This window comes from Sturnus vulgaris, chromosome 7 (assembly GCF_052056855.1).
Source record: "Sturnus vulgaris isolate bStuVul1 chromosome 7, bStuVul1.hap1, whole genome shotgun sequence".
NCBI lineage: Eukaryota > Metazoa > Chordata > Aves > Passeriformes > Sturnidae > Sturnus > Sturnus vulgaris.
In genome coordinates, this window is record NC_142249.1 from 38,889,797 (window position 1) to 38,961,885 (window position 72,089).

General features: G+C 40.4%; 1 long non-coding RNA gene across 1 annotated transcript; it reads left to right on the top strand.

The window, feature by feature from the left end:
* Positions 1-3,893: 3,893 nt before the first annotated feature.
* LOC148223248 (uncharacterized) lies at positions 3,894-38,453 on the top strand. The gene is made up of 8 exons (XR_015804928.1): positions 3,894-4,652; positions 4,931-5,024; positions 6,927-7,128; positions 23,739-23,798; positions 24,452-24,499; positions 28,843-29,108; positions 29,796-33,531; positions 37,714-38,453. It is a non-coding gene; the product is annotated as an uncharacterized LOC148223248 (long non-coding RNA).
* Positions 38,454-72,089: the final 33,636 nt, after the last annotated feature.

A 72,089-nucleotide genomic window follows, 5' to 3' on the forward strand; every position in this document is an offset into this window, starting at 1 on the left:
AGGATACACCCCAGCTTCCCACCCTGCACCCTTGGGATGTGCCTCTGCACCTCCACAGCTTCACTCATCCCCTCCCATCCATCTTCCCTGCAGCACGGGCCAGGCTGGATGATAAAATAAAGCTTTTTCAAAAGGTTTATTAAGCAAGATGTAAGGTCAGGCTTTTAGCTGGAAGGCTGGAAATGAAAGGTTACAAGCAAAACAAATACAAACACAGTCCCAGCCTAAGCTTAAACAACTGGATTCCTTTTCAATTGCTTGGTCTGGTTTCTCAGATCCTGGAGACACACTGCAGCTGTTGGGATTTGAAGCATCCTAAACTTCTGCCCTAAGTCCTGGTGCTGTGGTCAGGCACAGGCAGCTTGGCTTCCCTCCTCTTCCTCTGTTTGCTGCAGCTCCTGGGGCACACTGACACTCTTCTGGCTTGAGACAAGACCTAATTTTTGGTGGAATGACTCTGCTGTAGACACAGCATGTAGGCAGTGTGTGTTTCCTCCTCCTACCCCTCACCCCTTTGGGCAGCACCAAGCAGATCTGGGTGCTCCCATCCTGGAGACCAGATCTGGGTGCTCCCACCTTGGTTTTGAGATGCTCATGAAGGTGAAGGGGATGCTGATGCCTTCAACCCCATTTCAGTTCCTCATTCCCAACTCTGGGGCTGCCTGCTAATCATTCTCACCCATCATCCTTGCTTCAACATCCAGGTATGGAGTAATCCCTGCAGCATCCCTCTTGCTTGCTGTGTAGGACCCACGCAGGGGTCTGCACTGCACTGCCACCCCTCTGAGGGGTTTTGGCACCAAAAGTGGGAGAAAGGATGAAGTTAATTACGTTTTCAGCCTGTTTGAGAAGTAAAACTGATTAGGGCAGAAAGTTGTAATGAGAGACAATGAAATAACCCAGGTCAGCCTTGTGCCTGGTTGGGGATGTTATATTCTCTTGGAGGTTGATGCTCTGATTTAAATTAGTCACAGCTCTACTCTGAAGCATGGATCAATAAACAGTGACACAGAAACACACAGAGGAGGAGAGCTAAATTATGGGAGAAAAGAAAAAAAAAATGACTCCCCCATCAAATGACAACCTAATGGTAACATCCTGGATAGCTAATTGTGATAATTCTTTCAAAGCAGTCAACACATTTGGGATTCTACTGCAGCCCCTCTGCCATCAAGAGCTTGGGTCCCTATTGGCATCCAGCATCAGTTTTGAGGTCTGTACCCCTGGGATGTGTCTGCCAGGGAGCACAGCAGGTCTCAAAGACAAAAAGTATTAATGGGTGGATAATTGCCCACCTTGTAATAATTTACTGGGAACCTGATACTTTTATCATTTGTCACAAACAACTCCGTGGTGTAATAATATAGGAAGTATCATTGGTGCTATAAAAAAAGTGATGGTGCAAATTACACCTCTGTTTCTGCTGAATGGTGCTAAATAGCAGGGAGTTCCCATTCTTCTATTGCCAGGATTTCGATAATTGTAGATGTGCATTTGCAGATCAATTGATAATTTGGATCGCATGCTATCAATATTTCATTTTCTCTATATTTTTAAATGAAAGGAAGAAGCCCAATTTCACAGTGGTAAGATTAAAAAAAAGAATCTCATTTTGTTTTCCTGTCTGCTGTTAAGGAAGAAAGCTCATTTCTTGCAGCATAAAGGGATATTAATGAATGCAAAGAGCATTTTCCATATTGCAGAATAAAATTTACTGTTCTAACCAAATATATTTTATATAAATTAAGAGTTTGTTTAAAAAAAAATCGAAAAGGGGAACTCAATTCTAGACAACACTTAATTTAAACTAAGTGTTAAAATAAAAGCAATAACACTGAGAATAAATTAATGAACTACAATTAACTATATTTACAATAAGTGGTTTGGTTGGAAACACCTATTCCCTGCGCTGATAAAATAAAACCTGCATTCTGCAAAAGCTGAAATAAGTTAAATGAAGATGCTTTTAACAAGGTTATTACTTAAGCAGTGACAGGTTTACAGATTTTAGCACCATTGGGTTTTCACAGGAGCTGCAGCAAGTGCTAAAATAACACACACCTTCAGGTTCATTAAATTCACCAGTGTGATGAAATAACTGATATTTTTCTATATTACTATAGTGCCTCAAAGAACTGACTATAAATAAGATACACTAATAACAACTGTTTGCAGTGCTAAAACAATAAAATAATTCTTCCAGGCTTATATGCAAAGGAAGAAATAAGTGTAAGGCAGACTGTTAGCAAAGTTATATCTGGTGGCTTTAATTCTACTGGTGCCATGCCTTCAGCCATTTACTTATCATAGAAATGCCCTATAAAATGTTTTATCACTCATTGTGGCAGGAAGAAATTTGTTTAAAGGCTACATAAAGAGGGGGCTCCCGTCCCGAAATGCTCTCTAATCTGGTGTTTATTGGAGCATTTCTGAGGCCCAGCCTATGAAGAGAACTGATTTTTAAAAAGGAGTATTTCAGATGGTAGTAAATCCCACATTATGCCCTGTTTGGGAAAGAACCAACGGTGGGGGGAAAAGAAGCAGATTTCTAATAAATCAATGGAGTGTGGCCTTTGGAGACCTGGGAGGCAGATGGACAGTAATAGAGTATCCCAGGTTGTTCCCTGAACGATCCCATCTGGATGAGGGCTCCGTGTTATTCTCAGCCTCCTTCTCCCCTCAAACACCTCCAATCTCCCCTGCAGCCCCTCTCTCAAATGTCAGACCACCTGGGATCTGCAGCTGTCGGGCTGAAAGTGGAGCTGCCAGGGCAGCCACAGCCCCGCTGCCATCGGGGGAACCCGGGGGAGCCAGGGCTGGGGGACTGCACCAGGAGAGGCACTGAACACTCTGTCCTCTTGTGTGCAAAAATACGGGCTCGATGTGTTCTATATAGAATGTCCTATTGCCAGTAGGACAAAAGGGAATGGCTTTAGGATGGAGGTCAGGTTTAGGGTAGAGATTAGGAAGAAATTTGTTGCTCAAAAGGTGCCCCAGAGAAGCTGGTGCTGCCCCTGGATCCTTGGAAATGTCCAAGGCCAGTTGGGATGGGGCTTGGAGCAACTTGGTCTGGTGGAAGATGTCCCTGCCCATGGCAGGAGGTTGGAATTAGATGAGTTTTAATGTCCCTTCCACCCCAACCTATTCTGTGTCTCCACTATTCTCTATAAAGATGTATGCATGTGTGTACCTATATCTAAACATACATGTGTTTAAACATATCTTTGCATACCTGAGCAGTTGGAAGAACTGTTTCCAGTGCCTGGATTTGGTCTCCGTGTGGACACTGTTCCCTTCATGCTGGTAGAGAGGTAGAGCAGGAGTAACTCTGCTGCAGATAGAGGATTTAAACACAGTAAATGGGGTTAAACAACCCCACCGTGTCACAGGCTTGCTTCAGTTTTGCAATGCTGTTTCTTTCCTCTGAGTGATTTGCATTTTTGTTCTCTGGTAGAATCACAGAATCCCAAAATGGTTTGGGTTGGAAGGGACTTTAAACTCACCTCATTCCACTCCCTGCCATGGGCAGGGACACCTTCCACTATCCCAGGTCGCTCCCATCCAACCTGGCCTTGAGCTAAAACTATGTAATGTGGCCCTGGGGGACATGGTTTGGGGTGGGTTTGGCAGTGTCACATTAACAGTTGAGTTTGATGATTTTAGAGGGCTTTTCCAGCCCTGACAATTCTGTGACTCTGTCATCTGTAAGCTGCTGTTTTGCTCATCCTTAGGGAAGAGTGTGCAGCCCACTGTGCTCCAGAGGCACTGCTGAGTGAAGGACCTGTGGGATGCACATCTCAGGTAGATGACACATGAATAGCACATTGCACCTGGGCAAAAACCTTTCAATTTCTCTACTTTGTTTATGACCTCCTTGTAAGCATCTCTATGAGAAGAGCAATAGGGCCATTTTATTGGTGAATATGCAGAGCCACAGCAATATTAAAGAATTCTGAAGCCTTCAACACAAAAGAGCTGTTACTGGCCCATAAATGAAAAATATGTTTTTCATGACAAGTCCTTTAACTCAGGAGTTTCCCTCCCACCTGGAATTTACACAGCTAACACTCACCAACCTTTTGGAGTTATTAAACCATTTAGATTTTTTGTAAACTGCATAAAACTTTGGGAGTGAGTTGGGTTTGAGTGCTTGGTGTTATTAATAATTTATGCTTCATGCGAAAAGAAAATTGATCCAAAGCATCCTGGAGAGGCCAATCCATGCTGCTTCTGTGATCAGCTGAGACACAAATTAAATGTGAGTAATGAATGGAAATATCAGCTTGGAGAAAAGCTGCACAGACCCATTCCAAGCCAGGAGGTGTAGAGCTGGTGAGGGTTGTCAAAGGGAAGAGCACGGTGTCCTTTGAAGCCTGGTCATGGAGACAAGGATGTGGGAAAAGATCCTGCAGCAAAAAGTGGTCAAAAGTTCTTCAGAGGAGGACGAGAGCAGTTCTGTTTCCTGAAGGCAGCACTCCAGATCAAACAGCTCTTTGTGGAAATGTTCAAAAACAACCCAAACCACCTCATCCTGGGTTAAAGATGAGCTCCAGTACCTGGGGCTGGATGGGAGGTCAAAGGAGGAGCACTGGGGGACATCAGTAGATGCCGAGGCTGTGCTGGAGCTGTGAGATGGACCTGTTGTGTCAAAGGTAAGAGTTTATATTTTCTCCTAAGAAAGAAAAATGTTCAGAAAATAATCCCTAATGGAATCTGTGAAGCATTTGCTGAGCTTTAATTTCATCCTGGATACACTGATACATCCTTTGTTTCTCTTTGCTGTTCTTGTGTTTAAAGTAACTTCTAGAAGTCACACATATCTAACCCAGAAATACAAGAATTTCACAGTCACTGAGGAAATGTGCTGAAGGGAGATTTTCTGGAGTTTTTCAGCTGGGAATGAAGCCTCCTGCCCATTTGTTTACCACAGAGGGAGCCCAGGAGAAGGATGAAGGGCTGGAGTGAAGGAGATGGTGCAGAGGCCACTGCAGGCACATGCTGTTTGTGGAAGTTTCTGTTTTGAGGTATGTGCTGACTTTGGACAGGTAAGCTACCATGGACTGGTAGAACATTTTATCAAATATTTTTCCTAAATGTTTTAATTGCTTCACATGAATTAGCGTGCAAATGAATGCTGGAGGTACTTCTTGTCATTCAAAGTGTGAACTGTATAGATAAATGCATCTGCATATTTATGTGTCCTTATCAGTCTTGATACCCTAGTTGTAAATGGGATAGCATCATCTAAGTTCTGTCATACTTGGTTCAGGACAGATTCATTAACTGTTCTTTCTGCCCTGGCAAATGAGTCCCATTTCAGTGAGGTAAATCCAGAATAAATTCCTTGATCAGGGGAATCAGGTTCTTTTGCCATTCCTGCTTAAAAATGCTTATACTCAGAGAAAAATGAGATCTTTGACACTGAAAAAATGCAGTGAATTAATATGGTATAATGGGGAAGGATAATGGAATTGTATGTTTGCACAAATTATTTTCTGTGTTCTAAAATCCTGGAATCATAGAATGGGTTGGGTTCAAGGCACCTCTAAGATTTTCTCGTTCTATCCCCTGCCATGAGAATGGAAACCTCCCACTATCCCAGGTTGCTCCAAGCCCCTTCCAACCTGGCCTTGGACACTCCCAGGGATCCAGGGACAGACACAGCTTCTCTGGACACCCTGTGCCAGGGCCTCTCCATCCCGTCACAGAGAAGAATTTCCTCTTAATTACTAATCTAACCCTGCCTTCCCTCAGTGATGCATTTCTCCTTTACTACGTCAGTGTACTAAATCTGCTGGAGTTTTTAGGCACATTTAAATTGTGCATAATTGAATCCTCAAAAACATGGAGGGATCTTCTCCATTTCCTGTTTTATTGTTTTCATGAAGGTTTATCATATCTCCATATATCCAACATTCAAATATCCTTCAGGAAAGGAATGCTAGACCCTGGCTGAGAGTCTGGAGGGCTCTGCAGTGGTTTTACACAAGTTGTCTAGAAAATGGACAAAGTTCTGGTTGAGAATTTGTGGCATGTAGGTCTGAGTAAGAGGAACTGTACTTTCCATTGCATCACTGACGTTTCAGCCCAGAGCTTTCCCACATCTCATAAGCTGCTTTGAGCCAGTGCAGTTCGCAGAGTGGGAAAAAAAAGGAATTGAAGAAGCAAAAATAAATATTAAAGCACGTAAGAATTAAATATCACCTATTCAAATTGCAATTATGCCGTTGAAAACAAGATCACCACACCTGTACAAGAAAAGACAACCAAGCCTAAAACATCTGTTTGGATCCACCTGCCAAGCACCTGTTCCGCTGTTTCAATGCCATTTGATTGCTGGAGATGTAGAGGCTCTTGTGAGGTAATGAGTGATTTTACATTATGCATGATTGAAAACAGGTGTTCTAATGCTGTACAATTCTATGCATGAATAATTCAGTTTGTTTAGAGCAAGATCTTTAAAAGAAATATGGTCTTTATTTTTTTTTTTTATAAATATTAAGGTTATTCTCTGTAATGTATGGTGGCTGGTCTTTTCAGCAGGCTCACTGATGACCATTTTTGTATAATTTTATGGGTAGGAAATAACACCGTGAAAGGTAAAAAAAAAATAATTATACCTAAAGCACATAAGCAATGGAAATCGAAAGCTTTCTTTAGCAAGGAGGGGGGGAAAAAACCTGTCAGTGTTCTAAGGGAGAAAGCCAGATGACTTTTGGCAAAGCCTGCTTCTCACCACTAACAAAACAGCCCAAGAGCTTAATTATAGAGAGGGGTGAATGTGCCTCAGGGATAAGTAAGTAGCTAGTCCATCTCTTGGTCCGAATTCCAGCTGAGTCTGAATATGTTTAAGAATTTGGGTTGTTTTTTTTCTCTCTCTCTCTTTATTCCCATAATTATGGAAAGGTTTCTTGCTTTTCTTCCAGTTCTATGCTTTATGCTGACGGAAGATGCTGCAGACTCAGGTCTTTATCCACAGACCAGTTTCCATGCTGGGAACTGCAGGATAAATCAGCCCATGCTCCTCATCATGGAGAATTCAGCAGCTGCTTGGGATCGTCTCCCAAAGATGAAGGACATGTGGAAGTCAAACTGAGAGGTGCAGCATCCCCTCTGCCTCTTCCCAAGGTAAGCTGTGCAGCTGGAATGGCTTCAGCCACGACAATTTTCAGCTGGGATGAGATGAACTGGAGCAGCCAAAGGTTTTCCTGCCACAATGTGTGTCTGCTCTCTCATTGTTCCCTCAGCCAGGGATGTAATTTAGTTCAGCAATTTTAGTCTAGCAATTTCAGTTCAGCAACAAGGTTAGTGTCTGTTGTGGTGTTACTTTTTATTATGGGAGTCTTTTATGGTGGACCATGAGGAATCTTGGTGAGGGTGAAGGGAGTGGAGAAACTGAGAGTGAACAGAGGATTTCAGACCTTCCAGATCTTCCTGTCCATTGCTGTTGATGTGACAATGAAGTGGGAAAAGAATAAAAGAGAAGAACGAAAAAGAAATTACTGATTTGAAAGGAGGGATGGACAAAAGTCTCCCTCAGGTGGTAAATGCCCCATGGAAACATCCAAGGCCAGTTTGGACAGGGCTCTGAGCAACCTGGTCAAGTTGAAGCTGTCCCTGTTCAATACAGGGGGGTTGGACTGGATGGCCTTTGAAGGTCCCTTCTAACCCAAGCCATTCCATTATTCTAGGGAAGAAAAGAGGCTGAAAGCCATTGTTAAAAGCTGCTGTAGTTCCCTGTGTTAATTTTAAAAATGCACCATGGTGTAATAACACCAATTATTTTGGTTGCCCTTGTATAACCTGGACATTGGTTTGCATCCAGTGGCTGTAGAGGTTTCTGTAATAAACTTCAACACATTCTGTGGGTTCAGGAAATATAAGGAGGAAAATTCAAAATTCCAAAACATCGAGATGTGCCCCAGGACCTCACTGGGTGAACAGGGGCAGCTCAAACTGTTCAAACTGTGGCCCACACTGCTCAGGGGACATCAGGTCAGGGTTCTTTCAGGCTCTAAAAGCAAAAATTCTGTGGCCAAACCTGGCTAAGCTGCAGACATTCAGGGCTTTAGCTGAAGCAGATCTGTAATCTTTCAGTATTTTATATACAGTAAGTTACAGGAGACTGTAAATTAGAGTTTATAATACCCTATCCATTCAGCTACTGACAAAGTATCTAAGGTAATCTGACCTGCTTCACAGACCATGAGAAAAATCCTCATGTAAAGTGAAAAAGATGAATTACAGAGAGGTAGAGGAATTTGTCTCAACTCAGATATTGGGTTAATTCCCACGTCAGGCAAGAGAATGTTTCACCAGGCTTTACTTGAATAAAGTTAGGGAGGTTTAAATGATGCAGTCCTAGAGGGCAAGGGATAAACTCTGCTCCCTTGGAGCCAATGACCATGCCTTCAAAAACATGGGTAGGAATCAAAGTGAAGGGAATGAGGAAAGAGATCTCTGAGAGAAGAAAAACAGCAAGGAAAAAATATTGTAGGGAAATAAGGTGGATTTTTTTTTTTCTGAAATGATAAGAAAGAGGAACACACTCTGGTACTCTGAGTTCCTGCAATAAGGAAAGCATTTTCTTTTCACTGGGAATTATTTTCCCCTTTAATTAGAAAATAACTTAAATCTCACCTTTATAGCATGTTGGATGAGGGGGGAAATGAAAAGGGGTTGAAGATGCCTGGACTCCTGAGGATTTATCTGTACTGGTGCAGATGATGGAAACTCACAGGTCCCCCTGGGCAGCTGTGAGAAAGGCAGGACATTCCTGCTCCTTCCTGACTCCTTCCCACTAGTTTGCAATCATGAGAGATACTGAAGGCTTCCTTCAGCCTGGTGGAGGAATTTCCTGTGGATCTACAGCTCTTTCACTGCCCCCCTCCCCTTTCCCAGTAACAGCTGTTATATAGAACACCTTATCTGATTGTTTTAAAATTAATATTAGGGAGTATTTTCTGTTTTCTGCTTTAAATCCAGCACACGACTCTCCCAGAAACACATCCTTCTCTTATTCACATCTCTGTAGCAGTAAGAGAAGGTTCCAGTGGATCCTCCACCACTTTCTTAACTATTTCCATTCCCTTTCTGGGTACTGAAGTGACCCACTTGTCCCTGCAGTTGAATCCCTCAAGGGCAAAATGTGTCTTGGTCATGTTCTGTGAGCCAGGTCAGGTGCCTGCAGGCAGGAAGGAAAGTTTGGCTTTCTACCTTAATTCCTTTACTGCATGGTGCCAGAAGGAAACAGAGTTTTCCAGAAACACATCCCAAAGAAAACCATCAGAGTTTCTCTTTTGCAAGGATACCTGTGTGATCGAGGGCTGTTAGGAGGTTTCCAGATGAGGCACTGAAAGATGAATGTGGGGCTCCCTGATATCTCTGTTGGATATGGAAACATTTAGCTCCTGAAACCTTTTGATGGACTCAGATGGAAATCGTTCCATAAATCAAAAGTATGTATTTACCTTTTCTATATACACCTCCTGTGATTTATTAGGTAACTGTTTCTTGTCATTATTACGCTCCAAGTTATTTGACTTTGGTTTCCTTTCAAGAATTAACCAGCCTATGATGAATCATGGAATCACAGAATGATTTGAGTTAGAAAGGACCTTAAACCTCATCTTGTTCCACTCCCCTGCTATGGACATAGCCCCTTCCCCTATCTCAGGTTGCTCCAAACCCCATCCAACCTGGCCTTGGTGATTTCCAGGGATCCAGGGGCAGCCACAGCTGCTCTGGACAATGTGCCAGAGCCTCATCACCCTCACAAGGAAAAATTTCTTCCTAATATCTAACCTAGATCGTCTTTTCTTCCATTTAAAACCAGTTCCCCATGTCCTGTCACTATAGGCCCTTGTAAGAAGCCACTCTCCAACCTTCTGTATGTCCCCTTTGTGTACTGGAATGCTGCTGTGGATGTACAGGAGCTTTTCCATTGCTTACTAGGAGATCTATTCCCCTGATTTCTCTACAGCAGAGGTGACAGAACAGGGTCCTTTCTCTAGGTACCAGTAGTCTCACTTCCTAAACCAGTAGTTCACTCCTTCTTACCCCCAGTTAAAATCCTGTTGAAACTGTCAAGAGTTATTTCCACCTCTTTAATTTTGTTCTCAAACAAAATCCTTCACTTCTCTGTATGCAGAGGCTGCTGTGGCCTGGATCTCATCTTGTCTTCTAGTAACATCTTCCAGATTTGTTTTAAACTGATTAGACACTGCTGAAGAATCAGCTTCTCTCCCCCGGACAGTACAAAGCCAAGTGTTGACAGAGCTGGCCCGTGGCCATGGGCTCCGTGGTGACGCAGCACCGCATCTTCTGACAGCCCCCATTTCGTTTGGGGCACTCTGAAACATTCACACACCCTGACGAGTTAAAATAAAATAAATTACAGGCTGACAGGAGACTGCAATTAAAAAAATGAAGTGTCGGCTTGACCAGAGAGTTGCTTTAATTAAAGGACTTATTCTATACACTGGAGCGAGGAATCAGAAAGTTATTTCTGCTATTCTAATGTGGCTGCAGTTTCTCTCTGAATTTTGGTTTTGAGAAACAGAAGATTATCCTTTTTATTGGGCTATGGAGGAAAATTATGGGGAATGAGCTGAGTGATTTAAAAATTCTCTCAGTAGGGGTACTAAAGGAGGGAAATACTTGTCCTTCCTTAACTAAATAGCTTCCAGTGCAGTTAGAAACAGGGACACTAATTTCTGGATCCCATCTCAGCACAGGCATGTATTTAAATCACTGGGATCATATATATTTCCACCATCTAGATTATTTTCTGGATGGAAATCATCCTGCCTTTAAGTATGAGGAGGAAATACAGAAGGTCACAGTAACAAATATTCTTTCTGGGATTCATTTGTCCCTAAAGGTTAATAAAGCTCATCAAGAAATACATTGAAATGAAGCAAAGTTATCTCTAGCATTTGAGTCTTCCCATCACAGTGTCCTAAGAGATGTCCTGCGGTTTGACACATAATTAATATGTTTATTTATCTTAGCTTGCTTTTTAAACATCCATCACCATAATAGCCAAATATAAACATTTCATCCTGTTTTGCAAAGAGCCTATGGTCCATTTTATTGCAACAGCCACTTTCCCAGCTCCCACCAGTGACACGGAGTAGATGCCTGAAAAAAAAACCCCACCAAATCCCTGAAATTTTCTCACCACTTTTGCTGGAAGCTGTAATGTTTACAAACTTGTGGAAAATGTGCCTCTTTTGCCTCCTTGGAGTGTCATGGGAACACGAACTGAGGTCTGATCCAGTAGCACTGCTCGGGGCTGCCTGGTGCTTCTCGGGGGTCTCATCATCCACCCACGAGGTTGTTCCAGAGTCCAGCCTAAAGTTACACTCTGTTTGCCAGCATCCAAGATCCCAAACAATTTTACGATTAACCTGGCTCCAGTATTAGAATCTGACAATTTTTCAGACAAAGGGAGCTAATATTTTTGTTATTTATTCATGTTAAAGCATTACAATGTCCTCATTACTCTCGTTATAACTTATGGGATGCCCAAGGAATATTGGTTACAATTACTGGCTTTAGCTTATGCTGTTTGTAACTCACTTTTTATAGACTTGACTGGTCAGGTAATTTCCACAGTATTGTTTTTGGCTCCTTAACTGGATCCCATCCAAGTTTGCAAAGTGTTTCTACAGAGATAATGGAGCACATTCCAGCATCCTGTGAAATGTCAGCTGAAAATTCAGTGTTAGATGTGTGGAGATAACCTGGGTAGAGTTGCCAGATGCTGTAATTTCTTGCTTGGGAGTACCAAACACCCTGAAGTTACCAAGACAGTTCTGCCAAAAGAAGGAAAGGAAATGTAAAGGAGAAAATAAGGAGAGTGAGGAAGAAAAAGTGTCCAAACACTGCAGTTTGATGCTTAAAATGTGGAATTTACCTCTATTTCCTTATAGGAGAAACAAATGCAGCACTATTCTTTTATATCAAAGAATGGTAAGGTAGTTGATGTAAGTAACAAACTCCCATTGTGAAAGTATTAAATAATTTTTTGAGGAAATCCATAAATCCCATATTTAAAAAAAGGAAAAGAAAATACAAATCTAACTCTTATTTGGGTCGAATCAGCTGAGAAAAGCATGATGATAAAAACAAAAACATAAATTGAAATTGGCAAATAATGTTTTTTGAAAAATATTTTTATTATATAATATATTATTATTATGCATTGATATTTTTTTCAAAGGCGTTCAGTGGGATAAGCAGGTCTCAGAGGTGTTTGATCTGGGCTTTGTAACCTTCTTGGAGGTTGGAGTAGAAGATCTCCTTCCAACCCTAGCTATTCTGTTATTCTCCTTTGAGGATATTTGAGAAAGTTATTCCTGAATTTTCAGAAATCTCCCTGCTTTTCATTATCTTCTTTTTTTTTTTCCTCTTTTTTTCCTTTTTTTTTTTTTTTTTTTCTCTCTCTTAATGAGGGCCAGAACCGTGTGCACGATTTTCTGTGATAGATTCACACGGGAGGTATTCTGGAACTGGCCAAGGACACAGCATTTACAAGAAGGTCCTGACAAGCATCCAAAAGTCTTTGTGAAGCTTCCATCTTAGATGACCCCATGGAATGTGAGAGAGCTTTCTTTTAGGGGAATGGCATCTTCTGGCCAGAGTTTTATCCAGAAATTCTACGGTGCTTAACCCGTTCTTGAAATGTTCAGTGCAGAGAATTTAAGGAATAATAACACGTCCGTATTTTCTCAAGAGAGGTGCCAGGAGACCCCTCAAGTTCTTACCCTGATTTTTTTCCTATTCACAGAACTACCTCTCTGGTAAATAGGGTTTCTGAGAAGATCAGTTGGATATTTGATCCCTCATCCTGGAAAAATCAGAAGAATTTGGGTTATCTTCCTCGCTGACATAAAAATAGCTCCAGTTAATGGCATTTGGAAAGCCTATAGTTTTGGATATAGTCTTCCATTTGTGAAGGGGGCAAAGTTTATAATTTTGGATGGAAATCATGTGAAAGTTTGCTGGTTCATCAGGGCTTTATTTTGCCTTTTTTTGGATTTGTTCAAAATCAAAAGTCAAAGTGAAACTCGGGGGATGTGAACCCGCTTGAATCCAAACCAAGACAGAGATGTGCCAGATCTCCCATGAACCAAAAACCACTGGGTTCTCACAGTCCTCGTCCAAACAAAAATGCACAAATATAAATCAAATATCCTCTTGTGCTCCTCACAGCTTTCACGGAAAACAAGGCAGAATATTAACAAGATCTGCTCAGTTTTGCTGCAGCAACTCCCAAAATATCCTGTGATCATTCGATAGCTGGCAGTTAATATCCTGATCTATTCTGTCTCCTCGGTAATCCAGCCCTTTCCAGCTAACACTCGACGTTGGCATGCACAGCACAACCCCTCAGCATCTTCCTCGCTCCTACAATTTCACAGGGAAGACTCTGCACAATTCACAGTCCTTTACATCCCTGCTCCAGGAGCCAAGGAGGGAGAGGGATTTGCAATTATATGAAAACTGCAAGCAGCCTGATCAGTACAAAGACAGGACGCTTAACCGGTCTATGGTAAGCTGGAGGACTGAGAAAATATTTAATGATATTTTTCCCTGTGGTTCACCTTGTTTGAGAACAAACTCCAGCTCCTAAATGAGAGGAGAAAAAAAATATAAAAATAAAAATCAATGTTTTTCAGTGCCATCACTCATCGTGCACCAGTTTCTGAAGACATAAAAAAAGAAAAGTGCTGGTCATGGAAGAACAGCAAAGGTTTCCTTTGTAACTAAGACACACTTGTTTGCAATAACATGTGTGCTTTTAAATGCTGCCAAGTTGCTGAGGCTATCTCTCCTAAATGCAATCTTTAAATATGTAAGTGTTAAAAAAAACAAGGTAATGTTCGAGAAATGTTAAATGTTAAAGTAAAAAAAAAAAAAAAGTTTGATCAGATGGTTAAAATCCAGTCAAACCAAAGACAACCTGTTTATGACCTTTCTATGCTAAAAGCTAAAAATGTCTTTTTTTTCCCCTACAAGATTAATTGCCATCACTTTGGGAGTAGTGAGCTGGACATTATTATATGATGTCAATTAATGATTAAAAAAAAGGTGGTTTGCAAATGTAGCACCACAGTCCCTGGTGCATTACATCATTCCTGAAAGATCTTAACACGTGATAAGCAAAGAACACTTTAACCTAAAAGTCCGAGTGTTACAACCTCGTTTTTGTTGTAACACCCTATGCACAACCTTTTGGCCTTGAAGTCAGTTGCAATAAAATGAAGAAGTCAAAAAGAAAAGGAAAAATAACCTCTTAGAAGGAGAAGACACCCTCCTGTCCTGCTGCCTGAGTGTTAATGCCACGGAATGAGTCACGTTGGAAAATTTGGTGTTGATCAGAGCTTGTGCAGAGTTCTGAGCAAGTTCTGTCATCCAGACCTCCTGCTCTGGCCATAGGGCTGCTGTGATCCAGGTGTCATTCCCTGGATAATGCAGTTTTCTCTGCCAGAGCCTTGGGAATGTCACCTGCTGAACAAAATCACTCCTGCCCAGGCTCTGCTCTCCCTCACGGTCTAACAGCGATCCCTTATGGAATTTATCCAGTTTATTATTCAGGATTATTCAGGAGGGGTTTTACCTTTATTTTACATCTCCTCCCATCACAAACCTTTCTCTGCAGCAGGTTTGATTTCTTTGTCAGTGCCACACACAACCTGACCCATTTTCCTAAGAGCTCTTCTCCACTTTCAGCGTCCAAACGCTGCCGAGGCTCCTTTGTAAACGAACGCCACGCATTTAAAATACCTTTGTAATAATAAATACCACATGAACATATGTATCAAGCAAAGGATTTCAATTCTGATGACACTTGCTTCTCAAGAACAGACATTCTGGAAGAAAAAAACGTTGCCAGCCCCAAATTGATTGACATTTGTTTACTTAACTCTCTCTTCTTGAAAGTCTGCACACCTATTTCAACCTTGAACAGTTTCCAACTGTGGTATACTGGAACATTTTTTCATTTATTAAGTTCAGTGTTGCCAACCCAAACAAAGAGTAATCAGTGATGATCCAAGCAGACCAAGCTGTCTAGCACCATACAATGTATCTGCATGCTAATTTTCAAATTCCCTCACATTTCCAGAGAACTAATGGGATCATTTTCATTCTGTTACAGCAACTCAACAGTTACTGAATCACCATCTGTGTTTTCGTTAACCTGAATCAGATATAAATTCTGTTATTGCAAGGTAGAGCAGCTTGTTTAATGATTCTTAATCTTTTCTTTAATTAAATCATGCAGCCAACCTGAAAAATCTATCTTAATGCAAATTAGGAGCTTTTTTGGCATTCGCTTACAGTAATGCACTAATAAGGTTAATTTATGAAGGTTCTCTTCCAGTCTGTACAGATGATATTTGTTCGCTGCATATTTTTAGCATATTGTCCCTTTTTGTAATATTTAAAAAAATAATAATAAAAAAATGCTTATTTTCCCCCGCACAAAAGAGGGAGGCTGCGATCTGCTTATTGTTTATTAGAAAGTTAGAGCACAGAAAATGAAAATCAGCCTCTCCCTTCTGCGAGTATCAGGCTATGAGGATGCAAAGGCACAATTCAGGAGCCTATTGAATTAAAGGGCTTTGGCCAAGCACTTTCCTGCCTTTGGCTGATGGAGATCAGGTCCCTGCTCTGATAATCAACTTGAAGGTATCAGGGGAGATAGTTTGTCTAAAACCTTTTTTTTTTCTTTTTTTTTTTTCTTAATTTTTTTTCCTTGTAGGTGTGAATGAATAGTTTAAAGAGTAAATAATTCTTGTGAAATAAGCCTGAATACATTTCTCAGTTGCACAATTGCTTCAGCTCTGGGCTCTGATGATCTCAGTCAAGAAAATCTCTGTCTTTGTGAGCATTCCTCCCAACTACAAAATGACTTGAAATCTGTTCAAGTTGCTGAGTAAAGAGTAAGCTTTTTTTTTTTTTTAATACTTTTTTTTTTAGCTTATTTTTCAACACCCACTAGTAAATGGGGATGAAGATTGTGAATTTCGACACACGGTCTTTGCTATTTAATTAAAATCACAGAGGCTGGCTGGACAGTTTTCAGCAGAGACATTTTTTGCATGGGGAGACTGCAGATTCCTGAAATCAGACATTCTTTTCATAGAAATTTGCCTGTTCAGACTAGGAATGCTTTATTTTATTTTACTTCATATTTCAGTTCTGGGAAAGGACTCCTCACCTCAGCTCGAAGATGTTGAGGTTCATTTCTCCTTGGCAAGGCAGGCAGGTGGGAAGGGGAGATCCATCTCAACCCCTTCTTTTACCCCCATTACCTCCTTTTCCCTTTCCCTCTTCCCAGCTGGACTCATTCCATGTCTGACTCTTTTAACCATTTACACCAAACCCGGAGGTTTTGCCCAAGGAAGAAGGAACTTAGGGAAGATGTGAAATTCTTGTGTTTAATCAAAGCAAACAGCACCATGGAGCAGCTTTGGGATGGATGATTGAGGGGAGCCTTCCTACCATTTCCCTGGAAAAAAATATGTCACACTCTTCATGGAATGATTCCAGGCTTTTTAAGGGTTCTGGTATGGCTGTTTTGCTCTAATTGTAGGATTTTTTTTTTTTTTTTGCTTTGCCCATGCTCACGTGGGGTTTTTACACCCGTGGTATTTAGGAATGGGAGTTTTTCATCTTCCTTCCCCCCTTCATTTTGGAAAATTTTCTTCCAGACGTTGGTAGTTTTTCTCTGTAACATTAGCACAGCAAGAATAACAAGTAATTGTTTTCCTCCCCATTTAATTGTACCTATGTGTTCTTAAGTCTATTACATGCTTCGCTTCATGCTTCATCCACTTTTAAAACATGCAGATAAATGAATATCAGCAGAAGACTATTCTAATACAAGCCCAGGGTCTTGTACAACATCTTCTCTAAAGGCTGCCTATACAAAAATTAAAAAAAAAAAAAAACAAAAAAAAAACCCAAAAAAACAAAAAACAAAAAAAAAACCACCCAAACAAAAAAAGCCACCAAAAGAACAAAAACCTAAGGGAAAATTACTAATTCAAAATTCTGGACTCCTTCCTGGGGAAAAATATAGACAGATCTTTTTCCTCTTCTTTTTCAGCAACACTTAAAACTATCTGCCACATTCTTTGGTTCCTTTAACAGTGAGAGAAAATGAATATTTTTCAATTTCATCCTAAAAAGTGATATTAGGTCATCCACTGTGTCTTTTTCTCATCTGTTTTCTCTTAATTTTATTGTTTTCTCTGGATTTTAATAATTTTCCTGCACTTCTCAGAAGAATGACCAATCTCTAGGGGACAGGGAAATACTTGACAGTAACAATGGTTTCCTTAAATGAAATTATAGCATTTTCTCAGGTATTAGAGAAACACTGCTCAAATAACTGAATTATTAAACTGCCTTCTAATGAAAGTTCTTCATAAGGAACCCCAAAAAATCAGAAACTGAGGTATCAAATCACGAAGATTTTTGTTGTAACACGGCTATGAGGAAAATAGGGATGAAGACTGTACTGGAGATTTGCCCACCACTCGGGGAAAGGGAAAGAACATGATCCCATTTGACACTGAAAATCTTGCTGGGTTAATTACCACGTCCCTAAGCAGAGAAATTAAGGCAGGGAGGGCATTCTCATGATGACAACCTTCACCCAGTAGCAAGCTTTGCATTTTCCCAAGGCTCAAGACAGTTTTGCCCTGACAAATCCCATCAGTGATACTCAGGCATAGCCTCCAGAGCAGAGCTCCAATTTTTGAGGGTACACAGGGCAAAAAGATGGACTGCAGTAGGTCACTATTAAAATATTCTCAGTATGGCTTGGCCAGTGCTGAAATGGCACAGTTGGCCTGAAGTCACATCAAGGTCTTCTGGCATTTGAGTGTTTCCCCAATGGCTTTGTGCAGTAAAGTGTTAAGTCCTCCTGAGCGTTTTATACATTTAAGGCAGTAACTTTAAAATAAAAAATTGCAACCTTAGAGCAAAGCTGCTATTTTGAGAATTTTAAGCCATTATTGACTCCTGTCAGATCAGTTTCTAGACTTATTGACTCTAGAAGTAAATATAGACTGAGAGAAAGCGAGGTCAAGTCAATATTTATCTTGCAGATCAATACATTTTGATACTAACCAAAAATTAAGCTCAATACATGCATATATTATATGCAACAAGGTTAGGAGAGATCCATTCAGAAAATTTGTCAATTTGAAATTTCCCCACGGAATCCAACATTTCGTATTCAATTTCCATTAGAAAGTCTGTCCCTTTAAGGGTGGTTAAGTGACAGGAATCACAATTCCACATCATCCAATCAGGTGAGCAACAGCAAAAAGAAAAAAAATTAAATTGAAAGATGAAAGTTATGGTATTGGGAAGAGGCAGGTGAGTTATGGAGGCATATGGGGACTAAGGCAATATAGAATGTGATTTATGCAATATTATACCTGCAAGGCCACTTTGGATGGGCCTTGGGACAACCTGGGCTAGTGGAAGGTGTCCCAGCCTGTTGCCAGCTGTGGAATGAGGTGATCATTAAGGTCCCTTCCAACTCAAACAGTTCCATGATTCTCTGATTCTAAATATGAAGAAAAGATGGAAGGATGTGGAGGTGGATTTTCAGCAGGATGTGGCACCAGCTTCTAAAAGGAGGGATCAGGAGTTTCTGAGCTGCAGTGAGTGGGATGCAGCAGTGGTGGAAGTTGGGGAGTTTCCTGTGTGGACTGAGCTGATATTTCCTGGTGAAGGGAGAAGAATTTATAAACTATGCAAAGATTTAAAAAGCCTGAAAAGCAGAAACCAAGTAAGTTAGTGTTTAATATTCCCATTTTACAATAAGCCAAGAAAAGGGCAACTTTGTCATCCACAGTCTGGCACAGCATGGGTAGAAATTGTACTTTCCCTTCCCTTCCCTTCCCTTCCCTTCCCTTCCCTTCCCTTCCCTTCCCTTCCCTTCCCTTCCCTTCCCTTCCCTTCCCTTCCTTTCCCTTCCCCATATTTTTTCTTTTTTTTCTTTAGTTTTTCCCCTTCTTTTATCCCATTCTCCCCGCTTCTTTTGTATCCCCCTTTTTTAAACTCATTTTTACCTCTTTATTATTTTTATTTTTTTTTCTTACTTTTTTTTCCTCCTTTTTTTAGATAGATAGCTTCTATCACAGCCCGGGATGCATTTGCACCCCAGATAACAGCAGTGACCTCACATTTACATAGCACCTCTCACCCCAAAGGATCTCCAAACGCTTTGTAAATTTAACACAGGCTGCTCTCCACACTTGGAAATCCCTTCACCTTCTGCTGGAGCCAAGGCAGCTCCTGCTGAGAGGAGCAGCACTCACAGCACTCCCCAACAACTCAGGGAAAGGGGGGATTCCTTCTCAAAAAAAAAAAAAAAAATCCAGCAAGAATTTAGACAGGCTAAGTGTAACCACTCAGATCTGGAATTTGGCCAGAGCACTGCAGGTACAATTGATACTTTCCCTGGAAATTTGGATGTGCATGACCAGGAAGAAAGGGCATAAAAGTGAGTGAATGTTCCTTGCATTTCAAACCACTGTTCTTTTCATCTGGTAAAAATATGTTGTAAAAATAAAACCTGTGTGTCTGTGCAAAACCTTTCCTTAGAGGTAATTTCAAAGACAGTGAAGGTGATAAAATGATATATTAATTGGTAAAATATGATTTCATTCCAAATAAAGTGGTGAATCTCACCAAATTTAGCTTCACAAATGCAGCAAAGTATAATCTTCATCCAGCATAGAAAGGTGGCATTTGTTTGATTTCGGTTTGATGAATTATTAATTTTATGACAGTTAAGATGACAGCTAATATTAGGACATTGAATTATTAATTTTCAAATGTGGCAATAAAAAAAGCAGAACAAACACAAATTGAGACACATTTTAGGTGTGAGGTGACTTGCTTACATAATGTGTGTGAGAAAACAAAACTGCAGAGACAGAGATTTAAACCTTGCCAAGCAACTGCTTTTGCCTTCAAATCTCAGGTATGATTTTTAGCCTGACTTTAGAAACAGTATTCCTTGACCACTCTAATACGCATATTGGATATTAATCTCCTACTGTATTTTCCAGCCAAAAAAAGGGTCTCCAGGTAATTTTTCTGGCTGTGGATACAGTTTTGGGGGCCAGGAATAATAAGGGAATGTGTAACATAGGTAGAACTTTTTTAATTTTTTTTTTTCCAGGATGAACAGGTTGAAAAGTACCAGAGACTATTATTTAGTTTATTCTTTTGCTCCTCTTTCCTGCTGTTTTTTTCACCACTGCTTGTCTTGTGGCACAGGGTAAATAAGCACTTCAGGGCTTGTTTCCTTAAAACTGTTTCTGTGAGGTTTCAGCCTTAAGAGCCAGCACAGGATTTATCTGGCTCCACTACTGCCCTACAGGCTAATACAGATTTTCCTGTCAAATGTCTCCTTTGCAAATATTCTTCCTTCCCAACTCTCCAAATGAAGATGGGAGCTTTGAAGCCTTTCTTATTCCATGGCAAAATAGTCAACAAAACATTTCCAAATGTCATACTTTTTTTTTTTTTTTTCCTTTTTTGGGAAGCAGACACTGGTGCAATGCTGCCCCTGAATGTAGGGTGAAACAAGGACCTGAAAATGAGCACAACTCATGTCCAGCAGGGATGCTGACAAGTATAGGTGGGTTTTTGAGGGCAATATTCCCAGGCCAAAGAAGAGAAACAGCTGTCTGTCCCCAAGCCTCATTGGGAATTAATCCAGCTCAAAGCTGGATTAACTTCTATTAAAAAAAAAAAAAAAAAAGGCCACAAACTTGTATTCCACTGCCACATATGGCGATTATTTAGACTACAAATATTAGGCAGGGCTAGCTGGTTGGGTACTAAAGAGAGACTGATTTAAATCACTTATTTTTATCCTGCTGACAAAACGGGGTGGGGGAGAAAAAGCATCTGTCACCCATGTGAGTTGGGAGAGAGGCCATGGCAGAGGGAGAAGTGCAGGAGGGGCTGGAGTGTCCCCATGGGAAATGGTGTGAGAGCCCAGGAGGGTCTGCTCCAGACCCTGTGGAGAGCCTTCAGCTCACCTGGCTGCTGGAAAAGGGGTGAAAGGTGAGCAGAGATGGGAGAGGAAGGGATGCAGAACACTGGAGGAAGCTGATTTGTCCTCTGATCTCTCTGCTGATCCCAAGGGGATTATTGCTGTGCTCAGGGGGGAGGAAAGCACTCTGAGCTGGAGCACAGGTAAGCTTTAAAGGGCAGCCTACATGGGAAGGCCAAAAAGCATTAATTTATATTCCCACTGAGTGAACCTGTTTATTGCTTAGATGAACTTTGACTTGCTGTGTGCTCATCTGAGAATTTCAACAGGGACAGAAGAGTTTAAAGTGTTCAGAAGTTTTTCAGGCATGTCTGTGTCCTGCAGTGAAGGTGTGGTGGGAGTTAAAGGTAACATCTGCTGCAGAGGTGTGAACACTCACAGCAAAATCCCAAACACAGGCTGCAGCTTTGCCTGTAAATACAGACCTGGATGAAGAGGAGAAGGAAGTTCTTGATGCTGCCCAAGGAATGGTGTGTATCTGCCAATGTCCCTCTTGTAGGGAGGAGGTAGAGACAAAGCTCCTTCCTCAGATTCATTTTATCATGGACCTCTGCTTCATTCTGTTAACTTTGAAAAGAACTCTCCCTTGTTTTCTTTTCTTTTCTTTTCTTTCTTTCTTTCTTTCTTTCTTTCTTTCTTTCTTTCTTTCTTTCTTTCTTTCTTTCTTTCTTTCTTTCTTTCTTTCTTTCTTTCTTTCTTTCTTTCTTTCTTTCTTTCTTTCTTTCTTTCTTTCTTTCTTTCTTTCTTTCTTTCTTTCTTTTTTCATTGTTTGGGTTTTGTTTGTTTGTTTTCCACTTTAGTGGGGCATTCTATGGTCACACACTTGCCATGGGTGTGTTTCATTCCTTCTTGGCTTACTTGTTCATGCACAACACAACCTTTTTTCCCTCCCCCCATGCAAAACCAATAGAGTTTATAATAAGTACAAAACCCCAAACTACAGTTGGTCACATCAGAGTGAGTCTCAAGATCTGCCTGACTGTGCTCAACCAAAACCTGAGGCATCTCTTCTCTGGATTTGTACACAATGCTGGGCATTACATTACCCCAAGTTCCAATACCTGCCATAAAGCAACTGTTTTCCCAGTGGATCCCAAAATCTTTTTGAGGGTTCTCCTCTCTTTAAGAGGAAGAGCCAGAAAGAATTAAAGGATAACCCAATCTCACCACCTTTTAAAGGTGATTCTGAGTGTGTGGGTTTGAATTTCTCTGGTTTCACACATTGCTGGTTATGTTGCCTATTATAAAGGATTCAGTAAGACACACTCTCTCCCAGTGGTATTTTATTTTGACACATCTCAAATGAAAATACAGCTCATTATTTTATACAGGATTCAAATGTGTTGTCACCTGGTTTTCATGCATTAAAATGTGATTCATTTTTTGCTGTAGGTACATGGAAAAGCAGAATGAGTCTGTAATGAGCCTATTTAGTAATTTATTTATCTATTTTTTTGGTCATCCAGAAATGGGGCAAATGTCAGGCTTCTTTTAAAATGTGTCTGTGCTGAGAATTCCAGTGCTCTCTTGTCTGGCCCTGCTGCATTCTTTATCTTCATGGTTTGGCTCTCAAGAGGCATATTTAAATTGTCATAAATGTAGTAAAACTTTTCAGGAGAAAACACTCAGAGACCTTGTTTATTTAAGTTTTAAAAATATTATTTATCATGCCCTGTAAAATATCATGTATCAATCCTCCAGGGACAGGGCAGCCTTTTCAAATCAGTCATAAGCTGAAACTTTGTTGAGGATGCAAATTAGGAGCTTGATTAAATGAAAACTGGTGTTAAGTCTGTGCCTAGTGAAGTTTCTGTAGGCACAGCAGCAATTAATGTGGGGCCAGCTAAGCAAATCTGTTGTGAACACGTTTCATTTTATGTAATATATATACACAGAAAGCATGAAATTTTGGCCCAGGTGGATGTGCCAGTCTGTTGAGATTACCTGATCCAGGAGGTGTTTAAAATTATGGAAACCACAAGAGATCAATACTTCTCCAAACGTCTCTGGCACATTGAACTGATTTTTTTTCAAAATAATGTATTTCTTCTGCAAGGTTTCAACAATACCCGATCTTCGTCTGAAAAAGGAGCCCATTTAAGTTTGTGATTAACCAGAACCAGCATTGGAGAGGTGGCCTCTGATCCCCACGCTTGAATTTCAGTCTTGGAACAGGGTGCAGAGGCTGGATTTAGTCTGAATTTTGTTTCATTTGCAGTAGAACGGCAGAGCTGGCAAGCTCAGACACTACCAGTGCTTTGTGGAAGCTGACATATGAATTTGTTCTACAAATGTGCCAGGGACACACTGATCCAACAGTTAGATCACTTCCAGAAGACACAGAGTTGGATCTCTGAGCTGACTTCAAATTCTTTATTATTACTATCCAGTAGAATTAAAAATTCTGCATGAAGAAGCCAGGTGATGAAGGCAGCACTCAGTGATATCCCTGAAAAGGCTCCTGTCTTCAAATGGATAAAATGAAATAAATAAAGGATAAATGAAGGATTGGGAAATCCTTCAAACAAAGGGCACACTCCTCCCATGGCCTTTGGGATTGAGGTTGCAGAAAGGTTTTGGGAGTTTGTGCTGGATTTTGGTGGGACAAAGTAACTGAAGTGAGTTTTGGTTGCAGGAAAGAGAAGGAATGTGTGTGGGAAGGATGGAAAGGCTGACAGGAGGAAAGAGAAAATAGGTAAGACAGAAAATCTCTTCAGAATTGCAGTGGGGTAACCTCTTCAGATTTATTACATGGAAGAACATTTTTAGCTCATTTTGTCTTTTTTGTAATTTTAAAAAGTCTTAATCCTTGTGTATGATGACACACAGTTCCTTCTCTGTGTTTCTGTTAAAGGCCACTTACTTTAGGTTCTGGTGTCTTAACTATTTTTATATTCCTGAATCTAACCTGCTGAAAGCTGAATATGTTGTTGGAACAGGAGGTCCCAAGGGGAAACACCATAAAAAGGAAATATATCAATAAGGAAATACTAGTAACTGTGATGTGATATCATTTGTGCTTTATTTCTGAATGGATCAGAGGAAGCTTGCCTGTCACTGCAAAAGGGAAAGGATATGAGACTGAACTCTGTCAGAACATACTACACTTCCTTCTCTGGGATGAAAATATGTTCCTACAAAAAAAAAATTATATTTATGTGTTGATTGTAAGTACAGTGTGAGAATGAAGGAAATGTGAGCTGCAGAGACAAGGAGGAATGGTATGGTGTGTTCAGGCTGGAATAGTGCTTCACACACCAACAGTCAGAGAGAAGAGTGGAGGGTGAAAATGGGGAGCTGTTGTATCCTTAGTCATTAACATTGGCCATGTGGTGACTTTTTCTACAGAGCCACTCATTTACTGTCCTGTGAGGAACTGAATGAATTTTTTTCCTGGTAAGTCTTCTCCAGTTCCTTTTGTACTTGAAGGTAATGCAAAAAGAAGAGAGAGCCCTCACTGACCTGCTGGATCCTGTTGCCTCCAGCAGCTCAAAGACTTTAAATCCATTTTAAAATTAAATAAATCTACAAAATTTTAGACACTTATTATTCATCCAAACTATACATACAATGCAAGCTAATGCATTATTTCACTTATCATGGGTTTGTCCTCACAGTGACATTGAAAACTCTGAGCATCTTTTTGCATAAGTACCAATATTTAAAGGAAAGAAAATCTGTTCTTTAGTTTTCATAGACTCAAAGAATGATTTGGTTTGGAAGGGAACTTAAAGCTCATCCATTTCCACCCCCTGCCAAGGTAAGGGACACCTTCCACTATCCCAATTGCTCCAAGCCCCATCCAGCCTGGCCTTGGAGACTTCCAGGGATCCAGGGGCAGCCACAGCTTCTCTGGGAACCTCTGCCAGGACCTCACCATAAAGAGTTTCTTCCTAATGTCCCTTCTACCCCTGCCTCTTCCAGCTGGATTCTATTCCCCCTAGTCCTGTCACTACAGGGCCTTGTCCAAAGTATGCATGGACAAGGAATGGCTGGAAGCTGTCCCATTGCTGGGAGCTCATGGGACAAGGTGACCATCTCATTTCCAGCCTGTCTCTCCAAAGACAACAAAAGCCAACAGAAGTGGCAGAGATGGTGAACAATTTTTCCTTTCATATAAATTTGTTCCCTTCTCTTCTTCCTTTTTTTTTTTTTTTAAATTCTTTTTTCACTTTCTTTTGCAGTTGCAAATGTTTTGAGAATCCATTATCTTCCAGGTTGATGGTAAGGCCCTCGTGACCCAGCTGTGAGTCACCATTCCCAGCTGGGTGGCTCTGAAGAGAGAGACAAGAATCTCAGATGTGTCCCTGATTCCCCACCAGCACAGGCCAGGAACATCTGTCTGCTCCTTCCCTTCCTTCAGACGGTCCCAAGGAGGGGGCAGACAGGCAAGCAGGAATATGAAAGGGAAAGGATCAACTGGCTGTGTTATATTAGCCAACTTAAATAATTCCCCTTGGCTGTGGAAACAGTCTTCCCATCCAAAGCTGCTTTTTTTTTTTTTTTTTTTTTTCTTTTTCCTTGATATTTTTTTCCCAAACAGGAACAATTTATTTCCACTTTTGGTTTCTTGGCCAAGAGTGAGCTCTCCCCATTGCCTCTCATGCACCACTTCCCAGTGCCCCCCAAGTGACTTTAGAAAGTGCCTCAGGGACCCAACTTTGGTGAATAGCAAAATCAAAATATGCAAATGGAGCTTGGATTATCACACATATAATCATGCAAACATTTTTCCTGCACTACTGCCTGTGCCCAGCTTCCTGCCCTACTGCTCTGAGTGCCTCAGCACTGTCTATAGCTGTTGAGCTGAAGCACCCGGGGATGGCTCCTGAAGCAGGAAGAGAGTTCAATCTGCAGGATGGTTTTTCCAGACACTTTCTTTCTCATTCCCCACAAGATAGTTGCTATTCCTCCGGATTTCACCGTTGTAATTTGGATGTGTCTACTTCAGAGCGAAGAGGAGATAAATGCCTCGTTCAGCCTCTTCAGTCCACTCTAGTTCTATTTTAGTTTGAGGAGCCTGTGCTACTTGGAGAGTGGGAGCAATTCCTGCCAATAACTCCATCTTTCTCTAAAGTTCGGCATCTCATGCTTAAAAAAAAAAAATAAAAGTGAAAAGTAAAACTATGAGATGAATGCAGGGAGCTGAGTCCTGGAGTCAGGTTTAGGTGACAAAAAAGTGTGCATCCTGAATCCCAGCATGGGTTGGGTTGGAAGAGACCTTAAAGATCATCCTGTTCCACCCTCTGCCATGGGCTGGGACACCTCCCACTGTCCCAGGCTGCTCCAAACTCCATCCAACCTGGCTGTGGACATTTCCAGGGATCCAGGGGCAGCCACAGCTTCTCTGGGCACCCTGTGCCAGGGCCTCACCATCCTCACAGGGAAGAATTCCTTCAAGGTGGAAGTGATAAAGTTCACCTGGGGAATTTTATCTCTTTATTTTTAATGCTCTGTGCAGTATTTTGAATATTAGCAAAAGCCTGAACCCTATCTATTAAAAAAGAAACAAATCCATAAATTTTCCATTCTAAATTTATAAGGAAAACCACGAAAATGATGCAAGTTATTAATTTGTACAAAATTCTTTATATAGTTTAGCTCAATTTTTAAATACAATCTCAAGGAATGATCGATTTTCATGGCAAGCCTGCTGTCTAAGCCCATAGGAAAGCACTCCCTGTGCTATCCCAGTGTATGTGAGATGGGAGCATCCTGTGGGCTGAGGAGCAAGTGGAGAGGAAGTGCCATCCACAATATCTGAACAATGAACAGAGCACCTTCCCACAAAGTCAATTATCCTTTCAAAACAGCCATCACACATGCTCAGGAGCCAGATGTTTGCATTGAGATATTGTGATATTAATCCAAAGAGAAGGTTGAATTTATTCTTTTTTTACAATGTTGGCTTTTTGAGGACTAAGTTGGATATTTCAATATAGTTGATAGAAGAGAGCCATATCCCCAAAGCCTGTTTGTTTCAAAGTCAAGATTTTTTTTCTGGACAAAACATGAAATGAAAAATCCGCTGTGAATCTCAGAATATTTGATTTGAGGTAAAGTGTCACATTAGCTGATGTTTTTAAAAAATATATATATGCATCAAAAATTATACATCCACCAGTGTGGACTGGGCTTGGAATAGCCTGATCTAGTGGAAGATTTACATGGTCTAGGGGTAGGAATGATTTGGGTTGGAAGGGACCTTAAACCCCATCCCATCCCTGCCATGGGCAGGGACACCTTTCACCCTTCCAGGTGCTCCAAATCTCATCCAGCCTGACTTTGGACACTTCCAGGTGTTCACTTAAAGGAATGTTTTATAACTCCATCAGCTCCTGTGCTCATTCAGATACTTTTTTTATTTATCCAGTTGGACATTCTAAATTATTTTTATTGTAATGCTGGAGACATAAATGTCTTACCTCTCTTAGGACGTGCTGGAGGGTTTATTCTTCCCTTGCTATCTAAGTAGTTTTACTCATAAATCCCTGTGAATTGAGAACAGAATAGACTTTATATGCCTAGAAATTTCTTATGATTTCTAAGCTATTATCCCCAAATCCTAATTAACCATTATTAAAAATAATGTGTCCTTTTTAGAACGTGAGATATAGTAGCACGATAAGATACGATGTGAAAATCCCAAATATCACATAGTGTAATTTTGCTGCTTTACTTTTCTTCTTTTTATTAGAGATTTCCAACATAGTGCTGCATTTCCATTCCAAGTGGCAAGATTCAATAGTATATATTTTGCAAACTGCCAAAACAGAGCCATTGGATTTAGTTTTCTAATAATCAAACAACCGTATAACGTGCCTGTACATGTCAGGGACTGAAGAAAGCAAATTTATACACAACACCGTGTATTTTGTGGATAGAGATAACCCACCCAAATCTAATTTAATCAAATATTTAAAGAGGTAATAATTAATTTTTAAAGAATTGAAGTGAACCGTAACTAGGAAGAAATGTTATTGTTTATTTTTAATGCCAGAACAGTATTCCTGATGCATTTTTAATATTTCATTAAGGCAGTAACTTTCATACTGTATTTTTTCAAGTTTTTGTATCTCAGTGATACTTTTTTTCCCTTGAACAAAGGTGAAATATTGCAGGCAAACTTAAGCCTTGAACTGATACATTCTTTGAGGATCTTTTGTCATAACTAATTAAACACAACCAGAAGTATTTTTAAACAAGCTAAGACACAACACCTGGTTGGGAGCCAGGCGAGGGCTTCTTTGTTAGATTGAGACTGTGTCCTTCCCATCAGATGTAACTTTCTATCCTCTCTTTTGAGCTATTATTCATAATTCTTACTTTTTAGGAGAGGGATTTGCAAGCAGGGTTCTAAACCCCACCACCCCCTGTGCCCTCCAGAGTTCCAAACTGCTCTGTCTTGGTCTTTTGTGTTTTTTGATGAAGTGTCTCTCACATTTTGAGCCTTTTATACTCAAAACTGTGGAAGGCTGTTTATTGCACTCTGGCTCCAGCCCTAGTTAAAGGTGTGAACTACCAAAGTGGAAGGGGGCACATGCACATTAACACTGCTGTGGGAAACATTGCCTGACAGATGGATGCATGTTAAATGGATGTTGGAAGGAAGGTGTTTGCAATAAAAATCTTGAGTATGGCATCAGAGGAAGACCACACACAATTTTCCAGCTTTATGTCTGCAGTATATAAGGGTCAAGCTTGTTATACTCCTCGTGGTTTTTTTTTTACTGTCACAGACTTTGCTCTGCTGCTCTCACCAGCTCTGACAAGAAAGTGAAGTATCAGGGTTCAAATGCCACGTGTAAGTAGTTCTATTTGAATTCATACATACACAGACACATTTCTATTCGATATTTCATAGCAACATCTCCAAAGAAGGGCAATGGAGCTGGGGAAGGCTCTGGAGCACCAGAAGTGGCTGGGGGAACTCAGCCTGGAGAAAAGGAGGCTCAGGGGGGACCTTCTCACTCTCCACAGCTCCCTGACAGGAGAGTGCAGCCAGGTGAGGCTTTGTCTCTCCTCCTCAGTATCAAGCAATAGGACAAGAGGAATGACCTCAAGTTGCAGCAAGGGAGGTTTAGATTGGGTATCAGGGAAAGTTTCTTCACTGAAAGGGGTTGTCCAGCCCTGGCAAGCTGCCCAGGGCAGTGGTGGAGTCCTCATCCCCACAGAAATTTAAAATATGTGTGGATGTGACAGTGAGGAACATAGTTTAATGATGGGCCTGATGATCTTAAAGATCTTCTTGACCTAAGTGATTCAATGAAACATTTATAATTTTGCTTTTATTTTAAATACACAGCTATTTCCATGAGTCTACTCAGGATCCAGAGGATCTGAGAAGCTGTGGTATAAATTGTCAGCTCATTCAGTGAAAAGATAACAAAATGGTCTAAGGATAACCTGAGTTTCTCCAGTTTCAGTTACCAGTTCTTGATCTGCGGAGGATGAAGGAGATGTTCTTAACATTGCCCAAACACAGAACTGGGAATTTGATGTGCTGATTTTCCCTTGTTTGTGAAAATATGTCTCTGAACAGCCCTGAGAGTTGAAGTGTTGAAATCCTGGCTGAGAATATATATCCAGGATTAGGTACAGTGAACTTCAGTGGGAATAGTCACCTGGGATTTCTTAGACATAACACTGGTTGGAAACTTGGTTATAAAAATTCTTCCTTTTTTGTCCCCAGGGTATTGTTGGCAGATGCTTTGTACGTGAAGATTTTTCTTTCCCATTATTGAACTTTTCCTAACCCAATGTGCAAGGAACTTGACTGGGAGCATGGTAGGGAAGAGGAGCTTTAGGCAAGAGGATGTCTCCTTATCTGACACGAAGTTGATGGATCCCTTAGCTGTTCTCTGTATAGAAAATAAGACTTTCAAAGCAGAGAATTGTATTGTCTGTATTTTTGCTCTTTTCTCAAAATATTTTTTGGCTAAACCATCTCCTTCCTACACAAGGAAATTTTGCACCCTCTACCTTAGATGAACTGTTTTTTTTCTTTAAGTATGGAGTTATTTTTTAAACTGAGTTCATAACTCCAGTTTCTATTTGCTTCTTTGCATTTTCAAATATCTTCAAGTCCAAGAATCCTTTCACCTGAGATTACCAAGGGGAAAAAAAAAACCCAAACACGTGAATAACAGCTATGTACACTTTACAACTTGTAGATTTGAATTTCTTTACATAAATTTGCAAATTTGAAAGGATCTGTGAGAAGACTGAGGGCAGGGAACACAACGCAAGTCTCAGGTTATTTGTGTGCTCTAAGCTTGCTTGGCTTTATGGAGACCTCCTTATGAGTGGCCCTTGTGCTCTAACAATGGATGGTTCATAGGGTCTTAGAACATCCTGATTTGATGGAAAAGAGGGAAAATTCTTCCTTCAAAACTTTTGAATTGGAGAGGAGCATTTGAAGCCACGCAATTGGAATATGAACATTCACACCCACTGCACCAATGGTTCAAAAATCCTGTCTTTACCCTCAGGCCCAGCTCCAGCAAGCACTTACACACATGCTTAACTTTATGCACACGAGTAATCCCATCAGTTTAATGGGATTATTCCCATATGTGTAGTTACACACACGTAAGTGTTTGCAGGATTGGGATCTATTTCTCTCGCAGTGATTTGAAACCTATGGTAGAAAATGCTGTGTGCAAGGTTGGTATTGCTTAATGGCCAAACATTAAAAGTGAATTTTTCTGCTGAAATGAATGAGGCTGTGCCAGCTTGTCCTATCCTTTTCTGTGTACAGTTTGAATTCTCTAAATACAACACATTTGTGATTATCACAGCATAAAAAGGGGATTGGAAAGATAATTAAGAGCAAAAATATCAAGAGTGAAAATTCTTCATGTCTAGAGGTTGCTCTATTCCAAATCTCGACCTAAAACTTGAATTTCACCTAGAAAATGTTCAGATGTGTACAAAATATCCTCCTCTGTAATGAAATAACCTGTAACTATTTCAGCTCTAAATAAAAGGTTTACCTTTCAAGTGTTTAATTATTGAAATCTATATGCACACAAATTTATAGGAGAAAAGTATTTTCAGGGAAAAATGTGTATAAATCTGGATGCTCACATGCAGACAGACTTGCATGTACAGGATGAGCACTAAAAAAACAACAACAAAAAAATATCCACCAACCAACTTTTTAAAAAATAACTGAACTTACCCTTTCCTCCTACTTTGGGAGTTTACTTTTAATTTGAAATTCTGCAGCCAAGATATTATTTAAAAATTTAAGGCAAGTAACCATCTGCCATAAATGATAGAAATGGAATATAAATAAAATAGTGCTTGTAGTATTCCGATGGAAATCACATGCCAAACGCTTCCACAGCCGAGGCAGCAGCAATACTTTCAGATGTCAGGAACAAAGGCAGAGAGAGGAGTTGCTTTGGCCAGGACATGTTTTGCTGGGCATGGTGTATCTTCTTGGCTGTCCTGAAAGACAACATTATTAAGCAATTTGGGCTGGAGCATCATTATGCCCCATGAAGAATTTAAGGAAGATCTTGACTTGAGTGTGCTGCAAGAGGAGTCCTGCTGTGCCATTTGGTGTAAAAGGATAATCAGTCTTATGCCACTGGCACACTGGAGCACCTAATGGGATATGCTGGGCATCGATGTTCAAGGTTTTATATAAGGTAACAGCTGCCTTGGTCAGGCAGTTAATTAAATGTGTTAATTTTCCATATAAGCAGCAGTAGTGACAACAGATCCGAGTGGGATTTTATGACATTTCGGGGTTCCCTTATGTGATCACAGCGATGGATGGCACCCACATCATCTTTCACATCCCTGCCTTCCCCCTTTGGACATGGGGAAATTTGGAAATTCACTCCCTGACTCCATGAATATTAGAGCAATGGTAATGCTCTGGTACCACTTACTGCATATTGCCAGTTGTCCCAACTCCAGTCTTGAAAAGCTGTTTGGGCTTATTCCCACACTGATATTGGTTTAGTCAGAAATGCAGCAATTCATTTACAAGGCAAAAGTGCTTTTTATTTTCTCCCTCTATCTTACATTCGTTATTAGAAATGTTTAATGAGCAGATATGTAGCCTGGAAATAAAGCAGTGTGATATTTTTGAATAGATAGTGTGTTCTTCAGATGTAGAATTACAGAAAATTATCTCCTTGTTCTTGATGGTTTGGCTTGTACAACATTGCAGGATGACAAATTCAACCTTTTCTGTACATTATTACTTTCATAACATGATAATAACTCAAATGCATCAAGAGGAGAAGGTAAATGGGGACAATTCGTGAAAAGGACTAGGAGAACATATTTAGAAGTAATGGTCTGACAAATATGCAGACTGAATAATATAAATGAACTGAACAAGTTTCCTCCCCACCAACTGGATAATGCAGTGTGAAAGAAAGTGGAAGAAATGCAAAATGCCAAGATAGGCATGTGAGGACTGACCAAAAATGAGTCACACTCCCACGCTTTTGGCTCACAATCCGAAATATTTGTTTTTAGTTGATTGGGTAGCCACTAAAAGTATATGGCGAGCTTTGTTTGAATTTGATCTGTCACTTTTTTTTGATGGGTGACAATGATTTTATGACATATGTCACACTGTGTCACATCACTCACAGCACATCAAGTCACGCTCTATCCCATCATTTCTGAAGGCAATAATGCCACTCAACACGACGTGACGAGATGTAACGCAACTCAGCGGCTGAAAAAATATCAAGAAACTTTTGGAGGTGTGACACAGATCCCCAAAATTACATTGGAATGGGCCCTGGGAAGGTCCCAGGTGTTAACTTTGCAAAATGGGACAGCTGAGGGGCTTCTGTCCTCGTGAAGGTGGGCTCTGAGTTACTCAGGGTGGAGAAGCAGTGAGTAGTTACTCTGTTCGTGGTGGGAGTCTGTTGTTAGGCTTGGTGATAAAAGTGAGTTCTTCAAGAAAAAAACTTGCTGGAAAGATGAGCCTTATGCCTGAAATGTCACAAGACTGGAACTGTCTCTGACCTGAAAGGCTGCATGTCTTTAAGTGTTTTAGAGCTTTTAAAATTTCTGAAACCTCAGGGGATGTCGTGAGCATAAACATTACTTTAAGCTAGGATTTAGCTGGATGTGGGCTTCTAATATATTTCAAACAAAGATGGTTGCAATCTTTACGAGTTCTGCCCTAGTTTTCTAACAATTATCTCCTTTCCTGTGTTATCTCCTTTCCAGTGTTTGTGTTGTATATGGTGTCTTATCTCTTCTTATTGACTGCAGCAAACTATATCCATGTGCACACAAAAAGGACCTTCAGCTACATCTACAGCAGGATATTTCCATTTAAACACACCACTTCAGCACAAAGTGTGAAGTTCCCTCAATTTTTGAAGATTTCACTGGAATAGCCTGAGTTCTTCAGCTGACAGGATTGCACCAGAGATATTTTTCAGGTAGGTGAAACTTCTTTAGTCATGTGCATAACCAAAGATCAGGTTCTTGCTAATCCAAAGCTACATATGGCTCATCAGTCCCATCAATCATTAGGTTTCTCATGCTGTTTTGGTCAGTGGACTCTCTGAACAGAGTTTATCTGCATATTTCCAAATCAGGGATGGAAGCTCCATCCCTGGCAGTGTCCAAGGCCAGGCTGGATGGGGCTTGGAGCAACCTGAGATAGTAGGAAGTGTCCCAGCCCATGGAAGAGGGTTGGAATTAAATAGTCTCACTCTCAGGTTGGTGAGTACTGACATGATGTCCAGAAGACTGCTCGTGACTCTGAAGTCAAACAGAAAGATGGGCTTAGCTTTCTGACCTTTTGCACCACCTGCTTTCCTTGATTTCTTGCTAATGAGCTTCTTGCATATCCTTTACTGTTCTTCAGGTCTGATTTTCCTCATTAATTATCTTGGAAATCATCCTTGATATCTGGAGTTTTCATTATGCTCTAGGGTAGATGAGAACTGAGCTGAGTAACACCCACCCCCCTTCTCTTGGTGACATTTTCCCATCGGAAAAAAAAAAAAAAACCTCCTGCAGTTCTCTACCTTACTTTTCAAAATGCTGCTAAGTAATTTACAGACTGAATAACTTGAGATTCTTCCACCTTTCCTGCACACACCGACGAGGAACGTGCGTAAATTCTCACTTTATTACCACACCTGTTAGAAATCACTGCTGCAACTTAGGTGTGAAAAAATGTGGCTGTCCTATACCTAGTCAGGAATCCATCCCAGGCTCGGTGTAAGTGCATCACCACTGCTATAAAACAGACACAACTACTTTGGTGACATTCACTGTTACTGTACGTTGACAAGTTCCCATTTAATTTACTACATATGGTTCCACGTCTCCATAGCTACTCTCGTGAATTCATTATTCATTAAATAAGTGATGAATTTACTTAAATATTGCGGCCACATGGCCGACACAAATGCATTCTAATATTATTAACACGTTGCCAACTTGCAACTCTCCGAAGTCTGAGTAAATGTTTTGACAAGAAGAGGCAGCAAGAACAAATAAGTAGTAGCAGCCTAGATGAAGTTCAGCCATAGTTCTAACAGCTTTAAAGTCTTAACAGTGTTTTCACTGGGGCAGTACCAGATAAATTGCTCTTATGTGTGCATACAAGAGACTAAAATTCCTTTGAAAGTTTATAATTTCTCATGGGAAAACACAACATAAAAGTTACTTTTACTCATAGAAAAACAACACCATATTTTCCTGTCAACCTTTGCTGTTGGGAATTTCAAACTTTTTGCATTTTTTCCCTGTGATTCTTTGTCAACCCAAGGGAGAGGCATTTACAACATAATTTACTTTCAGCGTGTCTCTGTAAATCATTGTAATACTATCTATGGCTAGTGGGGAAAAAAAAAAGCAGCACTCTCCAGTTGGACTGACAAACCACTTTTCCAAAACTTCAACAGCAAAACAAAAACCCCCATTTCAGCATGGCAGCACTGACAAGGTGAGATACACGAAATAAATTCATTTTATGAGGGCTTTCATATTAATTTTTGTATTTAGAGGTTATAATATTTATTGGGAAATAGCCATTGAACTGTGTTTACTTGAAGGAAAATATTCAGAACGTGCAGAGTACAAAATGTGTTTTAGTGAGAGAATTCTGGTGCAAAAAGAAAATCACTTATATTTCTTTCTTGGAAATGTCAGTATATTTTTTCCTACTGTTCTTAAGGCCTGTTGTTGTCACTGTTGTTGTACAGGCTTACCAGTGTTGTCAGAGGTGAGGTGCTTTAAGCACAGGCTGCCATAAAAAAATCCTGGAAACCTGTAGAGCCTTTCAGCCTCACTTTTTGAGACTGCTGCTAATATCAAGGCTCATTCAGTTTTACATTAGAACTTGATGACTTGCACATTGGTTGAACCTTCACCTTTTACAACCTTAATGGGGATTTATTAGCTATTTCACAGTGTGTAAATTTGAATCTAGGTCAGATGAGGAAGAAAAATAGGGCAAATCTGGGCCTTAAGTATAACCTGCATATAATATATCAGGATTAAAAAAAAGGTGCAAAATTAAACAGATGATTAAAAGTGTCTAGAGCAGGCAGAGTTTGAAAAAAGAGCTTGATAAATTAGGGGTGTATGTAGGATTTTTTTTTTCCCGAGTTCAAACTCAGGTGACTGGTGAAAGTCTGGTTTCCACACAAATTCAGCAGATTAAGGAGTTAAAATAGCTTGTTAACCTGTTTCTGCTAACTGCTCGCAAGAGGAAATGTAACACAGGTGTGTTTGATATTCACAAGATTAAAGCTTTTGTCTACCATCAAATGTTCACCACATTAAAGTCGTTTTAATGAGGTATTGGGAGATAATGAATGTAAGCCTCTAATTCAGTGCAGCAGAGACAGTCTGCCCCTGCTCTGACCCTGCTGCAGCCAGGTATCCAAACCAACAGATTAGTCACACTTTTAACACCAAAAGATGTGTGCAGAATGGAACAGCCACTACCTGCTGCTGTCCTGCCCTGCTAAAAATGCATCTGGTTCAGGTGCCTCGAATTATCTGAAGCCTGACATCAGATATTCCCCATGTGATGGTACCCATCCCTTACCCATTCCTTCAGGAAGATTATCTGGAGGGGAAAAAAAAAAACACAGCTGGCGTGAGAAGGAAGGATTTTTAATAATGTGTGTGCATGAGGTAGGCAAAAATGGGTACAAATGAATACTATTTATGTTATTAATGTTATTATTTGTTCTGGTACTCAGTGATGTTCAGAAAGTCAATAGCTGGAGTGAAAAAAGGTTGGAAAGGTTCATCCAGCTCTGTACTCACTACTCCATGGATCCATCCCTCCTGCTAAGCTAAGGTACACTGCCTGTTTGCTTATTCTTAATAGAATAAGCTCCAAATAAAAATAAAATTAAGATCCTGAAAGGTTCTCCAAACCAGATTTATTTTGGCATGCATATGCAGGAAACTATGTACTGTAGCAAGTTTTAAATACTGTATTTGGACACTAATTCTCAACTGCCGTCATCAGTTTGCTGACAGCCATCTGCTTGGACCCTGCTCCTTCCTCCCGTTCAGCACCGTTAAAGTAAAATATTGACAGAAACAACTTCTGCAGCAAAAGTGGAAAAGTTAATAACATAACTGAAGTCACACGGGATTTTTTTTTTTTTTTTTTTTCTCTAATGTTCTGGAGCTCTCCTACAATTTCGTTTTACTCATGCCTTAATTTAGAAGTGTCCCACCCCGGCTTAAAAATAGGCCGTTGTGTAGCCAGCTATCTATAGATGGCCCAGGTTCCTGAGGAGAGATCTGTAGCTGCAAGTGCCTCCTGTACAGTTCATGTGACTTCGTGGAATGAGTAATACACATGCTCCTGGAGGAGCTGACACACCGGGCGGGATGTTGTTGTCAGCCAGAGCTGGGAGAAGAAGTCATGGCAGCAACATCGTCACCGTGGCTGCCAAAATCTGCTGCAACACGGGCAGCACATTGATAGAACTCGGATTTACCTGCAGAAACACTTTGAGCAGGGATGTAGGGAGCCTATGCAATCCTTTACATCATTGCACTCTGCTGGCTCGGAGCTCCTGGGGATACCTGGACACTTCCAGAATGATCCTCAGCCTCCTTGGGCTGAGATTTTTTTTTTTTTTTTTTTTTTGTTCTGTACATGCCTTGTGATGATCCCCACGTTAATGAGTCTGAGATGCTCCAGTTCAGCACAGTGCAAGCTCTACCTTCAGCTCTTTGTGTGAAATGTCATTAAAGCTCTTGCACAGGTCACAGGGCAATGCACAATAAAAGACTTTGCCACTAATTATTTCAAAAAGGAAAGTGAACATGAGCTCATGTACACACACACACACACAGATATACATTCACATAAATAATTTATTTGTCATACCTATTTATAATACATGAATCTTTTATGTTTTATGGTGATACCATTGCAGTTTGCAGATTTACATCTCTTATTAAATTCCCCACACAACAAAACACAGTACTATGGAAATATATAGCCCTACAAACTGATTCAAGATTTCTAATCCAAGTGGTCTCACTGTCTGCAATATTCCTTTCTAAATTGTGCCATTACATCCCACAAATCGACTTGCAATGAAAGGTAATTTCTTTTTATTCTCTTACAGCTTTGTGGGAGAAAGGAAGGAAGGATCTATCCCCTAAAGAACAGCACAACAGCTTCCAGGCTGAACTCTCTAACACACACAACCTCCTCTGTGCTTCTGCAGACACAGACCCACCAGCCCTGTGAGAAGATGAGTGTGTTTACCATGTTGAAGAGATCAGCAGCAGATTAATTGGAGAGAGTAAAGTAAAGATGAGAAAAATTCTAGAAAATCCAGTTTCCAAGCAGGAAATTTGACGAGTGATGCAAAGATTATGGCAGCAGGTGGAAATTGAGTGCAAAGACCATGCCTCAGCATCAAACTTAAGACATGAAAACAGGAAGAAAACATATTTTTGAGAAATGTTTATATATTTGACCTGGGGTTTGGGGGTTTTTTAGTTTTTTGGGGTTTGTTCCCCATAAATCAGTCTGTTCAGCACCTTGAGATAGTGCACTGACTCCCACTCCTTGCCTGGTGCACAGCCCTCAGGGCAGTGTGTGGGTGAGGGAGGTGAGCCACGAGCACTCTCCAGCAGGGCACCGTGGTGAGAGGCTTCTTCTCCTCTCCTGTTCACTTCTGTCATCCCTGTTCAGTTTCCTCCCTCACTTTGGGGTAACCTCTGCAAAATTTGTTTGAAAGTCCTTCACCACAGTCCTCCAAGTGGTCAACAGCTCCAAATCTCTTTACAGCCCATGCAGCTCTGTCTGTCCCCATGTGAAACACACAGCCAGAATTCCCCACCCTGCACTGCTTGAAGCCCCAAATAAATTGTTTTCTTCTCTAAGCAGTTCTCTAGACTGAAGGGTGAGGGTTCATTGTGAAAATAGGTATTATTTTAAACAGCCTGTCACATGTGGTGAGGATGGCTTACCAGGCTACCTTGCAGCTTCTCTTTTATGGTCTGAAACTGGAGGTGCTGATGCAGCCTCAGAAAGCCACGGGCAGAAACCACACAAGGAGATTAAAGATGTGATAGGGAGAGACATGAGGAAATGCCCCTGCTCGTTTTCTTGTGTGCCTTCTTCTGAAGGTAAAGCCAGCAGGACCTCCTGCACAGGTCCATGAGTTGCCAGAATGACCTTTGGAAGTTTCTGTCTCTTTTCCAAAGGCAAAAAACACCAGCAAACCCAAAGCATGGACAAATACTCAGCAGAATCAAGCATGACAGGAAACTTTACAAAGACATTGCTGTTGCTTTACTCAACCATTTTCTCCTGCTCTCCATCTACAAGGGAGAAGTAAAAGAGACCCAACACAGCTTTGCTATCTCTGTGCACATTGGTGGGAGGCTGTAATATTTTCTCCATTAAAATCCCTGGGAAATGTGGTACCATTTAGCTCTACATGTTAAAGAAGGTGTTTCTAGCTCAGTCTGCTTCCGTGTTGTGCAGCTCCTTGTGACTTTTTTTCCGAGTTCAGCCATTTAGAACATTTAGATATTTTAGAGCCATTTAGAACACTGAGATATTTTAGAAGTCAGAGCGATTTCTGAGACACTTTGGACTGAAGATGGCATTTGTTGGAGTGGAACTATTTCTTTTAATTTACAAAGAAATGTAGAACCAGGACTCTAGTGATCAAAATCCACCTTTGATGAGTGACATGGCAAATTATTTTGCTTTTGTACCATCTTTAATGCAAATGACTGTAAGGTTCCTGAGTATTTGACATGAGAATGTATTTATTGAAGTGTTAATAGCACAAATGAGCATTGTTATAGCAGGCAGACGCACTATTAAAGAGTTTATAGCAAACAAACAAGCTTTCAGAATTGGATTAGAAACCTGATTTAACTGCAGGTAAATAAACGAATGAAGAGATAAAATGACAAGTGAATATCAAATAGAAGTGTTCAAGGCCAGGTTGGATGGGGCTTGGAGCAACCTGATCTAGCAGAAGGTGTTGGAAGAAGGATGGTCTTTAAGGTCCACCCATACCAAAAAATTCTCAGGTTTTATGATTTTATCACACATTTGGGATAACAAAAGAATTAAAAAATATCTTGGGCAGCTTATAAACAAGTCAAAATATGAAAAATCTTGTTGCCTGCTGTGGTATGGTGACATCAGAGAGATTTGGACTCTCTGGTGTCCATCAGTCCATGTCCAGCTGCAGCCAAGGCGTGCTGAGGGGATTCCTCACTGTGAAACACTGGCCATGAGTCCAATCCAAAACCTGGAAAAGAAGAGGAAAATCGCTAAAGGTCTTTTCTAGATATACATCCCAGGGTAGAGGAGCAGTGTAACACAAACTGCTGCCTGCTTTGATGTCTCTGCTGCCAGCATTTGTGTCTGCTGAGCCTTCCAAGCTGATGGCTGCCATCAGCAGAGATTTCCACGAGGAAAGTGTCACAGAAGAGAACACCTATTCTCCCAGCAAACCCAGTCCCTCCCCTGACTGGCAGATGTGAGAAATGCTCTGTGTAGCCTCCTCTAATTGTGAGGTCACACCTTCCTTTAATGAGTTTCCTAAAAGTTTACAGCAAGTTTCCTTAGTGACACGGGTAGGGTTTCATTGATCTCCAGTCGGGGCTGTCATTATCAGAGGATGGGGTTCCAATTCCTGATTAATGAAAATTATAATTACGTACAGATAATGGGGAGGGAGAGAGAGATGTTTCCATGTTACTTTAAACAAAGAAGACTTAAGGCCTTATCTTAACTATGCATTGGCACTGCAATGCGAAATGGTCATGCAAAATTAATTTTTAATGTGTTCAATTTATATTAAAAATTTCTGCAAGTGTGTGAATTTTTTTTTCTAAGGCTGGAGTGCTACTTCATTTACAATATTCCCTGAAGGTGTTTTTTTTTTTTTAAAGAGACTCTTAAACTGAAGCCATTTTAAGGGTTTTATGAGACATTATGTGAGCTTTCATATGCAAGTTAGTCGTTAAGTACCAGATATTATATTCTGTAATATGCTTAAGTGATATTAGAGGCTGTATATAGCCTGCAGTAATGGCTATTGCTGCTTTTTTAATTTATCAAGAAAATGTTGCTTAAATAAGGAGCAAATCAGTGCTTGGGTGTTAGAAAATATAAATGTAAAGGAAGTAACAATATTGTTGTGACATATTTCGTGCTCTCAGCTTCATTGGGGAGCAAAACCAGGGGCTGCTTTCTCCTACTCCTGCTGAAACACATGGCAGGTCCCATATATAACTTACTGGACATATATAAAAAAGAGAAATTTCACTAAACAGTCATTGCTCCTCATGACTTCATGAGAATTTATATCATGCTTCTGTTAACTGGATTTTTAAAAAAATCATATGATTCCTGACATTCAAACAAAGTAGCAACTCACATTTGGACTTAAAGGAGTGAAGTCTTTGAATGTTCAGCATACAAAGGGAAATGTTTTTGCTAAGCTGGATTCACTGGTCAAGCTATAAAAGACAGGATAAAAAAAATCACAGCAAACCAACCCTCACACGGTGAACAAACATGCTGCTTTTTTCTCCACCCTCCCTCCCTTAAGAGCCAGAGGAAGAAAAAAAAGAAAGCTTTAAGCTGACAAGTTTGTAGAACTGTAAAAGTCACTTGACTTTCCTTTCAGATGTGCCTCTCTCTCCTTGTCCTGACACCAAAATAAAGCCTGTCTGTAGCTGTGCTGCAGAGAAGGGAATAGAGGAGTGGTTTACACTGACAGCCCTTGGCAGTGACACCTCGTGTTGGCCACAGAGTTCCCCACCTGCTCCGACCCCTGTGTGGAGCCCAGCTGACTGCAGAGCTGCCTCTGCTCAAAATATTCCTCCTCTAGCCACGGACCCCTCTGCTGTGCCCAGCTGCAAACTCCCGCTCTCAAGCAGACTTTGTGATTGAAGAAATGTATTTCAAATGAAAAATAATCTTTTCCATTTTCTTCCCTTCTCCCAGCTGCTGATTCCCACCCTGATTCCTGTTCTGGAGCTGTGATTAATACTTTTTTTTTTTTCTTTTTTTTAAATCACATCATCCTTCTCTCTCTGCCTCTCCTCCCCCTCCTCTTCCCAGTCCTCCTCACAGCTGTGGATCCTCACTCCTCCTTCCAGTTGCCTCTGCTGTCGTCCCTGCTCTCCTCCCTCCCCCAGCTCCCTTAAATATTTCAGAGGAAAGTAATCCGGCTTCATCCAGGCTTTATGGCACTGCCTCTCCTCTTGTCTGCACTTTTCCTCTCTTGCTGCCTTTGGGAGGAACGAGGCCCTGGGAATTCTTGAATCCCTGGAATCAGCAAACGAGCGCCAAGCCGGGCACCAAATGGGCAATGTGGACCCAGCCAGTCCTAGCCAAGGGATCTGAGGGCTCTCCTTGGAAGAGCAATTTGGCAGGGAGCACATGGGGCTGTCCAAAGTGATGCAGAAAGCCCGGGATAAACATTTCCAGGCTCCCGCTGCCGCCTGGGCTCCGCCTGCTCCATGGCCTCACGTGGAGCGCCTGAAATCCCGTGAATGCCAAAAATCAGTGGTCCAGGGGGATCCTCTTGGCAAGGAGGAGATGGCCAGCCAGCAGCAGGTCTGTGCTCGGGGAGAGAAGAGGTCAGGATGGGGTAAGCCACTTCCCCTTGCAGGACAAGCCCTGCCTCGCATATTTTCTTAATGGTTTATGACTACTATGAATTCTCTTCATGGACCAAAAAAACTTGGCCCCAGCCTCTTAACTCTACAGTAGCTGTGAGGAGAACCATATATTCACCAAAACACAGAAACATTCCTGCTTTCATGATGAAATTCTCATTGATGGCTCCCAAGTCCAAGCATGAGGAAAGCACAGTATTCCCTGAGGGCAGTGATTTTGGTGTCTCGAGATTTCCTGTGGTTAGAGGACAAGCTGATGTTGTGATCTGCCCATTATCTTTTCCCTGAAGTGGCTTTTGACTTTCCCTGGGGATGTCCCTGCCATGCATTCCCACCTTTTGTGGCTGAGCAAGCCCCAGTGCTTTTGATGAAACAATACAAAGCAAAAAGATAAAGCAGTAAGAAATAGAATAAACCTCCCAACACCTGAACCACCTCCTGTCCCTGCTCTGCACTGTCCTCCCTCCCCATGGTGACCCCTAGCATCACTCTCACCTCTGTCCCACAGCCACTCCTGAGCTCTGAGTTCAGGAGCCAACTTTTAACCAGCTTTAAGCTCTTTCATATGGCCCAAACCATTTTACCCTTTCCCCAAGGATGGCTCTGCATGGAGGTTTCCTGTCAGTGTCCGTGTGGTCAAAGGGCAATTAGGCTTTTCTCCTGCAATTTGGAGCTTGAACTGGCTTAATCTGTGTTAGGCAACACAAGCATCTGCTTCTCCTCTCCCTCCCACCCCCTGCTCATGCACACACAAAGCCTCATTATATTAATAAAATATTTTCCCATTCTTCACCTGATTAGCTGCCTGCACGTGCCTGTGAGCCCATTTTCCATGAAAAATGTGTGTGTGTGCACTTACACCCATACGTGCCAATGCACCTTCCCCTGATTATATACAAACAGATGTTTATATATAGAATGCCTATTATAAATTTAAATTGATACGGGAACATAAATCTGAATAAATCACAGCTAAGCTGCAGCTTAAAATAAACATTCTGGAAAAAAAATAAGCAAATAAACTTTTTTTTTTTTTCCACTTTGGCAGAATGTTTATTTATTTAACAACAGCGATGCAGTTGCTTACACTTTCTACAAATGTTTTATCTCTTCTTCCTCCGCACCTGTCCCTGAGTGAATAGAGCCACATCTGTCTCATCTTGGCATAACAAGTACACATCTACATCTGTGAAAGATGATTCCATTTTTGAAGGAAACACTGTCTACTTTTACACTCCTGCAGTCTGCTAGAAATTATTACACAATGGATTTTGTGTCTTGCAGGAAGGCTGCTAAATAGTGAATAGCGAGTTTGGAAATGGTACAACAAAAGTAATGCCCTACTTTAACAAATGCATGGCTAGATATAAATATATATTTATTCTAAACTTTATGGGTAAGAGAGACACTGATTAATGTTACCTTCATTTCACTATTTCTGGTGTAGTGGACTCAGTTAAAAAGCTCAGGAAATGGCAACTGTAGAGGGTAATAATAGGATATAGATGCTTTCATCCATCAGCTGCCATGTCAGAGAGTACATAAAGTTGATTATGACTGGAAAAATAGTTGGAAAAATCCTTCCCTGTGAGGATGGAGAGACCCTGGCACAGGGTGCCCAGAGAAGCTGGGGCAGCCCCTGGATCCCTGAGAGTGTTCAAGGCCAGGCTGGATGGGGCTTGGAGCAGCCTGGGATAGTGGAATCAGCACTGACAGTGGGCTCTTGGTTGAGAGCAGCCACGTGCTGTCCAAGGTAATGTCATTAATGACATTCAGCAGCTCATTAAACAAATGAAGAGGTGAGCTTTGGCTCATAAGGGTTTAATGAGTTAAAACTAGCCAAACTGAGTGGTTTTGCTGCTCATCTTTCTTTTATGAGATTGATTATCAAAGATGAAGTAAAAATAATGGAAAGATGAAGTGTCCTGAAGTTCCTCTGTTGTCTTTTCCTCACCATTATTACCTCCACTGCACCCAACAGCTCTTGTAGTGTTATACCAAAAGCTGTAAAAGCAGTGCAGGAGGGTCATCCATCCATCCATCCATCCATCCATCCATCCATCCATCCATCATCCATCCATCCATCCATCCATCCATCCATCCATCCATCCATCCATCCATCATCCATCCATCCATCCATCCATCATCCATCCATCCATCATCCATCCATCCATCATCCATCCATCCATCCTTCCATCATCCATCCATCCATCCATCCATCATCCATCCTTCCATCATCCATCCATCCATCATCCATCCATCATCCATCATCCATCATCCATCCTCCATCCATCCATCCATCCATCCATCCATCATCCATCCATCATCCATCCTTCCATCATCCATCCATCCATCATCCATCCTTCCATCATCCATCATCCATCCATCCATCCATCCATCCATCCATCCATCCATCCATTTATCCATCCATCATCCATCCATCCATCATCCATCCATCCATCCATCCATCATCCATCATCCATCCATCCATCCACCATCCATCCATCCATCCATCCATCATCCATCATCCATCCATCCATCCATCATCCATCCATCCACCATCCATCCATCCATCATCCATCCATTTATCCATCCATCCATCATCCACCATCCATCCATCCATCCATCTTTTCTCACTTCTCACCTGGAGGGATTACCCCAGGAAGAACATGAATCCAAGGTATTGCAGAACCTCTTCCAGTTGTGCCTGTGGTGGAAAACACAGGCACAGGTTGTGTTTTGTCCTGTGCCAACATATTTGTGTCTGCTGACCAACCAGATAAACAGGATGACAAAGAAATTTCACTGAAAAATGAGGCCTGGCCAGGAAATAGAAACTTTTTTCTACGGAAAAAAAAATCCTGCCTGTAGTAAAATTTTCATTCACCACTTCCTGTCTCTTCCTGACTGTTTTTCATCTTTTGCCAGCCTGGAGTTCTTGTGCAAAGCATGAGACTCCTTCTTTGTTTTTTCAGCCACTGAGAATCTCCTAACTTAAAAAAACAACAAGAGAAAAAAAAGTAAATGCAGAAGTGACAGCATTATTTTTGAAGACAGCTTTTACTTCACTATGTTGCAGGACATACTCTGAAAGCAACACAGATTCACTAATTCAAAACAGTCTGAAAAATGCTCAAAAAGAAATCAATGTCTCCATGAGTGTAATTTCAGGATTGAAATTTTTTATGGAGGAAAAGATCCCAATTAGAACACATTATAAATTGTAATTAATTTAATGGTTTAAAACATATATAAAGATTTAAGGATTCATTATCCTGGTAGCTGTATCATTCTAAGAAAAGCTGAATCCTTAATAATTCAACAATCAGGACTGATTTTCTTTTAAGGCAAATTTGGAAGGCAGAGCAGAGTTTGTCCTTCTGTGGAGTATATTGACATATTGATATGCAGGTCCCAGATGCCATGATGCCAACCCTCTTCCTCCTTTTTTTTACTTTTTTTAATTTTGTTTTTTTTTTTTTTCAGTATTTCATGTACTATCTTTAGGCTTTCTCAAAATCAACTGCTTGATTTACCCATCCTTCCTGGGAATTTATGATTCATATCTTCCCTTCTTTTCCCTCCCCTCTCTTCTGCCAGACCTTTCCAACTCCCAACTGCTGTTCTATCTTCTATATTAAGCACCCTAGGCTCTGATGTACTTGACAGTGCCCTGTACTTTAAACACACACACAAAAGCACTCTGGTGATCTGAGATATCTCCTACAGTGTGACATACATACACCAACCTCAGACTCCAGACTTTTCACAGTCTTGATAAATATCTTTTATATTATATATTTATATATTTAAATATTTAAATTTGTATCTTTTAAAATTTTATTCTATTATTTTTAAAAGGGATGGGGGGAAAAAAACACAAGTTATGTAATGTGCATTATTTACTTAATAGCTGTTCTGGTCTATTGGGTAAATATATAGCCAGGCAGTTTTTAAAAACACGTATTACAGACCCAAGAGACCAGAGAGACTCTGAAGCAGCTGTTCCAGTCTATTGGGTAAATATGTATTTAGGCAATTTTTCAAAATATGTTAAAACTCCTTCAGTGCCATTCTGGTCAATTGGTTAAATATGTATTTAGGCTTCTTTTATAAATGTCTTTTATGTAGCCGATAGACTGAAGGAACTGCAACTGCTGAATATGTTTTCATAATTTTTACCTGTGGGTATTACTGGTGTTTCCTGGATTCCAGTTCTGTCCCCTGCTCTCTCAGCACTGAGGACGAGCTGGGTGTCACAGCCATTGTCACTGAAAGCAAATACAAATATTCCCATACCTGGAATGACATTATTCCTTCTGATTGTCATCCCTGCTCACTGAGAGAGATGCTCTCCATCTATTTTTCCTCTCTGTCAGTGGACTGACACACTTTGCATTGTGCCTTGCTGGTTAGGCTGATGGATATTTTTAAACCAGCCATGTTTTTCAATATTCAGAGGCACAAAATGGCATTTTGAAACCCTGCTGTCAATTCTGGGGTTGTTCATATGAGTGAAGTTTAGCACATGCTTAAATATGAGCCAGATCAGGGCTCAACCAACAGGACTTAAATTGCATTATGATTTAAAAAAAAAAAAAAAAAAGCCTCCAAAATCTTTTAAGGTGTTCAAGGTGATAGGAAAATCAAATCTGATGGCTGAACTGTAGCACAAGTTTCTGAAAATCTTAATGTAAAGTAGCTGTGACAGATGTGAACATGCTGGGGTTTGTAGAACTTCTGCTGTATTTCAGCTGAAGATTTATATTTACATCCAGTTCTTTCAGAGTGAGCTCTGGTGAGAATTTTATACAGTGAGAGAAGGAGGGGCTGGGCTTAACTCAGTGGATCAAGGAAGCTTTTCCAGACTTGTTTCTCTTAAACCACAGCTTTCAAGACAATTATATTTGCCCCATGGTTCCCTCTTTGCCTTCCCTCCCTGTATGAAGCAGACATCTCCATTGGACTGCTGTTGTAAATTAACCCAAATTTTATTGTTGCAAAAACAGGACTAAACAAATATCTCCTTTTATCCCCACTGCATGAACTGACAGCATAAATTTTTTCTCAGTTTGTTGCTTAATGATAAATTATTAACTCTCCACCTAGAATCGATCATGTTCAGCCTGCAATGGTTTGTTCATCCACAGAATGTCTTCATTTTCCTGTGCTGATAATTATTTCAGGAAGAAAAATTTCATTATTTCAGGAGTGTCCTCATCATTCCTTGAAATCTGAGTTACTACTGGTAGTAGGTGGCTGATCTTGACCTATGGCTGAGTCAGTTCTGGTGTTTTCATCCCACCTCTTGTTCCTTCAGGATGGGTTTGCATTCTCCCTTCCCAGTAAAAATCTCACTCACCCATCCAACTATCAGAGAGATTGTTCTGTCTTGAGGCTTTTCTATTTTTCAGGCATTTTGAGATAAGTTATTAAAATTTGCTATAATTTTGAGTTATTTTTATTCCTTTTTTATGTTTTTCTCAAACAACATTCTTAATAATAAAACTGTAAATATTTCCCTCAACTGTGTTTAGAAAGCTGGACATGATGAGCTTGGAGCTCAGCCTTAATGATTCTATGAATCTCCTGTGGAAATGGAAAGGACAAATAGGCAGAAACTACACAGGAAAATGAGGATTACAAGTGTATGCCCACACAGGTTCAAATACAGTTATAAGTGCATATGGAGATGGAAATGAAAATTTGGTGTATAATTAAAAAAATATGTATTTTAAGCAGACACTTGATAAACTGGGAATATTCTTGTTGAAGTCAGTGTGGACACTTTAACTCAGGCAAAGTGTAAACCACTACAGACTGGAGTAAAATGATGTCACCATTTAAAATAAATCAACTGTTTTGCATTAATACAAGTTTAATACAAGTTTAAATCAGAGGATTTCTAAAAGAAAAACAAATGTGGAAAAATATTGATAAGAATTCTGACAAGGAATATTAATAAATGAAAATGTTGATAAGAACTCTGGATACATTTGATGATTTATTGCCAAAATAAGTAACTTTATTATCCAAATTATTAGACCAGCTGTAATGCCAGGATAAAAATAACAGTGATGCTATGTCACTCACATAATTTCATAAACAATGATCAAATCCCATCAGAATAAGAAACATCTTGTCTGTCAAAGATTACGAGATGCTTTCCAGATCCACCAGTATATCCAGGCCTTTCCATTAATCAGTGCCACAGAGGTTGGTTTTTTTTTTTTTTTCTTTTGAAATCACTGAGCTGGATACAGGGAGATGTTGTCAACAGGAACTGCTGCTGTGTAATAGACTCAAGCCTGAAATGTGATTCTATTTTTACAATACAAGGATCCCTGCTGGCTTAGGGGAATGCTGGTGGATCCTGTGCCCACATCTGGATGTTGAGTTCATTCTGTGGAAAAGGTGAAATTCCATTTTTAATAATATTCCAGTTTGTTGAGGTTGGCAGAGGTCAAATGTGGTGAGGTTTTTTTTTAATTCATCAACTTACTCCATAAGTTATTGGTGAGGTTTTCCTTTTCATAGGATACTCACACCTTGCCAGGAGAAATGTGGGTAAACTGTAACTGGAGCTCCTGGAATAGGTCTGCCAAACTGCTGCACTTCTGCCCCTTTAACTGTGTTCCAGGTGTTCTCCTAGATAAAAAATGGAATTACCCATTCTTGTGGGGGGAAAAAAAAAAGAAAAAAACAAACAAAAAAACCCCAACAAAACATTACTGAGCCAAAGTGCTTAAAAATGACAAAATAAATTTTAAAAGGAAAAAAATTGCATAAAACCTATTAATAAATATTAATTACCTTTACAATACATAAAGCATATAAAGAAGGAGAAGCCTCCTGTCGCTGCAGAGCAAGAAGGTTTTTGTGCAGGAGACTGAGCTAACCTACCATCACCATAATTTGGTTTGGCAATTTCACTGATCATAAGAATATTCTTATTGTATCAAAATATGTGACAGCTTTTTGATGGGCACAAATGGGGGATGAGATCAGACCCCGTTTCATTAGATTAAATGGAAATGTGATGTTTTCAGCAGTCAAAAAACACTGGAGACATCATCAAAGCTATCAGTGCCCATCTCTCCACAATCTCTGCTATGATCATTTTGTTCCCTTACCATTGATCTACTACAAAACTGAAAATTAATTTAAAGGAGGAAAGATCTTCAAATATTTATATCTGAATATTTGTGTGGGCAAAATGCAGGCTGAGCTAAGAGCTTGTTACACTCACCCGGATGAAAACTAAACCCAGAGCACCAGCCAAAGCCCTTAAAGAGTGAAAAGATGACTTGGCACTGACTGCAGTGGACATGAGGGTCAGCCCAGGTCTTGAGTTCTCCATCCAAATCCGTGCCCACATATGTTCTTTTCCCCTGCTGCAAAACTTCTTGCCTCTCTCGCCAGGAAAGTTTGCACATTCAACCCTTTGATTTGTGAAGGTGCCACTTGGCCAAAAGCAACCAGAGCCCGATGGGAAAGAGAAAAATGATGGCTGAGGTGGAGATGCAGGTAAATACACGGGGGTGCAGAGGAGATACAGCACATTGGGCAGCTCATCTGTCAGCTGAGCAGAAGCCCAGCCTTTCCTAGCTGACATTTCCTTTAGTCCATGTGATATTAAGTAAATGTGATATCATAAAACTGATAAAAGGAGTTGATCTATTGAAACTGGCTGGACTCGAGCCACTTCTGTAGCCTGTCACCACCTGCAAGAGGAAAAAAAATGATGCTACAAAATACCTGAGTCTACCACTCTTGCTGTACTGGCTTTCCACTCAAAAGCACAAACCAGCACATCCAAGGTCTTCCTTGCCTTTGAAATATGAGTCATTTTTTCCTTAATCTGCCCTGGACAACACTCACAAACTGAAATGGATATTCTCTATTACCATTTGGAGTTTTGCTGTGTTTCTCTGGCCTCTGCAATGCAGCAGTGGGAGCAGAGGTTCCTCCTCAAGAATTCTCTGCCTGAAGAAATAAAAAGGTCCTTCTCGATAATGAATAATGTGCACACCCACCATCAGCACTGGCACTGCCTCAAGAGGAGACCAGCACTGAAGAGTTCACTGGACAGGGCACAAAGCAGATCCACCACAGCCAGTGGGAGCAATTCAAAAGGGAATTGAGAAAGGAAAACCCTCCCAGTGCCAAAATCTGCCCTCCCACTCCTGTCTGTGGCACACGTGGATGGACTGAGCTCAGCACATCTGAGCACAAGGTTTCTGCCTCCAGGAACCAGCGAGCCCCAGGCTGGAGTCACAACTCAACATTTCCCTGTCGGGGAGCAGGGGCTCCATTCAGCTCTGTGGGAGGCTCTCATGCATGTCCAAAAGCATAGATGTGGTTCTGGCAGGACTTTTTCTAATTTCAGTAAAATATTTACAAGAGAGAAGTACTTCCTCACAGTACATCAGGCATTAGTCACTGATAAGAGTGTTCTGGGCTTTATCCTTACATCCTATTATTCCAAAAAACACCTTAACATGTAACGATATAATATTGAATTTTAACACCCCCCTCCCCCTCCGAATTTTAGAACTGTTAGAGAGCATATGTTTACAGGAAATGGAACATCAGACTCCTGATGTTGAGCCTAAAATTAGGTGACATTGTTTAAAATAACTTCAGAGTGCTTAATCTGATTATTTTTTTGTCCAGTCTAAGCACTTGAAAACCCGATGATAGGCATACTTGTCTGATATATAAAACTTTAAGTATTTATCTCTCTAAAAGGCAAGTTTCCTTGCTCTTTGAGAATTTTTCTTACTGGGAAGGCTTCCAAATCCCCTCTCATGTAGCTTCATGGAATTTTCTCAGCTCTTATGTTTGCTCCTTCTCCACACCTCTCCCCCAGTGCAGAGAGAGGCACATCTGTCTGTTTTCTGCCTTATCAAGCAGACATCTACATCTGTGAGGAAAACACCACTTCCTCAGCTAAAAACCTGTATCTGATTGTGGTAATAAAGCACTACTTCCTCAGTTCAAAACATACATCAGACAGGACCAATTACTTCAAATGACTCATAGCAACAGGCAAAGCAACGCTGGTCTTGGCAGAGCCTTTGAACTTCCAGCTCTTCAAAGGTGTACTAAAACGTGGTTATGAGGCGATTGTCTAAAATTGCCAAATTACCAGGTTCCAAGCTTTGACATTTGTTATTCTGAGCGATGAGACAAAGGAAAGCAGTTAGTTCACCCGCTGAGAAATGTGGAGAGAAACAAAAAAAAGGCATTTCCTAGGTGAAGAGAGCTCTTAGCACGGTGAATTCCTGAAGGCAAAACAGAAAAAACGCTCGCGCATTAAATTAATCAAATAATATAATTAGGTGATCAAACAATACACAACAATAATGCAAAATGCAAACAATGTGAGCCAAAGCTACTGAGGGAATTTAATGGGCTTTTAATCACATCCTGGAGGTCAGAGAGGCTCGAAGTGTTATTAATGGGAATCAAAGCTTTTCACCTTTAGGTCACCAACCCGAATGTGGCACAGGTTGGTTCTGACTGAGTGTCATTTCCATCTGGCAATTACTGGGGGGGCCTGTGGTCTCAGCAGCCCCATAGGAGAGGAATTTGCAGAATCCAGCAAGAGAATGTGCATCAGCTGCAGCGGGCCAAGGGGTGTCCAGCAGATGATAGATGATCCAGGAGAAAACACAAGATTATACAACTCAAAGCTCTTCTTTCAGTAAATATGTCAGTGCTTTCTACTACTTCCAAGTAGTATTAAATAAAGTGCTGAAGTTATTGTCTAAAATTGCCAAATTAATTGTTTCTAATAAATTTTTTTCCACTTTCCTTATGCTGATGGTCATGGCTCTCTCCTGACAAGAACCATGCCTAAAGAGTCTAGTTGGTTAATAGTTAATTTTGGGTGGGTTGATCCAGTCTCTCTGTCATTATAATTAATTAACTTTGAAAAATTAAGTTAAAGAACCCTATACTGAGCATCATAAAGCATATTATTATTACCTACTGACCCAAAATTATTTGGGTATTAATTATGCAATTGTTATTTTATCAGGAATCTTCCAATATTAAGACCACATTTAAATAAATAAAGCTCTAATTCAGGAATGTATCTCTATTTGTTCCATTTTCATATCGAGACACTCAGTTTTAATTTTGCTATTTTGTTATTATCGGTTTTCTTAACACTGAAGGTGATCAAGCACATATTTGGAGGGCACATGACAAGTGACAAGGATTATTGGGGTTTGTTCCCAAGAAAGCTGACTGTCAAAATTCACTGATGGGACTGGCCAGAATAAACAAAATACAATCCAATTCTCTCTTTGGTGTAACTCTTCAACCATCTTTTCTTGCAAATACCTATATGTAAACAAGAAATTAAAGGTTCCATTAATGTTTGGCTGTTTCTCTACAAGTTTTGTCAGAAATATGCTAATGCAACTATTCAAATAGAGAAATGCAACAACAGAGAGGCAGAGAAAATACATTTCAAAATCCCAGTTGTCACAGTGGAGGTCTTTTCAGGGCTAGAAGTCACTTCTGGCTTTGGTAGGAAGCCTACAGACACTTCTTTTTATGAGTAAGTTACATCTGTTCAGGCACTGCACTTTCCTAACACCATACTTTTGTTTTTTAGACTGAGGAGCCTTCAAGTCTAGCAGCTCAGATGCTTGCATCCGTCTGTACCCTTTTGGGTAAATACCTGTCACTTTAGGCAGCCTTCTCTGGCTCTCTGCTGAGACTCAGATTGTCCCACTGACACGCTGCTTGCTGTCCCCTGGCACACAGGACAGTGCCACCAGCCCACGACCTGCCACGTCACTCCAGGGAAGGAAACACAATTTGTCCCTGGCACTTACTGCCTTTCCTTGCATATTAAACTCAAATGATCTCTGAGAGTGTTTGATGGAGCAAAGAAATATAGATTGTCTGGTCAGTCCCCCTCTGGTTTCTGTGCCTGTGTCTTTGCTGGGCACACCTGGAGGTGTCTGTCAGCAGAAAGAGCCACAGCTGGCTTTGTAACCCTGTCTGATAAATGTTATGTACACAAGGTATTTTTCGAGTTCGTCACAATTCTTCCTGTTGAACACAAATCCCACTGCTCTGTTTTAAGGAGTCAAAGAACAAGTGCTTCTGTGCAAAACTAGAGTGTCAGGTTAGCCCTGTGTCAACAGAAATGCACTGGTCTCTCCAGGAACATACATTTTTAAAAACAGTTATTCCTAAGAAACCGTTGGTCACTCATCTGGAGGGACCAAGAAAACTTAGTCAAGGTCTGTGTCAGAGGTTCTAAATTGCCACTGCAATCTAGACTTAGATTAAGTAATTTTTCCTCTGCACCATTCTCTATGTCCAGGGTCAACCTGTATTTTCCCATTCTCCCAGAGCACTCCATATCCATATCCATATCCATATCCATATCCATATCCATATCCATATCCATATCCATATCCATATCCATATCCATATCCATATCCATATCCAGAGACTTCACTCGTGACACCCTCACTACTCCAAAAAAAAGTTTTAAATTCACTTTCCCTTAAAAACAAACTACTGCCATTATCATTATTCTTAAATACTGCCTGTATCTCAGTTAAAGGGTCACCAGCCTGGAAAAGATGAGAAGCTCATAAATAGCCCATAAACTCCCTTTCATCTCAGGACAGTGGATGAGGAGAACCAGAGTACAAACAGCTCTGGAGGAGCTATGTGTGTTCTCCCTACTCTGACACAGCTCAGAACGATGTTTGCTGTCATCCACCCAGGAGCTGGATTTACGAGCACGTCAGCGCCTGCATTTCAACTGAGGATGCCCAGATGGGGAAACCCTCTCACCAGCACCATGAAATACCCATCTGCTGTGTATTAATATTCCTCAGGGAATTATTGTTTCCTGCTGCCTGGCTCTTACAGTTGTTGTTGGGAGGCTGGGATGGAGGAGCACAAAAACCAGGGTGGCTCTGGAGTGAGAATGAGGATGACTGTGTCAGTTTAAGGATGTTCTTTGAAAGCTCTAGGACCACTCTCAGCAGAAAGAATATTGAAGAGCAGAATGTCCCCTATGCCTCCATTTGCTCAAATAATACGTTTATAGCACTATTATTAGATCAAGAGAAACAGTTAACTGAGACATGACATGTAACTGTTAAAAATTACACACCATCAAACATCAGCCAGGGACACTGAAAGGAAGAGCTGACGCTTATAAATAAAAAATGATGCAGAAATTAAACAAACAACCGATGGAGACTCTTTCAGGTTTTTCTTTCCCCCTGTTTCTTATGCAAAACCACACAATAAATGGTCTTTGAGTTGCAGAGGTTTAATCTCTGTGCAGAAAGGGAATTAGAGGCTGATTCAGGGGTTTTTTTCCTTTCCTTTCTTGGAGGCCTCTTTTTTATTTTCTTTCCAGGTATTGATCGTGAAAGTGATATCACACCAGAAGGTGCATTGATATGGTGTTGAGTAACAGAAAACTGCAAAGACTTCTTACAGTATAATCAAAGCTCCTGTCCAAGCCCCCCACTCCGATGAAATCCAATCAATAGGGACGATTAAATGACACATACAGAGCCATCAATATTAAATACAATCCATTTCCTGTACAAGAGCTGTGCAATGTAAAGTGGACAAGATAAAACTTGAATGGGCAGGTTATTTACGATGCTTGTACAGTATTTAAGCAGTGATGAAAGTTGGGAGCACACATGATTTGCATATTAATCAAAAAAGCAAGTAAGCTTTTCGATGCACATAAAATAGGGTTTGGTGGGTTTGCAATGTTTCCAAACATTTTTTTTTTTAAGTAATATTTGGAGAGGCACAGTCAGAGAGGAGTTGACTACAAACTGAAAAACTGTAGATTTTACAATCTGTGATTTTAACAAGCCATTGGGTTTTTGCAGTGTTTATTCAGTATTCCAAACCATTTCTCTTGTTGCTTGTGGAAGAAAGGGTTTGAGATAATTCATTGCAACTTTAGTCTGAATTTTACCTCCAGAGGTGAGGAAGAGGCCAGAGGAAGTGTCACAATCTCCCACCATGAGCAAAAAGGCAATATTGGAAGTCACCTTAAGGACCATCTCTTTCCACCTCCTGCCATGGGCAGGGACAGATCCTGCTGGACCAGCTGGCTCCAAACCCCATCCAACCTAGCCCTGGACACTTCCAGGGATGGGAAAGCCATGGATTGTTGGATCTCCCAGTGTCTGTTATGATTGCCACAGGGCCCATCAAAGGAAGGCTTTCCTTTGTGGAATTTCCTCACTACCCTCAGAGACATCCTGTAGTGCTGTCCCTGGGCTAGGGAGACTCCACCAGCTGAGATAAATGGTTTTTGGTAAACTCCCTGCTCTTCTCTGCTGTGCCAGTCAAAATGCTTCCATCAGTTCTTACAGAGTCAATGTGTTGCAAACACTGAAAAACACTTCTAATAAATCTAGTTTCCTTCTCATATATTTTTTAACACCACGGCTTCACGATGTGCAGGTGGGGAAATGGCAGAATTAGGGATCTACTCTCAAAAGCAACAAATTGATAAAAATACATAAATAGATTAAAAATATGGCTCTCCAGCAAATCAGGCCCTGAATCAGGCTGTCTTTTGTTCTGGAAAAGTAAGAGAAAGGATGAATGAATTCACGTCAGAGGGAAAGAGACAAAAGGAGCAGTAGAATGGTATCACTATGCTACCCCTGAGCACATTGTTCCTTGCTTTTCACACATGAATCCTCCTCATATTGATTGATTAATACAAATTCTTTTCTCCCTTTTTTAATGTCAATTCATTCTTTTTCAACATTAAACTTTGACAGTATCTTTGAAGTGAACAGATAAAATTCCTTATCACCAAAACTTGTTCTGGTTTTAGCGGAAATCTAGAAGGACTGTTGACAAGTTTAAAGTTAATTATGTATTTATGTCCTTTGTTATACTGGGCCATAACTGGGTTTGGTATCTTCAGGATGAAAACCCTTCATCTTAACACAATTTTCAAGGATTTTTTAAAAAACTCCTCAATAAAAGTTTTATAGAGAAAGTGAGCCTGAAAAATGTTCTTGGAGATGACACTACTCTCTGCCAGGACACTTTCACAAATACTGTGGGGACAGCAGGTTGTTTGCCAATGAAAAGCTACTTTCTCTTGACAAAATTGAAAATTGATGACAAAGTGATTGGGTATTTCTCAAAATGCTGTCAAATGTAATGACATTGGGTGTGTTCCAATTAGTTTTGTAGGCTTTCGAGATGCAGCTCTCTCTCCTTGCCTTCTGTGTAAAAAACTTTGTGGCGTGAGTCTGGTCTGCTGAAGGACAGCTAGAGCTGCTGCAGCTCCCAGAATTTGCTGGGGAATGAGGCTGCACTGACACATCTAGTCTGGACTAAACAATCGACTTTCACTTTGCAAAACTCGAGCTCTCTGTCCGGTTTGGTGTGGCGTGATCCGCGCACAGCGCGGGTCCGCAGGTCACATTGCTGCCAAGAGAGTAGGGAAAATTTGCTGATCAAAGAACACATTATGTTTGGCCAGTAATTAACCACACCCCTATAAAATCTGAGGTGCCACGAGGTGCCTGGGATGTGCTGAGCATCCCACCAGCAGGAGCAGAGGGGAGAGGGAAGCCAAAAGCTCCAGCATTAGCAACGTGTGTCCCTTTTGGGCTGTGGGAGCTGGAAACCAGGATCTCCCTCTCTCCCTCCTATCTGAAGCACAAATAACATAAAGCTGGGATAGGATTGATACGGAATGCTACATAAAATGTTTGCTTATAATTATTTCTAGCACCCTTTTGAAGCTTAGGGATAAAACATTTCTAATTATTCATCAGGCTGTTGGAACTCCTAGGCCTCTGTAATAGGGATTTAGCAGAACAACAAATAACATACAGGGATCCAGATGAAAGGAGTGAATTTGAAGGGATTATTACCATAAAAAAAGCAAATTACTATTTGATGGAGTTACAACAATATAGAGAGTCAGACAGGGATAGAAAATAATGCTAATTGATAAATACATAGCTGCTTAAGCTTTGAGCTGTGGAAGAGTTGTAAAACGAGTGATACCTGTAATTTTCTTTTTAAAAAAGATCCCTTCATTTGAAATGCATATATAAGGAAAAGCCCTCAAATGCAGGTTTCCTGCCCCCCTCCACCCACTTTCACCATATTACAGTGGCAAGAAGTAATTCTTTAAAAGGCAGGACCATGAAATTTTCTATGGTTTTGGCTGGCTTACAGCTGCATAAAGATTTGCTCCTCAGTTTAGGATGGGAGCAAGGACGTCTTCTGCAGGATCCTGTGATCTGCTCTTGTAGGAGCCCCATGGGCCACAGGGAGCAATAGACATTCAAGGAATGAATTGTGGATTTTGTGTTCACTACTATATACCACAAAATCACTGCTTCATCTTAATCAAAGCATTAAAAAGTAAAAAGTAAATCACAAAGAAACAGCAACAAAACCCCACGAAAAATCCCTAAAAGCTGACTTTGGATTAGTGAACCATCTGAGCTGCAGCCATTCCTATTCTCTCATTTTTTAATAGAACAGTAAATTTTTATCCAATTTGTCTTAAATGAAGACACATAAAATGGATAAGTGAACCTAAAACACAAAATAGGATAGATCTTCCATATTCAATACTGTTGTAAGCAACATCACCAGCACCCATCAGTGATTCCACACACAGTTTTTTGAGGATATAGAAGCTGTCTTGCCTAAAGGAGGGAAGAGGAAACAAGTCTGACTTTGCACATACACAAAAAAAAAAAAAAAAAAAAAGGAAAAATAAAGGCAAAAAAACCTAAAAAAATCATGGACAGGAGACTTACCAGCTACTCTGCAAGCTGCATGCTTCTTCATATCACAAATACTGGTTTAAAGGGCAAAGGTATGCAAAGCAGATGGATTGTGCCTATCTCTATATCAGAATTTCAATGAAAGACATTCTCCAACAGCTCAATAGAGTGGCTTAGAAGCTTTCTTCCCCTCCTTAATGAAGGTAAAACGTTTGCATTATAAATTGCAGCTTTGAGAAATTATATTCAGACTTTAAAAAAAAAAAAAAAAAAAAAAAGAAGAAGAGGAGAAAACCCGTATGCTCTAGATTAGCAGGGGTGGATCGTCTTGTTGAGACTTGTGCTGCCAAAGCCTATTAAAGTAATTCACATTTTATACACAGACATTACCATTTTCTCTGAACTATAACATCCTTGGAGCATTACTCCGCAGAGACATCCAAAATCCACTTTAGATGGGGCACAAAGGCACAGTTTGAGATTTACCTGTGTGACTTGTCTTGCAGGTGACAGGCATTAAGGAAGGAAATCTACACTTCTGTCAGATAAGCAGGAATTCCTGGATTCTTAATTCACTTGAAAAGAAAGGATAATTACCTGAACTAAATTTCTGTGCCCATCTCAAATGGACTCTAGGGACAATCCTGCAGATTAATGCTCTAAGAACATAAGATTCAGAAAGAGAACGTAGGGATGTATGAAATAGGATCTCTTTTAACAACCTGGATCAAAAACTCTATCCTGAACTGAGGGGAGGGAGAAGCAGAGGAAGGAGCAAATCCATTGCAGCATTAATTCATTCTGCTGCCTCAGCTGAATCAGATTTTGACAATAACAATAATGATGATTGTTATAGGCTCTTTTTTTTTTCTACATTCTGATGGATTTGAGAGATTCCACAACCTGAATGCTTCAGGCAAGATCCTCAGGTGATGTAAACCGGCATTGTTTCTCTGAAATACCAACAGATTCATCCCTTCACATCCTCTACAGCTTTTCTGCTCATCTGCAGTATCATAATCATCTGGAAACATTAATTAATTTTCCCGGTGTTTTATGCAATGCTGCCTCTTCCTCCTCCCTGCCTCAAATTGTTTTGATTTTGTTCCCTTTTTTTTTTTAATTTTATTTTTTTTATTGCTGTTACTGCACCACGTCTGTTAAGTAAATCTGCGGCGTGTTACTTTAAAAATGAAATAAAGCTTGTGTTCATAGTGACAGTCAATAACACTACAGCATTATAATCAATTGCTATTTGTAGCAGCAGGACTAGCAGTGGGGGCAGATCAGTGCAAATTACTGTCACTGTGTGCTGTCGTGTGGTGCAGCCAGCCTGGATCACGGAAGACAAACGATCCCAGATCCAGTGGGAGCAGAGAGGACTCAGTCATACCTGCACAATGCCACAGCCACGCACTAACACGAGGGGAAAGTGATTATGAACCTGCAGCATGGAGAGGGAAGAGAAATAAATTAACCCCGTTGTGCTGCTGAGATCCTGGGCTAAATACTCCTGCTTTTGTGATGGGCTGGAGAATGGAGGATTACAGGTACCCAGGGATCTACAAAAAAGGTTGGATGGCTCTTAAGTGAACACCAGTGACATCTCTGTTGTAGTTTAAACTGAGCGTTTGTGCAGACTCCTGGAAGCCATGGGGGTCTTCAGGTCAAAACACCTGTTAGGATCAATAATAATGCCAAAAATTAAATATAATAGCTCTCACACCCTCAATCTTTCTGTAGAACCAGGAGTATTTGTTACTGCTATAGATCACAGTGATGCAATTTTTTGTCTGTGTTTCTTTTGAGGAAAGAGATCCAGGCTCTGATCTCAGTGGGGGAGAGAGCTGTTATCTCAGAGCTGGGCTCTGGGAGCAGCAGGTCAAACAGGTAATTTTAAAGATGGAGCTACCCAATTCTTTGTGTTTCTGCACACTTTTTCCTCCATGAATTTGGCAATTTATTTGGAACCCCTGTGATTAGGAAGAAACGAAAATGGTGTCTAGCGGGGAGAGAAGAAACCTGATGCAGATCAAGGTCGCATCTTCTGGAAAACAATGCCTTGGCTAGCAAGCAGTGTATGGTTATGAAATTACATCTGACTACCTGGCTGAAGGGTGTCTGTCTGATTTGAGAGGCTGCACTGCAAAATCCAGCCCCCTGTTTTATTTTCCAGCAGGGAGAGCAGGAAGGAGAAAGGAAAAAGCCACCTCCAGGACCCCCCCAGCTCCTCACACACCCTCCTGGACAGGGTGATGCAGCAGCAAGGCCAATGCAAACACTGAGCTCACTTCTGGGACTGCTGCAAAGGATGACAATTTATTGCCCTTTTTAATGATAGAGTTTGTGATATGCACACTTGCCAACTGGGAACTGGAGTGAGATCAATGAGTTATTTTACATAGGTCCCGGTATTCTGGGCCAGAATGAAACTGTTGACCTAGAGGTGAAAGTCTCTAATTTTATTTCTAGTCCCTCTGAGTCATGTAGTCACCAGAAATAACACTGACAGCAATAAAACCAAGCAAACAAACAAAACTAAGCAAACATCAAATATTAAGGGAAAAGGGCTTTGCCAAAGAGGCTCAGCACACGTTTTGTGAGACGGCGTAATCTTTGACAGGGAGATCTGGACCATAAAAACCCCTCTCTCCTGGAGCCCAGCATTCTCCTCTGAAGACAAATGTTTTATAATAAATATTTCTGTGCCTGTGGAGCTTTGTGCAAAGTCGGACATGATATTTTTGGCAATATCTGCGTGTCAGTAGGAATCTGAGAAAGTGTCACATACTGTACTCGGGCTGGCTGGTCGGTGAGAGTTTGGGTTTGGATTTACATGTCACACATGTGATGGGCTGAGCAGAGCAGGGAAACAGGAACATTTCTTGTCTTCAGCCTTTTTATCCACTTTAATCCATGACCTGAATCACAGAATACATGCAAAGTTGTGGTGTCTGACTTCACCTCCCTACTGCCCATTCTCTCCACCTTCCAAAAGCACAGAGCTGATGCCCTTGTATATTTTTAGATCCAACATTTTTCCTGTTTAGCAAAATCAGAATAGCTCCTTCTTACTATTACTATTACTATTAATATTATGAATAATAGCCATCATCATCATAATGGATTTTTCACTGCCCCTTTAGAAGGTAGTTTCCAAAGGAAATTTCTATGTCTATTCCTGGCTAACAGGCATAATGGTTTGGGAAAAATAATCTTCCACTCAAAGGCAGTTTAACTTGCAATAAGGAGTTTTTGGCTCACAGATTGTTAAGGAAAATTGCTTCGTTTTGCAACTGTAATTCCTATATTTAAATGAATGGGATTTTCCTTCAGAGAGATTTGAACTATGGAATTTTCCTTTGTTGGACAAGAATCAATGGAGTGTTTGCTGCTAATTAAACCAAATAAGTTAGCTGAAAAGGAAAATGAGTTGATTTTGAAGGAACTTCATACTACAATTGCAGTTTTGACTAGAAGAGAATTTAATTTAATTTTTTCCTTAAATTTCAGCGTTTGTGCTTCTCTGTTATTTTGAAGACTATCAGGAATCCCTCCCTGTTGACATAAGTCACTCAACTTTATGTGATGTGTATTTAGGGTCTGATTCTATTACCAGTGAAGGCAACGGGGTTTGGATTAAACCTTTACAGTCAGTGTTTTTTAAGGTCTCAGACAGCAAAGATTCAGCTCTCAAACACCCTGAGATCAATCACTAAATTCAGAAAACTGGAACACATGCACCGAAATCACCACATTCTGTAGTGACAAAATATTTTGCAGAAACAGGGCTGTGATGCTGTTAGTGGCTTGGTTTGACCTGATTTTCCTCTACACAAACAGAAAATGTCAATGGGAGACGCCGACAGCAGATTTCATGGCTTTGGAATTTGATATTACTATGGATTTTAAAACATAAGGGGGAAATGCATAACAGCAAATGAATGCACTGCTTTATTTTTAACCTGTTCAGCAATTAAATGATTGTAATATTGAAATATTGCAGATCACTGCAGAGCACAAACACTGAATTTCTAATGTTTCTATACATTTTATATCTCTAAACTCACATAAATTGATAATAATCTGAAGAAGAAAAAAAATTACCGTGGTGAAATATTCTCACTGTTGTGAAAATACTCTTTGAAAAAGACTTTTGGGTTAACTTTTTTGATTTTCTGGTGTTTGGGGAGTTTTGTTGAGTGACTGGAGCTGCAAAGTTAATAAAAATCAATATACACTTTGCTGCAGTGTGTAGTGTCTTTTTAAAATCCATTTTGAGGAGTGTAACAACTGGGATAAACAGCACAATAGTATCCTTAACATTATAAAAAAATAAACTGTGTATTTTAATTAGTTTGAAAGGGTCAAATGGAAGAAAAAAAAATCACCTGTGATACAAAAAGTCTGGCTATTATAATGATACAGAGTGTAATTCAATATATCTGTTTAGATATTGACCTTCTGAATTATTAATGGCTTTGAAAAGGCTACTGCTGTCTTGCAAGTCTTTAACAGGTGGAAGCCACTGGACACCCACCATTTATTGGTTTCTATATGCCAGATTACTTTCCAACTAAAAGCCAATGCAGATATGTTTGCAGCCTGAATGTAAGAGGGAATCCTGATTTTTGTGGCTTGGTTGTTTTGGTACTTTTGTCTAAAGTTTCTTCTCTACTTCCTCCCCCTCCAAAAAAAAATCATATTCTGAAAAGAAGGATTAAATTTCCATTAAAAGTAGCATTTTTTTTTATTGTAAAAGCAGTTCGTTTGGATAGGAGACACTTGGAAATCCCTGTCTATCCTTCTGAGTAGCCTTCAGCTTCAGAAAAATCCTCATTTATTTGAGGTATTTGGTGGCTTAAAGTCCCTATGAAATAGATACCTCAGATTTTCTGATAGGCAGCTGAATCTCTGATTACAGAGCAGTAATCACAACAAAAATAAAATAAATAATAAAAAATAATTCTCTTTTCACTATATTCACCTTTTAATAATATTTTTTGTGTTAGATATCATGCCCACATGTGTTCTCAAAGCAGAGCATAGGGCCTCCCACACTAAAGGCACCAGAAATACTGTAAATGCAAATTTTGGCATTAGTTTTATTTCCTTGGTTTTTGTTTTTTGAAGTTTTTTTTTGTTTTGTGGGATTTTTTTGTTTGTTTGGTTGGTTGGTTGGTTGGTTTGGTTTTTTTTGGTTTGGTTTGGTTTGGTTTTGGGTTTTTTTGTTTGTTTGTTTTTGTTTTGTTTTTCAGTTTTTTGTTTTGTTTAGCGGTTTTTTGTTTTGTTTTGCGGTTTTTTGTTTTGTTTTTTGTTTTTTTTTTTTTATTCCATCAACAATTAAATTCTCTTCTGTCACTGCAAGAATAAATATTCAGACAAGAAAAGGTATACCTGGTTGGGCAACAACTTCAGTATTTATTTTTATTTTCAGAATGCTGTTTTGATTAACTTATGTATTAAAAAAATTAAATAAGTTTCTTCTCTTCTAAGATTTTCAGAAACATTTATTGTTTGATGAGCTAAATTTGAAGATCTCATTTTCCCCCCATATTTATTAATTATATAATGGAGAAAATTAAAATGACCATAACGATATAGTATTTCTTTGCTGCTGTGGAAAAATCCGTTAAATATAAACCAATATTTTACCAAATCTCTTGTGAATATTTCCCCTAAGGGCCGGATCCTGTGTGACTTTCAACATAGCAGAAGGAATTTATGTGCAAATCAACCATCAAGCATAAAACAACAATAGAGACAAGGGAAAAAAAACCCAAAGAAATAAATAAAAAAGAACAAATTTCAAATTATGTCAAAATTCTAAATATGCTATAAGAAAGACCTCTAAAAAACCCTATTTATATAGCTTTTCCTATGGTCCTTTTACTGATATTTTTGAAAGGCAAATGTACAATTCTATTATGAGAAACCTTAAAAAATAGCAATTGTAACATCACCAAATATTAGCATTTCCCTTCATTCCAATTGCCAAGCTATTTACATACATTATGCTATATCCAATGTACAGTGATGTTCAACTGATTTGGAAGTGCTGACCTATAAGCTGGAAATAGATAAAAGAAGATTTTAATTTCTTTTTAAACACTTGTTCTGATTTTAAAGGTCTGCTTTTAATTGATTTTGTTTCCTTAGGAAGAGAATTTATATATTCTATGGGTTTCTTCTGGCCCAGGGAAACTGAAAGTGTACTGTGGGAATTTCAAACTGGAGTCAACTTCCAGTAATATCATTATTCCACAATATCATTCCTATTCCATTAGCTAACTTTTGATTCCTGTGAATGATGCTGGAAGATGAGCCAGTGGGACAAGACAGTCTTGCAGCTTCTCATCTTCTCATATCTAGATCTTTTCCTCATCACAGATTTCATCTGCTGATTGATCCAGGGCAGTTTTTCATGGATCTGACCTCTTTCTATTCCTTGGGTCAAGTGGAAATAAGTGAGGGAAATATTCTGTGACAGAGGAAGGAAGATCTTTTTGAAGGAAGATCTTTTTCCTTCTCAGGTTGGAGCCACAGAGGGACATCTGCTCTTGGATCTACATGGAGCTGTCCTTCCCTTAGGTTTGCTCCAGCCATTTGGGCAAGGAATTCCTGAGTTCATCACAACAAAAAATTCATCTGCAAATATTCTCATCCTTCCCAACTGAGCTAAAATCAGCAACTGAGCTGTTGTTGTAAAGCACAACCAACCTCCCGAACTTCAAATATTTTTAAAGTCCAGCCAGTCTGAGGTTCTGACATTTTCGTGCTTTTTTTTTTGCTTTGTTTCTGACAATTTTGTGTTTCCAACCAAATCCAAGAATTGCAAGCATTAACATATATTCATCCATTCTCCTTCTCTGAACCCCAGTGAGCTTCTGAAGATGTCTAAAGAAAACCTACTTGATGGGCTTTTGGATTCAAGGGCTCTAGGTAAGCTCACAGATCTCTCACTGTTTCTCCAAATTAAATCTGAATTCTGATTTTATATAAGGTTCCACAATTACTTTTGATTTTTTTTCCTAGAAAGGACAAATAATATCTTTGTACTTCCAGGTTGATTGAGATACAGGATTCACAGAATTGGCACCAACACAACACTTGCTCACATTTCCAAGAGTCATGACTGAAAACATGCAAGAGAACTTAACTCAGTAAAAATATATGGAGTTAAAATGATGGTTCTCATTTTCTTGTAGTGCCATGTGTTCCAAAACAATGGCTAAGGGTGAATTATTGCTGCTGAGAGAAGCACTTTCTGGTGACTCACCAGAATCTCTGGCCTGGGCTTCGACAGAAAAATTCCCTCATCAGATTAGGAACAACTTTGTGTTTCACTCAAACGTGCTGACTGGGCTGCAACTCTTTGAACAATGCATGGAAATACACCCAAAGATAGATCCTGCATTATATCCCAAATGAACAGCTCGTTTGTGAAGCTGGGATTTAACAGCAAATCCTGGTGCTGCGGGTGGAGGCAGTGGGCTGGAGTCAGGAGGTCTGGGGTGATCTCAGCTCTGCCAGTTCTTGTGGCACGGATGGCCAGAGCTCTCAAAGTTCCCAGAGCAAACTGACTTCTAAGAGTAAGGGAAGATTTACCTCCAAATACTTTTGGCACCTTTAGTGTCATCTATAACATTGCCCTGCTTTATAGGAGAGGCTGAAACTACTGATGCTTCATGGTATGACTGTTGGAGTGGGTCCAGATAAAGGATAAGGTGGGATATTGGGAAGGAATTCCTGGCTGGGAGGGTGGGCAGGCCCTGGCACAGGGTGCCCAGAGCAGCTGTGGCTGCCCCTGGATCCCTGGAAGTGTCCAAGGCCAGGTTGGACAGGGTTTGGAGCAACCTGGGATAGTGGGAGCTGTCCCTGCCCATGGCAGGGGGTGACACAAGAAGATATTTCCAGTCCCTTCCAACCCAAACCATTCTGAGAACCTATGATTCATTTCTCTCATCCCTAACACACATATGTGCATGTTTGCAGTGCTTAAAGCACTAAATTCCCACCTTTTTTCTGCAATTTCAGCAGGAAATCAGAGTCATCTGCATCAAGAGGTGGGAAAGGAAGGCAGGACCAGCTGCTAGACATGGCTGCAGCCCCAGTTCTGTGAACCTACACGGATTTACCCGTTGAGGTTATGGCCTTGACACTATGGATCAGACGTGGTGGCTTTTATTCACAACAATAGATGATGAAAGCAAAACATTCTGCCTCCTGCCTTTCCGAATCCACGCCGTCAGGATGTCTTTCCTGCACTCAGAAGCTATTGGAGGTGGCAGAGAGGGGGAGAAGAGGAATTTTCAGAGCACACAGGATCATGGCTGGCAGGGGCAGGGGCAGCAGCCTGTGTTTGTGTCTCCTGATGCCCTGAGACAGGGACAGGAAGGATGGGCAGAGGAATATCCTGCACACTTATAAGGGGGAGTAATAACGACTGACACTGCAATCACCCCCCTGGCCATGAGTGAACGAGGAAAGACTCGGGATCCAAATTCTGCCAGTGGAATCCAGCTCCAGGAAGGAGGTGCTGAGCAGAAGTATCTCTTTCAGCATCTCTGTGCTGGAGAGATGCTGCTCCTAAGTGCCTTTGCCAGTGTTCCTGGAGGATATCTGAGCACCTCAGCACTTTGCAGAGCCTCCAGCACTGCCCCTCTCCCCCCAGCCCCGTGAGGCTGCCGCTGCAAAAGCCATAATTTACCCTTTAATATTCTGATACTTGATGTGACGGATTTCCCTTTTAGTGCACGTTGATCTGATCTGATCGAGGCACGGAGCTGGGCAGGTTTCCTGCATTTCAGATGATTTTATTATAAAACATGCAAATCCCACAGTGCATTCCCCTGTTTCTGTGGCATTATGTCTGTGGAGCGGTGTCACGAACGATGACACCTCTTCACAGCAAAACAGAGAAATATCTTCTGCAGGATGTGAGATTTCTAACGAAAGCTTCCCTGTGACACGAGCTGTTGAACTGTCTCCACAGAGTTCTGATTTAATTTGAACTGTTCTTGCCACTCCACCACAAACAGCACCGTCCAAAATGCTAAACAATAATTAAATTTCAAAGGAAAATATTAATTAGTAAGGGCACAAGTGAGCTGCCTCTTCATTAACAATATTTCCTTGCCATTTATGTTCAGTTCTTCTGTATAGCCCAGGAGTTGGAGATATTAACAAATTATATTGAAGCCTCCCACTTTTGAGGTATTATCAGTGAAAGGACTCTCATCCAGTTTTACAATTGTGTGTTTTTAAAATGTTATCTTCTTATCTCTTTCTGTCTTCATTATTCTCTTCAAACTAGATACCTTTCAAATGCATTCCTAGGGTGGTGTTATTCTGATGTATAAATCAAATTGTCTCTGTCTTAAACCTATAGTTTGAACATATTTTTTTAAAAAATGAAAGAAATAATAATCAGAGACAAAAAAGATGAAAAGGTTTTATTTTCAACATGAAGAAACATGCTAATGTATTTTCAAAATTTATGTTGTTTGGATTTATCCTGGACATTCTTAAAGCAGGATAAATACATGATCTTTTTTTTCAAAATATATTTTGATATTGCTAAAGTATATTTGAGTTGTCCTCTGTCCTTCTCTCTTGCCCACAGAATATGGGCTATACACATGCATATTTATTCAAATTTCTTTTTCTTGTAGACATTCCCGCAGCTCTTTTGTTGGCCAACTGTAAACTGATCACTTACAATTGTACTTGAGTGTTTAGTGACCAGAAAATGTACAAATGCTGCTGCTGCCAGAGTAACTGAAAGTGCACGAGCAGATTGAGGGAAATACTACAGGCAAAAATTAGCCATCATTAGTTACCCCTGCTAATATTGCAGAAAATTGAAATGCTTGCCTCACTGAGAATTGAAGAGCATTTCTGAAGTTTATCCAGAACAAAATATCTGACTTTTAAGCACAAATAAGATATAAAGTGTCTCCATGCATTGTTGGGCTGCACGGTAGCAGTTTGCAGGGAAATCTGCTAAAGCCCCTTCGTGGGAATCAATCCCAGGGAAATGCAGCCCCGTTAATTATAATTTTAACAGCTTCAGATGCCACGTTAGGAGCGGTGGGGAGAGGAGAGGGAGCAAACTGGGTCTCTGCTCACAATGATAAACACAAGACCATAAATGTCAGACAAAGGCCAAGAACGATGCAGAGGACAGATTGCCGGAGTCCCAGCCTGAACAGAGGCAATGTTTGTTGGGTCGTGTTTGGGGGCTTTTTTCCCAGCCTGAAAACACAGCAATAAGTGCAAAATGCAATAAGAATCCTAAAAAATACCTTTGCCCTCATAAAAGAGCCTAAGCTCCACCACTCTCTATGGCCAGGATACGGTTTGTACTTTATGTTTCTACTGTATTTTATGTTGCTTCAGTATTTTATGTTTTTAACTCTGTTATCTTGTAGGAAACAAATTGTCATGCAAGAAGATGCAGAGCAGCAACTCATTCTCTGTCCAATTTGTTCAATTCAAAGAGATGCCCTTCTGAGGGTGTCATAATCCCTTTTATCACTTCTCACGTTTTCCAGCTCTCCCTCGTACATCCTCGCGAACTTCACCCCAAACCTTCCTCCCAAAGCATTATTTCCTCCCCCAGGAAAATAACACAGCACCTTTTCTTTGGTGCTGCAGCACGCTGGCAGTGCAGAGGTAGCCCTGCACTGGTGTTTTGGGTGTTTGTTGTAACCTTGCACGGATATTTTGGGTGTTTGCTGTCGCAGATGACCTTCCCGCCGATATCTCTGTCGAGCGCGTTCCGGCAGCACCTGTTAGAAGTGCTACGGGCTTCCATGCACATGTGGCACCATATTGGAATGCTGCAGTTCATTTGGCAGGAGGCAGGAAGGTAGGGGACGTGTTGCCCAACATATTTCAGCAGCATTATAGTTGGATGGAGGGAGGCTTTCGAAATATTTCGCGCAACATCGAGGTTTAGGCTCAATAAGGTATAAAATTGCAGGAGGTTCATTTTGGATCCTCATTACCCAAACCAACCAACCAAGGAGATAACATAGAAAAACATTCTATTCCCTTTTCCTTTTTCTTTTTTTTCTTTCTTTTTTTTTTTTTTTTTTTTAAGATAATGCCATTATACACGAGGAAAGATTAATAATTAACCGTGTTGAAAACACCTTTTTAGCAGCCGTATGAAAAATAAAATGCACAGCATTTCTGATGGCTCTGAAGCTGTTCTACTCCTTGTGAAAAATTAAAATGCACAGATCTCAGTACCTCCCCAAATGCCAAGGTTTCCAAACAATACAAGAAAACTGCTAAAATAATTTCCTGAACAAACATAAAAGCTCAACCTGTGTATCAAAGCTCATACATCTTACATGTCCTTTTGTCTCTTCCTATTAATATTTGGATTTCAGCACCTGATTGTACAACTGGTGCATTATTTTGTGTCTCTCTCACACTACAAAGATTTTTGTTATTTTTTTGCAACACTAGCGGATATGTCTGAATATTATTTCAATTAAACTTTGATTTGGAACTGCAGGGAAAAGAAATATTAAATGATAAAAGCCACTTTAATCTTGCCTCCACAGGTAATTACTGGTTTGGGAACCTTTTGTAAATATACACCATCTACTTTCACAGAGCCAAATGAACAGAAGATGTTGCAGTAATCATATGTAGTTATTTGTATATAATGCTAAGGCATCCAAGGTAAATTGGATCCAAAGAAAAAATAGGGAGCCACAACAAAACAACCAACCAACCAACCCACCTCATGCTAAAATAAAGAATGTTAACAGCAAATATAGTGCTGAGGTATTGTTTGCCCCTACAAACTGTGTCTCTTGTACACTCTTACACCTACACAGCTACAACAATTCAGTTACTAAGCAGAAGGAAATACTGTGCAATTATGTATTTAATATTTATACCTGAAAACACTGGGTAACGAGTATGAGATTTTCAGAAAACACTATATTGTGGAAAACATTTTTATCATAATTTCATCCCAGGGTGCCTTTACAAAACTAGCAAGACAACGAGCAGAACTAATCCTGTATTGCTGTTGCTGCAGCCTCACCTCCCTGTCCACTCACACTCTGCTTTACATCTTTAGGCTTAGTTTGTCTCTGACCTGAAATAACAAAGCTGTGAACTGTTAACCGGAGGGGGGAACCTCAGGCAGTCAACTTTTAATCTTCCAGCGTGGCAGTTCTTATTCTGTCAATAATAAACACATTTGTTAGCTATGCCTTGTGCAGCCTTGTGTGTGCATCTGTCCATCCCCGAGAGATGTATTGGCACGGGGCTATTAACAACCAATAATGCCACGTGAGAACAGCAGTGTTATTTAAAAGAAAAAGTGGGGGAAAAAATAAAATAAAAAAAAATAAAAGAGAGAGGGAAAAAAAATAAGACCTTATATATAAAGATGAGAGTCAGAGATGTAAATCCCCAGCTGATGGAGGAGAAGGTGGAGAAGAGCAGAGTGGGAGGAACTCTCTCTGGTGTGGTTATATTATTGTGGTATTAAACCGAGTTATATCATCACTTTCTCACTCCCCAGGAGTGGCACAGATGGGAAAGCGTGGTGGGAGAGCACCAGGAATAACGTTGGCGTGCATTGCTGCTGCGAGGTGAGGACAGAGGGCTGAGCTCCTCGCAGGTGAGCAGAAAACCACCCGAGCTTTGCATTCAAAGCTCCATCTCCAACCTCCATTTCCCAAGGATTTCCATGTGGTTTCTCCTCCCATCCCACCCCGCCACTGAACCTCCCCGTGGCCCCTCACTGAGGACATACTCTGCAAGGTTAATTTTTTCACGCTTCCTCTGTCTATTTTTTAATCTCCACTATGATTCCCCGGGGGTAGAGCACAAGAACAGATTATTTTTTTTTTTCTGCACACTTCTCTACACATTTGAATTCATCTCCCACATCCCAGAAATGAAGGGACCGAGCCTAAAAAACACTTCCTCAACACATTCCTTCAGAAAAGGTCTTTGCTATGAAAACTTAGGAAACTTAAACCCATGTTTTATAGAAAAAAAATATAGGGAGAAAAATGGCCAAAGGCCCTTGAATGTATATTCTCAGACTTATTGAAGCCAACTAGCTGAATGATGCCAAGTCAAATTGTGTTATTGTCCACAGAGCCCGCTTCAACCAGCTTTTTTCAAGATACATTTTCCACTTTTCAGAACAAGCAATAATTAGACTAAATCAGCTTAATCTCACAGATCCACACAATTTTGATCTAAACTACAGATAAAACTGAGGTGATAGGTGCTAAGGATGTTTTGTAATATTTATATGTGGCACTGGACTATGCAGCTTCACAGTAAAGTTCCTGTAATTGGAATTTTTATCCTCTGGAAGTCAGAAAAAATTATTGACAGTTTCTGGGTCCTAAATGCATCACCGTTTCAAGTAAAATAACAAGCTTTGCCTCAGGCTGTAGTTCATGCTATGTGATCACTTGATACTTTGTCTGTGTGGCTTCCCATGGCAAGGGAGAAAGGGAGAGACAGAGAGGAGCCTCCGTTGGAGGAGGAGGAGGAGGGAGGCAACAGATCGCTTCACAAGCAATTATTATTTTTATTATATTATTTCAACATCGTGATAATTAATGACTGAACTTCCCAACGTGTTTGTGTGAATTCAGCGTGCCGATAAGAACGGCTGCGTTGTGGGTGATTTATATTTGTCCCTGAATTATTATTTTTTTCTTTTTTTTTTTTCTTTTTCTTTTTTTTTTTTTTTTTGCCTGGGTGCTTCAGCAGCAGATTGCTGCTCTCTAACTGCATTACTGTGGGGTAACTGGAAATGTTTTACAGGCAACTTCTGCCATTTAGCATACAACTGTAATATGGTTCTATTATCCATTTTCAATCAATATTTAACCTTTTCAATAAACAACTTAAGTGTACTAAGCCAGAAGGAGGAAAGCTAATTGCCACATGATATATTTGGTTTCCAGGTACACTCAGCTGGCTAAAGTAAAGTTAATTAGGTTATAGGTAGCACAGCAGCATTTAGAAAAATACATCTTCTG